The sequence below is a fragment of the Gallinula chloropus genome, assembly GCF_964237585.1.
Source record: "Gallinula chloropus genome assembly, chromosome: Z".
Taxonomy (NCBI): Eukaryota; Metazoa; Chordata; class Aves; order Gruiformes; family Rallidae; genus Gallinula; species Gallinula chloropus.
In genome coordinates, this window is record NC_140089.1 from 65,185,307 (window position 1) to 65,257,395 (window position 72,089).

Consider the following 72,089-nt stretch of genomic DNA (forward strand, 5'->3'; position numbering starts at 1 on the left):
TCATCAGTTCTAGAAGTTTTGTAGCAGGACAGACAGCACTCCTTCACTCACTTACTTTAGCAGCAAAGTGGAGTTGTATAAGAAGATAAACTTGGCAGGGTTAGCAACACAGGCCATGCTTGACTTCACATAGCTTGCCTTATGGTATTTTGTTTCCACTTTTCACTTCATTTTTTCCTTAAATTGCATTAGTCATGTCAGATTAAAAACCTTCTCCCTGAAAAGTGAATGCATAGCCACTGGCAAGCAATTAGCAAACACAAGAAAGACAAAGGCACCAGAATGGGAAAGAGGTGAGTTAGTCAGCATGTATGTAGGCCAGGAAAAGAATATGCTTTTGAAAGGATGCTATGATGGTTTATCAAACTTAAAATTTCTGTCCATTACCTGCTATTTTTTTTAAACTCTAATGAACCTCAGAATTTTTCTGGATGGGGAGAGGGAAGGGATAAATATTAGACCACATGAGTTCTATAGAAAAACCCTACAACCAAAAGCACAGATCGAAATACTAAACCTTGAAGTAAAGAAGGGAAGCAAGCAAAATGTATAGTAAACAAAACTACAGCTGGAAGCCCATCCCCTAAATCATATAGTCAGTCAAATTACCTATTTTTGCTGGGATAACAGAAACCTTTGAAAAATATTATAGTTCTGTGTGGGAAAAGAATTCAATTAGTATCATAACATGGTATGTACTGATCATTCATTAATGCATTAAGGTTCCAGCTACATTAATGCTAGGTTGTTTTCCGTTTGTATATCTGCCGAGGATCAGGGAAAGGTCCCTGTCGTTTGAACATCCCCTCTGGTAGGTTGGACATCTGACTTGACACGTCTGATAAAATTATTACTCAGTGATATTAGAGAGTGCCCACAAAGATACTTTGCTTCTGGTTTGCAATCTTTAGCAATGCATTTTACTGCAATACAGAATGTAGATCACAGCCACGATGGCTTTACATCCTCCCTGGCTGTAAAAAAATGTTAGAAAGACAGTCTAAAGGTTGTAGGTCTAAGAGATACCATTCTTCTTCAAAGTAAAATGAAATCATAGGTCACTAATAAAATCAATAGCCTTTCAAGATCAGCCTGTTTCATATCCTTTCTGTTTGCCAAACAGTACCTTCTTAGATTCACAAAGTAGAGGTAATCTCTGTTGCTAAAATTCATGCTTTGTCCAAAGAAGATGATTATCGTTTCACAGTAAGAAGGCAATTCAGATACTCATCTCTTTCATATCATCACTGGTAATATTGAAAATTAAGTCATGAGGTTGCCAGAAATACAAATATTTGTAATCTTCATTCTTTTAATGAACCTGAAAAACCAGGAGTTTCAACTGTCTGTGAAAATAGATTTACTCTGTATTACCTGTGCAAGAATTTTTATGTTCTGTGTCACTTGTTTATGATGCTGGAAACACAGGGCTTATTGCCTAGCTTTTGATGGAGAGCTGTATTAGTATTCTGTAATTCTGGACTCGCAGTTGGAAGTAGAAGAAAAAGGCTGGAGCTGTTACCATCTCTAGTCCTTTGTTGTTTTCAGCTTCAAGGAAAACAAATCCAGTGTCACTGTACACTGATGAAATAAGATTCACAGGCTAATAAATGCTTTTGTTCGCTATTGCAGTCAGCCACTGAGCACTCCTGTAGGACAGTGCAAATATAGGCTCAGTGTCATATTATTGGCTTTCAAGGCACGAGTATAGGATTCCTCATAGTGTTAAAGCCTTTCACAGTAAATGTCTACGCTATAAATTTTGATGTGCTTCCCAGCTGAATGGATGCTTTGAGTGGAGACAGACTGGCTGGAGCTAAAGTAGTTAGCTGTGATTTACCTCTTCTCTATTATTCAGTGCTATTGAGAATTTGGAGTAGTGATATCAAGGCATGTTGATTTGCTTTAGTTTATAGATTGAAATAAAATGAGTGCTATTTAACCTTGGTCAATACCATGCAACCTTATAATGATATTAGTGGGATGAAGTAATGTGTGGGTTTGTAAGATGGAGACAATGAAGCATGATGTTTGCAAATAAATCCATTGACAGATGAGTTCTCCCTATTAATCATTCAGTGTGTGCGCTTTTTGTGCAAATCCTTGAGGGGTTTCCAAAATTAGAGAAGTACTTCTGAGGAGTCAGTGTGTGTGCACCATTTCTTAAGCACCGTTTATATTTAGTCTGATTTGTAATGTTTGGTTTGCATATGTTGGCCATATTCATGCAGCGCATCTCAGCTGCTGCTTTTCCTAAAGCTAAAACAGTTCCTGCTCTCCAGCCTTCGGGTATTCCTCCTCACTTGAGTTTGTTAGCTGAGTTAGTTATTCCTGGGCCTCAAGTGGGTAGTTTAAATGAAGTGATCCATCTTCTAAATCCTGTTTTGACACTCTAGGGTCTCTCAGGTACATGGGTGCTTCTGATACTTCTTCTCAGATGAAATTGTAGATATTTTTGGGGTCGAGTAGTTTTCTCACTAGTTCTATCTAGCGTCCTAGCTAAGAAGCAAAGTGTGTTTTTTCTTTTCTTCTGGAATCAACCAGCAATATCAGGGTTACTTTCCAGATAATTATTAATGAAATTGATTAACAGTTTTCAAGTCATTAGTCCTGTCCAAAGCTACTCTGTTCTGCTACAAATCATAGGTGAATTTTAAGAGGCTATCAATACTGACAGTTAAAGAACTACTCAATAAAAAGGGCAAGTACTGGTGGGAAAAGAAGACAGACATGTAACTCTCCTGAGAAAGATCAGTGGTCCTAAAATTGAGTAAGTTCTTGCCAGCAGGATTTCGGGGATAATGTGTGTTAGCTCTGTGCAAGTCCGTAGGGGTCTTCTGAACGGGAATGCCTGTCAACTGTGGCAGCCATAAGTTATAGTCCTCCAAGCGCATACTCGGTCCTCTGCATATTTGTCATGCAGCCTGGTGGCCCAAGGTTAAGCCAGAATTAGGATATTTATATCCTGAATATTATTGTCACCAACCCACACCAGAGTTAGACACACTTACGCCGTATTTGGCCATTGCATTAGACACTGTGGACTCGAGGGAAATTTCCAAAAAGAAGAGGGGACGAGCTGAGTGGTATCAGTTATTACCATGAAGCAATGTGACAATTAAATGCTTCATGTGTATAATTCTGGTTAATCTCTATGTATGTAGAAATCTGACCAGCTCCCACAGAAGTATCTGTTGTTACTGTGCACGGTGCCATGCTGTTCTTCCTCAAGCAAAACTGCCAGTGGCTGTACACAGAATAGTGATCCCATGCTCTCAGGCCTTACTTTTTACTCTCTGCGCCCTAGAAATAAACTAATGTAAACAAGGTGAAGTATGGAATCCTTATGGCCTTTCATTAAAATAGAGGTCTATAAATGAATCTTAGCTTACCCTTTCTTGTCTCTGTCCATATTCTCAGGCCCACCCTTCCCGTAGACTGACAAAAATGCTTAGCATTTAACTGCAGAGCTATATCAGTCTCCAGCTGAATTTGAAATAGTAGCAACCCTCAAGCCTCCTGGTCTTCCAGAGACTATGAAAATCCAAAGAGTGTGTGCAACACAGACCCTGCAGACAGACTGTAGCCGCAGCCGGCGATTTGATCTGTCTCGTGTGTCCTGAAGGCTAACGTATTCAGATTCATAATTGGCCTTTTATTGCAAATGCAGGAGACAGATGTGAATAAGGAGAGGTCTGCTAACAACTGGAAGTTTACGGAGTAGAACCAGATATAGCCCATTGAGCTATCAAAAGATCATGGTTCCCATCCGTTAGTTATAATAGATGGGAATTCCCTTTTAGAAGACCAGTAGTGCAAGCTTTATGAGATTTACTCTGATTGGCTGGTTCTCTATTTGGGATGCTTTATGTAATGCTGAATAGAATATTCTAAGAAGCTACTTAAAAGAAAAAAAATACAACAACAACCCACAGGTATAATTGTGTCTTTTCTGTAAAAGATTCACACGTGAAAAGCCACACAGCCAGGTTGCAGTGTGCACCAACAGAGAGTGTTCGGAGAAGGTGAGGAGAAGAGAGAGTCCTCACAGATGCAGTTCCACAGATGTAAAACCAAGAGGTGTGCGCCTGACCACATCCTTTGAAGTGGTTTCTGAACCAAATCAGCTTGAAAGAGCCTGGAAACTGCTTTCATCATCTATCTTCTTGGTGCCCTTCCTTGATTAGTGTCAATGAGCCTGAGAGTGAGGGCTGAAAAAGGCTTGCCTGCACACCACTCCTTGTTCTGTCCCGCAGGCAGGATTCAGAGAAACACAGGCAGTGAATCTTCCTTATTTTTAAGTATTTTGCATGTGAGACTACTATTACCACCTGTGCAATTTGCTATATACAACGCATAAAATATATGTGTGGTTGTGTTGCAACTGACATAATTAATGTGTTGGCAAAGTGCCAGTACAGAGTGTAATTTGAATATCCTGGACTATTAGCGCTATGCAGTAGCTTGTCTCTGGGCAGACTAACCGTGCCGATATTTTTAAGTAGTTCCTGCTGCAATACTAAGTTTTAAATCTAAGATGGTCCTGTTTTACTCAGCAAGGTAGGTCTAGGTGAACGTAGTTCACTTAACATCTTCAGAATGAATGATAACTATTCAGGAAGGCAGTTCTCATTTCTTGGCGTGCCGCTGAATCACTTGGAATTACTGAACCATCTTGGAATTACCAAGTCATGCTGCTATAGAATTAAAAAACCCCTAAACTATGACTCCCTCTTTATGGCCGTATATTGATAAAGCATGCTCAGATACTTGCATGCATTTTGCATTTTATGGTATCACTGACTAATATAATACATTCTCTCCTTGGTCAGTTTTGTCTTTCAAGGGGTCTTATTCTAAAATCCCTTCATGATTGGACTGAGTAGTCATAGCTGGTTATAATCAGTCACTTATTATGGTTTCTCTACATTTACACTAGCGCTGCGGTTCAGTAGCTTTAGTAATAAAAACACGAATCTCACAGAAGTAGCTTGCTGGGCAATTCCCAGTTCCATTTGCCCAAATACCCATCCATTCAAACCAAAATTGATAGTAAAACTGGGTTTTTTTTTTAAAAAAAAACCTCCTGATTCATAAATTGGCCAAAACAGGCTCAGATGTCAAAGTTAAAGGAACGCGGGTTTTGGTTTAGAATTTTTTTCCATTTCAGAATTTTTGTCAAATTGCAATAAGAGGGAGGGGAGGAGGATGAAACTAAACAAAGCTGTCAAATGAGCAGATATAAATCAACATGAATTCAACTAAGCTAAGAAATAGGAGGAACTTCTCATCCAGCAAGGGTATAAACAATCTAAGGCTTCATACACCAAATTAATACATCAAATAGCTGCTTAAAATCAGTGGGCTAACATCACTTATGCTCTGTGCTGTGACAATCAGGAATAGCAAAAGTGCTTTCTGGTACCTTGCACCACCAAGAAGATTTTCTTGGAGATTCCCAGGATTTGTCCTGATGTGTGTCAGCCTCTTGGAAGCCTATCAACCGGCATTTGGGATCCATGTCCATGTAGTAAAAGTATGTTGAGATGCAAAGAGACCTGCAACTCAGGGGGAAACTAGCAGACTCATTGCCTTCCACAAATAACGCAAGGCATTCTTGAGAAACTGCTGTCTGGCTGTCCGGAAGCATATAAACTCCAGCGTTTTTCTTTTGTGTCCTTTCACTGCTGCTGTAACATACTGTTGATTAGCTTTTCTGTTATCAAGACTTATCTTTGGATTGTTTTGGACTACTCTCTTGAAGGATGTGCTTTCTAATCACCATTAATTCTTCTGTGTCCGTGATCTATTCTAATACTGAGTCATTTACTGATATGCACTATAACCATAGTGTTATCAAGAGAAAAATATCATATTATATCATACTGAGTCACTAAGTGCTTCGTTTTTAGTGGCCTTGCATTCCAGAACAATGCCAGTGGGCTACTTACTGGGTATATTTGTGTATATTTTTCTAATTCTGTCACCACGTTTCTGAGACAGTTCTTACTGCACTTTCAAAAATTTGCTCTAAATGACGAAAGTCCTGCAAACTGAACAAGATATTCTGAAGTCAATGATAATTACACACCACTTTTTACAAATTTCAGGCTCCAGGGTCTCTCTTAAGAAGCTAACAACTACATCAGAATCTCATCCTTCACTAAAAAACCCACCATACGCATATAAATAACACTCTTCAAACTCTCCTGTTGGGCAAAACACAAACCAGGAGCACTCCAGGTTCAAATATCTTTAGGTAAATAAACTGCCCCTGGCATGTATTTTTATTTAAAATCTCACTGTCGTTAAACCAGCATCTTCAACTTATTGTGACCTAGTTTTTTGGGGTTTTTTTTGATTTGTTTTTCTTTTTCCCCATTTTTGATCAGTTGGTGCTGGCAAGTACACAATGCTGTTCCATGGCAATAAACTCTAAAATGATTCCAAGTCTCTAGTTTTATCACTGAAAACATGTCATCTGATAGAAAGATTTAGATTCCCACGTACCTCGCACAAGCCTGTTTCTAGAACATTTTACCATTAAGCATTTTACTACTTAACAATCATTATGTTTCTTTTATATTTGATGGAGAAACAGAAGCTGACGAGTACAGATGAATTTTGGTAAGCAAATATATAGGGATACATATACCTGCAACAGAATGTATCAGAAATACGTAAAGTAAGAGCAGTTTTCATTTCCAAGACAAATGCAAAAAGTTTCAGTACACAAATTTCAATTTCTGTTTACAAAATACATATTTTTTCTGCAGTGTGCTTTTGTGCAGAATGTTAGCTACTGCCATGTTCCTTGGCATGGGATTTTTAGTTTAAAGTAACATTGTTTTACTATGGGCAATTCTGAAAACCAGACAAGTACTGCAGCCTTTCTAGTTTGGCAAAGCGACCTCTCAGTGCAATGGTATTAAAAATACAACCGTAGAGGTTCTCCTGTGATGTGGAAGAAGTAGTGCACCACATTTTCTCTGCATTACAGTTAAGAATTTTGCAAAACTTATACCCAAGGCAATTCTGTGCAGTTGGTAGCAAGTCTAATGTCAGTCATCAGAAAGAATAGGATAGGATGAAGGATCAGTGCTAAGGGTAAAAAATGCTTTTATGAATTTACTTTAAGGTTTTACATTTAGAGAACTAAACTTTAGGAGGCTCTTCTGAAATTCCTTAAATTCATTAGTAGTTCAAATTGGATGGTTTTTTCAGAACATCCCTGATATTTTTGGTGCTGACTCAGAGGCAAAAAGATCCAAGAGAATGATATGCAATTAGAAATACCAACAATGTGATATGAAATAGAATTTTTATTAGCACAACTGTGCAGTACTTTCTGTGTATGGCAAAGTCGTAGCACCTCATGCTGTCATGGACACCGCAATGAAACTACTCCACATTTTTAGGAGAAAAAGCATTTTTTTGCCCAATAGCAATTCTTTGTACTTAGATTATGAAGAATTTGACCCTGTAGTGACTCATAACAAAAGCCTCAGCTGGATGTGACTTCTGAGGAGTAAATCTTAGTATGAAGTTGAGCAAAGAACAGGTATAAGATGCCAATGCGATGCAGTCAGAAAGGCAAATATGATACTCATATGTATTGGGAGAAATACTTCCAGCAGAAATGGGGTACTGTTACAGTCAAAGTACCAATAATGCAATTAAATTCAAACTTGGGTGTCATATTTGAGAAAGATTAGTTCAGCCTATAAAGTGTGAGAAGAGTGGGGAGAGAAGATTAGAGAAGACCACAAGACAGTAGAGGAACTTAATTCACTTTACATCATAAAACACAAACTATGAAGGTACATAGTAGTTTTCTAAAGCAGGGAGGAAGAAGAGTTGCATATAACAGCAGAATACACTGGCAGAACCACAAGTATAGCCATGGCTCATAACTGTTAAATTAAAGAATCTTTTCAATCAGAACAGTGGAGCAAATTGCCTATGTAATCCATAAATTGGTCACCAGTACGGTACATGCGGTGATAGAAGTCTGGGTTTCAGCTCTTATGAGGTCAAATCCAACGTGTCCTATATGAAGACCAAACAGGGAGACAAGACCTGATTCAGAGTTGGTTTGCTTGGGGTTTTTTTCAGTGAAATCTGTTTCTTGTGGAAAAAACAATTTATAAAACAGCAAAAAAAAAAAAAAAAAATCCCATTATGGTTTGGAATTTCTTTTTACTCTGAAAATTTCAATTATTTTTATTCCTCCCTTCCCCCTTCCTCCCCACCCCCACACAAGATTTCATTCTTCACCCTGGTAGGGTTTAAACATTTTCTTTTGAGACAGGGATACCCTTTCCTTTGGGGGTTCATTAGCAGCCATACTTACACATCACCTGACTGCACTGATAGGTACTGATTCACATCTCTGCTCCATTTGCTCTGCGCAAGATCTTCATTCTGCTTCCCAGAAAGTAGAGCACTGCTTCCTGGGCTCTTTGCAAAAGCAAATACATATTTTCTGCTTCATTCTGACTCTAAGCCAAAATATGTTGAAGAGTCAGATGACATCAACATCTTTGTGCTACAGGCATTTGATCGGTGATGATAGGATTTTCAATACTCAACCTTCAGAAAATAATAAAAATCAACACAGTATCTGACAGAGCGAATAGGTTTAGAAATTTACCCAAGAAAAAGATTGAAAGAAAGGCAACATGGATACTTTTCTACTGTAAGGAAGACTGTCCCTCATTCAAGAAAGAGTAATACTGGACATGTTATCACTGAAAGCCATTTTTGGGAATGTAAAACGCGTGTTTTAGTTTAGGTGATCTAAGTAATTTTCTTTCCCAGCTTCAGTCGCCATTTTAATCCATTTTAATCTGAAAGACTAAAGAACTCTTCCAAGGATGATAAATGGGGTAGTGTATAGGATGGATCCAATCCAGACTTTAGAAGTGCTGGAGATGAGTGTAGTCCAAACACTGGCGCTGTCCTATAGCTGCTAACACTATAAGCCCTGGACTTCTACATTTTTGGCACAGAATCAGAGAGTCTAGGTCCTGAAATTCCTGGTCCTAAGGAAGCATTATGGCAAGGATGTCCAACTGCCCTGCACTGCCATTCCCTAGGCACAGTCTGGTGGTGGTTATGGTACCCCATCCTGTCAGCAGAATCCGAGGTCTTCAGAATCCAACTGGATGTGCTGAAAGGAGATTCTTTGAAAATCTGAATTATTTGAAAATCCTATGTATGAAATGTGTCCGTTCTGTATTTCTATAAAATGTCTTGGGTTGGGATCTTTCCTGACAGCAGTGTTAATTAAGATAGTTCTCCACCTGACTGGAGAATGGAAGGACATCAGGATGCCCTAGTGCAAAGCAATAACACATTACACACAGTGCATAACTCTATGGTTTTGTCCTTGCCCGGTTCCTCCGTGCTCTCCTGGAAGACTTGTTGTGTTGTGACCATCCAGATCTCAACTGCGTGGCAGCATTTCCTCTCCCTGAGTCCCAGGGAAGTGCTGCATGTGCAGCAGCAGGGCAGCCAGAGTGATGGTCAAAGAAGCAGCACAGCCCTAAGGCTTAGAACAATTTGGAAAATAATCATCCTTTCCGTAGCCAAAGTGACCAGAGGTGGCAAGTTGCAGACAAGTGGTCAGGAAGAAAATATTTGTAGAAATGTTTAAAAGCTTTTCTAACATTTTTCATGTCAACTTGTCAAATGAAGCTGCCAGTGAGAAGGGGGCTATTTCAACAAGTCTTTTAATTCAGAACCTATCCTGAATTTCCAAATGTATTGGAAGTTACTAACACCTTTCTCAAACATTTAAAACACACAAGTTTCAATCTACCCCTTAATTTTACATTTTCCCTTAAAACTTTTAGCTCACTTATAATAATAAATAATCACATTAGAAGGACCGCAATGAAGGTGGAAGATTTCTAACATGATTACATAAAATGACACAGTTCATCTGGTCCAAATTATTTTCTCCCAGCATATTCGTTTATGACATTTTCCTACCCTTCAATTCCTCTGACCATTTCAGCATGGGAAAAAAGTTGCAAAATCTCAAAAGCTCTTATGGAATGGGAGGATAATTTTCCATTTGTATTTGGAGAACAGATATAACATGAATAATATTTTCTCTTATTTTGCCTGTTCCTTAGTTTCCCTTCAGTTGCATGAACAGGATAAAGCTATTACAATATAAAGTGTGAGAGTTTACTGGCTCTCGGACAGAAGACATATATCTTCCTGCTGTATGGTGAGAATAACCTTCTGATGCCGTTTCTCGACTAAATACCTGTGATTACAGCACGTGAAGAACTCTAAAAGTAAAAAAAAAAGGAGTGAAGATCTGGGAACACGACTAAATATAATGCTCTGTTCAGTCCCAGAATGGCACATTTGAAATGGCATCTCACCGCATCACTCATGCTTTTTGTTATATCTGAGGACTCTTGGTTAACATAAATGGCTGTGCAGCTATTGAAACTGGTATTCATGAAACAAAAAATTAATTCACGATCTGAAAGAAGAGAAAGCTACTGCATTTTTCTCCTCTGACTAAACTGAAAGTTGTTGTTGTATTTACAATATGCAGTATTCTGGAGAGAGAAGGAGGTTTGTGTGGGACTGGCCTCCCAGAAAGATCAAGCAGCAATGGCAACAACAACTTTGTTGTTTAGTGGTTTTCAGAGGCACATTCAAAGCCCTTACAGTAAGAGTACATAAAAACCCTTTAAAGAAACACAGCCAAATATTACATTTAAAGCAGAAGTAAAAACATCGTTTAAAATAGACTAGGAAACACATTCCAAGAGACACCCTTCCAGGCTCTTGAATGATGCTAGAAAAGATCTCTGCAAGTTAGAGGTGAGAGTGGTCTTGACAGTAAAACAATCAAACATCACAAAAGTAGTTCTAAGAACCATTTTTAGAAATAATTTTTTCCAGTTTTGCATAACACTAAGAACTTCTGTACAGTGCTAGAGCACAGTATAGTTGCTAATTAAAGGTTCTTTCTAAATCTTGTAAGAATAGCCACATTGGCTGCATTTACAATGCTAAATAAACAGGGTCCCGGAAGCATGCAATGAGAGCTGGACTCCTGACTGATGAGGCAAATTGATTACTAACTCTCTCCTTTGCTCTACTTAGGCCACTCTGACTGCCCTTGCCCAAGGTGAAGTTTTTTTGGCTAACAATATAGGAGCAGGAGAATAAGAACATGCAAACCAATCAGAGACTGATACTTCTCTTCTTATGCCTAATACTTTGCAAGGATTTTTCTGAGGTAGAGATTGTTTACTTCTGTGTAATAGCTTCTAAGATGTGAATACGTGTCAATAGTTACAAGAAACTGAGCATGAACTTTGATTTGCCTAAATATGTGCAAATGATACTCCAGCCCTATTTCACACCCTTATTGTAATAATTTTTTTTAAAAAAAAGTTTTTAACTGCTTCTACAATGTTGAGCCTCAAGAGTTTGTTTTGAAGGTAACCTCCACTGCCATGAACACCACAGTTTTTTATTTTGTGGAACTAAAAGCTCTACTTCTCATGCAGTCACTTGACTCTTGCAACAAAGGCTTTAGGAAGCTAATTGAGCTATCATGAGACTTGGCCACAGTGAGAAGGCCACAGAGCATCTGACCATAGGACCAGGATTCAGAAGTTTCTTATTCAGCACTGTACATTTTCTGCTATTTTTTCAGCAAACATTCTCTAGGGTTTCAGGGGCTTTAAAAACAAAATAGTATCTTATAATCAACTGCCTTTGATAGTTTATGAAAAGTACTATAATCTCTAAAAACTGTCATTACTTTCTTCCATGAAATGCTAACACTGGCAAGAGCATTTAAAGCAAGTTGAAGCCTGTTTATCGTCTCTCTTGGAAATGCCTAAGTCAGGGCAATGTGGTAATCTATTCTGGAGAAATGCTGTTCTTAGAATTACACTTGGATGCAGATGAAGAAATTGAATTTATGAAAGCATTTTGTGTCAATGAGTTTAATCTTTGTCCAATCTAGCAATCTTAACAGGCAATGACAATCAAAATCAATACATTTTTTATATTTAAGGGCAACAAGAAAATATCAGTGCAATTCAGAAAAAACAACAAAAAAAATCACTCCTGTTTTGTTTTAGTTTGTCTGTCACAATCATTTGCCTGTTTCAGTCTGGGTAACACTTTGTCTCTTTGTCGCGCACCCAACCTGGATGGAGTATGTCTTTGTTTCCCTATCTAAGATTGAAAACACACACACGCTCTTAAATATTCTGTGTGTTATTATAACTCATACAGATGTTGTGGATGAATATTGAAATTACAGACTGTAACTCTACAACCTGTAAATATGCCAAAGGTGTAACTATATGACTGTGATGGTCCCTTCTGGTTTTAAAATTTCTGACAAAATGTGTATTACTAGCAGACTGTTCATTGATGCACTGGAAGTAGAAAGGTGAATTCTGCATATTTTTCCTAAGTGAGAAACAGCTAGCCTCAAAAGGTAAATTAAGTCACCATTAAACCAAGCTAAAGCCCCACAGAGTGGAGCATCCCCACAGACCAGGTGCTGATTACAAAATCAATTTGATGCTTCTTGGGAACGGTGTAAGAAATGGCTGAGGAGATTCCTTTAAACCACAAGAAAGGTTTTGTTTGCATTATTTTCCCTTGCTGGATCCAGGTTTAGACTGGTTCTCATTTTATCTGCACCCTGTTCCCCACCTTCACATGACTACACACAAAGCGGGGGCTTCAAAGCTGACAGCACTGGCCTAACTCTGTTCTCATTAAAAGCATTGGCAAAACTCCCAGTGGCTTCAACTGCAACAGGATTAGGCCAACTGTGAGTGCTTTGAAAAACTCACCCAAGGCAATAAATCTAGCATTAATTATCAGAAATGAAAGCAAATAAAGAAGGTATGAAGAGAGGGAAAAGGAGAATCTTCATTGAGTTACTCAAAGTCCTTTAACAGAAAAGCACCCGTCGTTATATGCTGCTGTGTAGGGTCTCTGTGGCTAGTACATGAGCATTCGCACTGGAGACTTACTTGGCTGCTTAAGCCTGTGCAGGATGGCCAAAGGAGTGAGGGGTCCTTCCCCTGATCACCCTGTGCAGAAACTGCAGGTAATCATGCTGTTTACATGGTCTGAAAGCGAGGAGAGTGCCAAACTGCCAGACCTGGCTCACTGGGCGGCAGAGCTGGGCTGGCTGGGGACAGCACAACTTCACCCTTTCCAATGGCAAAGCATTGCTGCTCTGGCCTACAGTTTCCTGAGGCACTTCGCTGTCATCTGTTGGACATGGCTGTGTACACTTGTTCTCAACTCACCTCACACATCATCTCCTTAACTGCTCTAATAAGTACCACGAGTGTCTGCAACAGACTGCTTCCGTTCTGCTGGTGCTTTCCTTGCACAGAGATAAATTACACGAACTTTGCCCATAGTGGGGAGCACACAGGAAACCATTCAGATGGCACCTCTCAGTTTCAGGTTATTTCTCTTTTGTGTATGACTTGGTATCCTCATTTTATCTCGTGCATACCACATGCATGGAATAGTGAAGCCAGAAGGTTACAATGTTTGGTTTTTTTGTTTGCTTTGGTGGTTGTTTTTATTTTTTTCGCTAGAGAATGTTGGCGAATGCTGGGATAAAATCTCCTGTGAAAATTTGCAAGTATCACTGACGACACTCAAAGATGCAAAAAGGCAGGTGTCCTTCAGGTGAAATATCCTGGTGTCAGAACTGTGCACTTCTTGTGGTACATGCCCCATCCCTGGGAGTGTTCAAGGCCAGGTTGGATGGGGCCTTAAGCCTATTGTTCTAGTGAGAGCTGTCCCCACCCATGGCAGGGGGGTTGGAACTTGATCTTTAAGGTCCCTTCCAACCCAAAGCATTTTATGATTCTATGATTCTATGAATGAAAGATGTCAGAGCGCAGACCTAGGAGTTCATTATCTGCTTTGCTGAAGATAGCATTGCTTCCCATGGGGTGGTAGCAATACACAGCTCTGAAGTACCTTTCTAGGTTTTGAAGCTACAGTTTCTGCAAAGTGGGATTCATGTTGCTTGTACATCTTGTCCCAGTCATTCTCATTAACTTTTTTTTTTTAATATGAAGAGGATTGGCAAGGTTTCATCTACCTTTGAGGAAAAGAATTAAATTGGGCTGTTAAGTTCTTGGCAGTTCCAGGCAGGTGTTGCCTTGACTTATGAGAATAAAAAACATTTTGTACCAGTAGCTTAAAAATGGGTCAAACAAAATTTGTGGGTAAACTTGATATCTTTATAACTCTGACAAAGACAGAGCCATTGCTGTAAATCTGGTATTTTTAAAACTGTAAATCTGATCTTTTTGAGAATAAGACAGCAAGGAATTATTTTTCAAGTATTTTCATCACTGATAATTCTTTGAAAGAGGATTCAATGAGCTCTGGGGAAGGCATAGCACTTAGTGTTGCTGGTTAATTGTATTTGTCTGTGTGTTACTTACCCACTATGGGAGAAAAACATTTACTATGCACTGAGAATGATTTTCTATAGCTTTCGTTACAAATGATTAAGTGATTATCCTGTGCTTGGCAAAAGACCAGTGTGTTTTGGGAACACGAACACATTTTTATCCAAAGTATTGTGTTACAGGCCATGGATGTTTGCAGTGCTTTGCTTTCTGTTGCGGTGGGAAAATAATTTGGGTTTGAACTCAGCAGGACTGGGGTTTTGTTACCATTTGCACTGACTAGCACAATCTCCATCTGAGTTTCTCTTTTCTGCCACCCTGGTATCTCAGGAGGCTTTACGATCTTCTCCAGCTATGTAAAGAGCAGCAGATTCAGGTCTGCTCTGTCATGAAGTGAGAAATGCTCAAAGCATTATTTCAATGCTTGTTCATGAAAAGGTAATTTTGAAAATTATCCAGAACCTTCAAAATTCCCGCAGATGCTCATGATTTCTCACCTTTCACAAGGCAACTTTCCTCTCACAAATGCTGACTTCATGGCTGGTGTAGAAAGGTGGTATTTCCCTCTTCACTGCCCATGAACTCCCTCTGCTGCCCTGGAAAACTGAAATGCTTTTACATAGGTCCATGGCACCCTGGTATCTTTGTACACGGGTTTATCCTGATTCTCAGAGGAGGAGAGTATGATTCAATGAAATGTACTCATGCTGAATAGATTGATATAGATGTAGTTTAAGAGACAATTAATGTAACATTAATATAAGAATTTTCATGGTTTTAAGAATAGATTAGTTTAAGAGAAAGCTGTAACTGTGTAAGCTGCTTGTGAAAGCAGCTGCAAAACTTAACCATAACAATGCACTAGTAAGTGTCTTGAACATAAAGAAGTAAGAATTTGTGTGTTTTTAGGAATAGATTAGTTTTGGATTTTAGCAGAATTTGGCTGTAATCACATAAGCTGTTTCATGAAAGCGGCTACAAAACATAACCACAACAGTGTAACAGCCTTCAAACTAGAGGAAGTAGAAGGTAGGGGAGTTATAAATATTGAGACTAGTGACCAATTAAGAGACAGAGTATATCTTGTTTTCAGAAAAAAACTAACTAGTTGGTGCAGGTGTTGGGAGCTGCATGGAGAGGAGACATGGCAAGTGTACGCGAAGAGCAAGGAGGAACACTGAGGGACCCCTGCGTGTCACTGACCATGCTCTATCTGTGGGGAATTAATATAAATGACTTCTTAGAAATAATTTGTATAATTCTGCCTTTTCCTAGAAATTATAATGAATATGTATAGTTAATCTGTATAAATATGAGACATTTGGCTTTAATGGGGGCACACATTCGGAGGAGCGATCCCCTGTGTGCCCAGCGCTGCAGTAAATGATACCTGCTTAATAGTCACCAAGGCTACTGAGTTTTGAATCTGGCTTTCTGGGGTATCAAGTGCTCGTATCTCCTGCTGCCATCTGACAGGAGAACAAGGATTTTATGTAATAGAGATGTTAGTACATATCTTGCCTCAGGCACCTAATTGTCCATGATTTTTAATTGAACTGATATTACCATGATAATCCCAACAAATTTAATTTGCAACTTCTTCCATTCACCCTTTATATCAAGAGGAGATGGGTTTGAAGGAGCAAAACAGAAGTGGAAGATTATGGCATCCCCTTTAAGACACTGTGGCCTTACATTGTAGATGGAAAGACAGATACTCCTTTTTTGGCCTCCTGTTAGCACAGTTTCATGACCATGATCTGTATCTTTGTACATTTGAATGCGAAAGCAAAACTACTGATGCATGGTAAGCACAAACAGAGCGTTTTGAAGAACAGTCACTTGAAAGCATACCACTCATTTATCTGCAAATCACCTAGAAGTTTGTCACTCACACAAAAATCAGAGCTGGTGTTTTTGCCAAAGAAATGCTGCTAACTAGACGTCTGTATCCAGAGCTGGGCAAATAATTGATTTGCGGGGGCTCACTGGCCACTCTGCAAGAATTCATTTTGCATTAACCTGGAGTGAAGTGCTCAGCCAAATAGAAAGTAAGACCAATAATAAATTTTGATCAAGGTTTTGGGAAGGGTTAACTGTTGTTCATTCCTTCATACAACTGAAGTTGATTTTGAAGTGCTTTGAACTAAAAAATCAAAATATCTCAAAACTAAAACGCTGACATTTTTTCCAGTTCTAAGACTTTTTATTTTTCCTTTAGCAGCCTAGAAAACAAAACAAAACAAAAGATGACATAATTGAAATCTGTTACTTGGGGAAATTGTTTTGGCTTTAAAAAAAGCATGGCATTGCTCTAGCTGTGTATCAGATGTCTCCTCTTGGTGCATCTCCACTTTTTTTAATATGCAGTGGGAACACACTGAAATACAAAACTTAGTGCAATTTCAGTAGAACTATGCAAAAGGGCAAGTTGGCACAGGAGACAAAAGGAACTATAATGCTCAGCTTTTAGTTAAAGCTATTAAGCCAGTGGATATTAATGTTCACATCAACCTTATTTAAACCATACAAGACTGCATAATTCCCCCCCACTTACCCCACTCCCTTATTCCCCCCTCCACCTCCCTCTTTCTTTTAGTACACCCTGGGATACTTCTGACACATCTGCTTCTCTGTATGCTCAAAAGTCAATTGTGGTCGGAGAGGGAAAAGATGAATGTCATTAGAACAGGAAATCACACATGATATAAAATAAACGCATTGTCATTTTTATATTTCATTTGCAACTCATGATTCATATTGGCGACTCATTAAAAAAATAAAATGTGACCTTATTCTCTGAATAAATTAGATGGCAGATTGGATCAAATACAGATTTAAGTATCCATAACGTTCAATGAAAACAACAAAAGCCACATAATCTTTCCAATTCTTAATGTGCACTTCAGATTTTACCTCTTTTTTTCAGTGGCCAAATTTGTCCAGATGAATACTCTTGAAAGTAGTGATTTTTGAAGATTCAGAGAGTAAATTTCAGATTAATCATAATGATAAGCTGCACTGAAAACATAGTGCATTGTTTATTGTTGCGTCACATTATTGTTATTATTATTATTCCATCAGTGAACACGATTTACGTTAAACTGAAGCAGCCTGAGGTTTTAACAGTGCCTGCATACAAAGCTACAAACGACAATATCTGTTGGCTAACGCAATGGCTAAGAAAACAGAGATGAATGATGACGAGAGAATGAATTTGAGGAAGTTCTATTTTGTTTGCTGTGGTGTCCTGGTCACTTTTATGGCAAGAGTGACAGACTAACTGGTAATTATATAAAGTGGTTCCATGCTTTGGAGGATCACTCGGGTTGGTGATAAGTTTTCCAGTACCTTCACTAGACTAGGCCTTAAGGTAGAAGCTGTAGCAGCTAGAAAATTTATGGGCGACCCTACTTTGCAATGGAGGTTCAAATCTAGCCTTTGTCATGCAAATGGCTTGTTACATGGACACATCAGAGCTGCTTTACTGCATTTCTGCTTTCTGTAGTCTTCAGAAAAAAATCAAAGCATTCCAAATGGTGGCATAAGATAGTCTCTCAAGCCTGATGCTGACAGTAGCCTGAAATAGCTGCAGTGCCCAGAACCTTGTTGAAAACCAACAGCACACTGTGCTGTTGAGCACAGAGGTGAGATCTGAGCAGTAGGACAAACAGCATGGGATCTAGTGTCTGTTGCAGCTGGGAGAGAGGAACAGTGAGTACCAGTAGAAAAGGCTGATGTGTCAGTACTTGGTTTCTTTCTTGATCTGGGAAAAATTCACTGGTCAGAAAGGTGAGTGGACGCTACTGTGACTTCCATAGGTTTGGCTTACCAAGATACTGCTGATCAGTTGTTGGGGTGTAGATGATAATTTCTTTGGGGGAAAAAAAAAGGAGATTCCCTTTCAGAGATTCAAGCAAAATGAAATGTTATTTTCTGCTCTTGCATTTGGATTGTGATAGAAAAAGGTATGAAAGTTTGGCAAAACCTGATATGCTCTGGGCTCATTCCTCTGCCATCTCCCATGAGATCTGAAGCTGACTTTTGATTCTCCAGACACTATAGAGTATGTCAATCCAGGAAAAACATATTTGAAAACTATACTACATTCCTTTTCCAGAACTGAACTTGGTTTTCTGCTGAAGTGGCTTGAAGTAGGCTCTTAGCCAGTGCATATCTCAGCCCTTGACTTCTGAGCGCGAAGCACGCAATCAGAAAACCCCGAGCTGAACTGTGATAACATTCCGTCCTGGGGCACTGGCAGATAAAAATGGTTGAGTCTGGTGTTTCCTGGCTTCATATGAACAGCAAGAAAAAAGCTGAAGTTTAGAAGTTTTGAGCTAAGGATGAAGTATGTAGGCTAAAGACCAATATGATGCTGAGAAGTAGACTCTTCTTTAATGATAACTTTAAAAAGCCTTGAACAATCCTGGCTTTCACTGCCATTATGGAGCAATCTCAGAAACATCCAGAAGAACAACGTGATCTCCATGTCTGTGTGTGTCCTGTACACTCTGGTATCTTGCAGGCAACAGGAACTTTGTGTAAGCCCCTAAAAAAGTAGTTGCAATGCACTACCTCACTAGGTGAGGTCTGGAATAAGCAGCACCGCATCCCTTTGAGAGCAGCCTATGCCCATACTTCAGACACTGATTTGTGTTGAATGCCTGGAGAGAGTATATGGGCTGCAGAATGTCCTAGAAATGCCCTTCACACAGTACTCTAGCCATATCCCTTTGAGCTTTCTTATATTTTTATGCACCTAGTTTGTATTTCCTAACTTCAAGCAAGTTTTGGGCCTGGAAAAAGCACAAAATCATTTTCTTCACAGTGAAAGGGAGTTCAGACATGTATGCTGCAATTTTAAAACAAAGTATTCATTTCATAAAGTGGTTGAGTGACTACCTGGCACGTATTTGAGCTCTGGCTGATAACTGTAGCATTTAGTTTTATGTTTTCCTGCTTCTAAGTCTGCACACTCTGATGAAGTCCTGACCACTTCATAAAAAGCAAAGGATGGAATTAATATTGCCAGTGGGAGGGTGTAAACCACAGCCATTTGAAAAAAAACTACATGTCTCTTTTTAGCTAAGCCTCCCACCGAGGGCTGATTGCTAGGGAAGAGAGAGGTGGGAATTAGCCACTTCTGTTACAAATGTCAAGGTTCTTGGAAGGTTCGAGTAACAAGAGGTGCTGCAAAGTATGGCAACCAAATCCCCACCTCCTGACACTAAGCTTGTCAATTCTGTGACATTCTTGGCCTCTTCTAACCCAGTGTCTGGGAATTTGAGACTTAATCTTTGGTCTACCACATGTTGGCGCAGAATATAGCTGCTGCAAAATGAGACCAACCTACAAATGGGGAAAAGATCTATTTTAAAATGAAAAATCCCAGCCCCCTCAGTCTTCCTAAGCACAGGCTTTTTTAGAACCAAATTTCAGTCTCATACTGGCCACTTAATACTGCCCGGGCTGTGTTTCTCACTCCAGACAGGCAGGAATGTTTTGCTGTTTGTCTTGACAGCCAGCATGCATGCCTTTGCTGGGAGCACCTACTAATACAACAGTATCCGCTTCGTATTCCTCACATCAGGAAAACTCTTATCTACATTCATTTAAATAGTAGATTGTATAGGAAATAACATATCATCATGGTAAATACCATTTCATCACAGTAGCCAAGACTTCCAAATTCTGTTGCTTAGTTTTGTGAGATCATAGTTCAGGGCCTGAGTAGGTGATGACCTCCCTTGTGTTCCCTATTGACTTCCCGTTTGGTCTGCACTGCTGAGAGCTTAGACAGGGTGGAGATCCTGAGTGGTGGCATGTCCTTCATTCACAGTCTGTGAATGGTGGGACTGTGATCAGGGCAATACTGCTGCTGTCCCCTAAGGTTCCTTAGCTTTTGGGAGCCTGTAGTGCTCTGGAGAAGTTGCCAGCCTCTTCTCAGTACTGCGGCTGTAAGGCATGAGGAGGTGGCTGTTCCAGCATAACAGTAGCATTCCATTCCATAATACCTGACACATTTGCAGTGTTGCTGGGTAACGGTTTCAGATGTTATATCTTTTTTATTATTAATGAAGTATATCATACTCTCAGCACAAGATATCTTCCTGGAGGTTTTAGTGTAACTCTTTGAGGTAAAGCCCAGGAGCATGCCTTTTCCAGCTTGCTCAGAAATAAAGCTCATAGCCTCTAATATCAAAACGCAGGCTGTTCTCTTGAAGGTTGAGATACTGACAAAGAAATGTGAAGCAACCAGGGTTCACCTCAGGCCTGCTCTTCAAGCTCTGCCTGCCCCTGACGGCTCTGCTCTAAGACGGCTCTGTCTAGAACATCTCCTTCAATAGCTGACCCCCTGGGACTCCCTTGCCCTTTCCAGATTGTCCTACCCACCTCACTGAGGGCGGAAAACAGGGTGTAATGAATCTGTCCAGGGATAGATGTCTGTGACTTTACTCTTGCTTTTCTCACAGTCTTGAAGAGTTCTTATTTACCCAACAGATCTTTGCTTCCCTTTCCCAAATTGTCCCTCTTCCTTTCTTGTAAAGAGCGGCACCTACATAGAGGTAGAGACCACAACAAGTGTAGATAGAGGACAAATATTGGCACTCTAGTGTGTAAGGTACTTGTGCTCAAAAAACAAGTTTCCATCTTTGCAAAATGCATCACCAGCATGCAGGATTTCACTCTCATGCATACTGTGGGGGACAAGGGCTCGGCTTGTTGCCCCTCATCTGGCAGAGTGCTCTTGGAGTGGCTGGGACTGCTCTCCACCAGAATGACCTAATTCTGTATATATCCATATTGATCTGATCTGCGTCATCATCAGTTCAGCATTCATTAATGCAATTGGGTGCAGAAAGCTTTCAGGGGAAATAGATGAAGAAAAAGAACAATATATGCTTTCCTCTTAGAGTGGGAGTGGAATTAGATTATTTTCGTGCACTTCAGTTGAAACCTACTCAGTGACATTTTACAAAGGCTGCATGCAAAGGCCCGGCCTCCCTCCCTCCCTCCCTCGGCTGCCACAGCCGCACAAGGCCGTTGTGATAGGGGCACAGTGTGGGGGGTGCCTCCCCCGTGCTTCGGGCTGCCAGCATACAGATTCTGCTGTGGGCAGACAGCAAAAACCTCCCTGTTGTGGATCAGGTTTGCATTCAAATTTGGCAAGACTGTTGGGGCCACAGCTTCTCCCAGTGGGGATACAGGTCAGTGTGGAGGCAGAGTTCTTCCCCTGATTACACCCCTGTAACTGCAGTGGACCCGTTCCCAGTTGTTATCTGTGCAAATGAAAGAGAGCACAAATGATGAATTAATCGCTCTGTGTATGGTCCACAGAGCAGGAGCAACCTTTTTGACTCTTGAGAGGCTGTATTTGCTTACCTTCTGCTTCATGAGGAAACAACTTGTCCTTTCCTGTTACGTTTCTGATTAGAGTCAGAACTGCTGCATTTGTTCACTTTAGAGGAGGTATGTGGGTGCAGAGCAGTTCTGATGAACATGAATAGTTAATGAGATTGCTTTGTGTTAGAGGCACCAAGAGCTGTACACTTCCAACTGGTACGGACACTGCACACTTCTTAGTCGAAGGCAGACCACATAAGGAATGCATGATAGGGTGATGTGAAAGCTCTATGGGTCTTTAGCTGAGAACGTACACTGTATGTAACAAATTATATCACTCTGCATTTTTAAAACTGGTAGGAGATAGCACAAAGAAACATGGTCTGAGACTCAGTGCAGAGCTTTCCTGGATGCTTACCTTGCTTGATCTTTATTCAAACTCCCTGTTATACCTCCAGACGGGCACTGTCTGGCCACTGCCACATCCATCACATGACAGCTGAAATATAGCAGCAGGATATGTAAAGAGTAGACAATACACTGAAATTAGGGAGGTGCAAACTACTTACAAATATTTGGTTTGGCCACAATACAGCAGTTATTTTCTTGTGTGGTATTAATATCCGTATAGAGACAGCCTTGGTTTTATTACCTTGCTTCTGAGTGCAAGAGGACAGTGTAACAAAGGTGAGGCAGGACTGTAGCTTACATAAAGGACACTCTTCGTAAAACAAAACCTGAGAAAAACCTGAGGGGAACTGTTACACAGTTCCAACACACAATCAGTGCTGTGCACAGCCATACTCAAAGCGTAGTAAAAATTATACAGATTTTTGAGTGCCCTGTCATAGCTGCCATTTGGTGGATGTATGAGAACAGCAAGCTCTCTGATGCATATTCCTGTCCCTCTCTTGGGTATCTGCCTTGCATGGTTAGTTATTCCAGCTTGCAGTTGCCGTGAGGGATACCTGACCCCTCAGTCACACTGATTCCCTCCCTAAGTGGGCATACTATTATTAACAGAAAAAAAACTGTTCCAGGACAGAAGGAAGGAAGGAAAGTTGTATCACGCTGACTTTTAGGAAATGGAGGAGAACAATTGCATAGCCCTGTCTTATGTGTTTCTGTATTAATATACTGTGATAGTCTTGAATACTTTATGCAATTTAGAAATGTTCTGAGACAAATTCTTTTGCTGAAGCTTCTATTTTTGGCATTGAGGCTGTTCAGTTTACTGAACAATGGGGAAAATGTGTGGTGGGGGGTAGAGAGGAAAGTACTTCGTAGGTGCTGTGATCAATTTACCAATGCAGCTGACATGAATGTGTCCTAAGTCCCACTTGATCTTCTTAAGACAATGTAATCCTTAATTATCTATTTTGACACCTAATGAGCACACACACATGTGTGCACTCCCAAGGCATGTATCTGTCTTGCCTTTCTAATCCCTTTATCCAGGCTGTGCCTCTGCTAACTCCGCTGCTGTGAATGACTCACAGATGTAGTGTCTCTCTGTGCTGCTGTATCTCTGCCATGTAATCATAATAATTACTCTCCATTGCGAGGAAGGTCTGGAAACAGTAAAATCTTCCACCTGTTGACATACAGTGAAGTCTGTGCATGTTTTTAATACAGGGTATAGTTTGTCAGGCTGGTGTTGAATTTAAGAGGCTGTTGCAGACTTTTAATGATATTGATGTTCTTGCTGTGAAGAGGCAACTAAGCACTGCTCTATTTGACACAGCATGGAGCTGGCATTAGGGTGGCAGGAAGGACAGATGGTACTTACTCATGAGCAATCAGGCAAGATTTTTCCTTGAAGAGAAAGAGAAACAATCCTTTCCTTAATGCCTGATGTTGCCAGGCTGTTCTACCTGAACAGCAGAGGGGTTGTAGTCTGGCCAAGTGTCCTGCAGCAGCACACTGAGTGAGCAGTCCCTGCATCTCCTCAAGCACAGAAGCAGATTCAGAGATTTATCCTTCTTAGATTACTTGTTCTGTGAGAGTTGAATTTAATAAAAATTAAAATCAGTATAAAAACTAGGGAATTAACCATCTTTTGGGGTTTTTTAAAAACACTTTTTATTAAATGTCTTAGCTCAGGAAGTTAAGACGTGATGATTGTAACTAAAATCTCTGCATCATTCATGTCTAGGTGGCTGACAATATCACCACCTAATTTGCTACATTCCCACTGAACTGAATACTAGGATGAATTTAGTAATGCTGACATTGGTGGAGTACAGGGTAACTTTCAGCACCTAGCAGAACCTGGGATAATTCAGAGGGATAACTAACCTTTTATGCAAGACAGCATAGCTCTTAAATAACTATGTGATGAACCGTTTCTCTGGCTCCACTGGGAACAAGATGAGCAAACCTTGGTAAGAGCAGTAGACATCCTGTTTATGTCTCCAGTAGAATCACACAGAATCACAAAAGGTTAGGGGTTAGAAGGGACCTTGAAAGACCATCTAGTCCAGACCTCCCACCAGAGCAGGATCACTGAGACTAAATCACACCAGAATGCATACAGGCAAGTTTTGAGTGTCTCCAGAGAAGGAGACTCCACAACCTCTCTGGGCAGTCTGTCCCAGTGCTCTGCCACCCTCACAGTGAAAACGTTCTTCCTTATGTTTACATGGAACCTCCTGTGCTCCAGCTTGCATCCATTGCCCCTTGTCCTGTTATTGACCATCACTGAGAAGAGCTTGTCTTTGTCCTCCTGACACTCCCCCTTTACATATTTATAGACATTAATAAGGTCACCCTTCAGTCTCCTCCAAGCTAAAGACCCAGCTCCTTCAGCCTCTCCTCATAAGGAAGATGTTCCACTCCCTTTATCAAGCCCTCCATTTCAAGACCAGAAGGTGGCAGTTCAAAGCTCATGAATTTGGGTTAGTGCTCAACACAAATCTAACTTTGAGTCCATCAGAGTGAGCATAACTTTTGTCACCCGGCAGGAACAGCATTAAGACAAAGCGTGGTGTCACTGAGGGAGTGCTAATGGCCTCCTGGGGACAGGCTTGAGACAGTGGTGGCTGCTACAGCACATTGACAGTCTCATGGAATGTGCTGTCATTTGTGATGATGTGCCTGACATAGGTGTAGCCTCCTAAATGCAGGAGGCACACCCATCTTCACTAAAATGTCCACTCTTAGGAGTTACTCCCAGAGATGTTTGGGGTGTGTGGACCCATTGCAATGGAAGCTGTGTGAGCGGTTCCACAAGCAGTCCTGGAAATGGGTGTGTTTTCTGTTCTTGGTCTAACATGCAGCCCTTTCTTGGCAGTTACTGTGTTTGATCTTAGTTTGAAAATTTCTGCACTGTGTTCTAACACACAATGTAGACAGGCCCCTGGACATCAGAGTCGCCCCTGACCAAGATATGGATGAAAATAGTGGCACTTCCACAATGCTGCTGTGTTTGCAGATAACTCAGTGTGGAGCCTCTCTTTGGTTTGAGCACTGAAATGTTCCTACTCTGCTACTGGGAAGTTACCGTGGACCCTCTGGAAGTCTTGGTTTGCAGTTTGATGAATGCTGAAATCAGGCACTTCTCTGGGTGTTACAGTAAAGTCACATCTTTTCAGAACTTTTATGAGGAGAGATTATAAAGATCCTAGTATGAGTAGGTGATGATATTCCCTATCAAGTTTATTCACCTCATTAATTAAGCACAGCTTGGATGCAACCTGGGTTTCTAACTCATCAGCCATGCATGGCTTTGATGCTGCTCTGACACTCACCCTTTCCAATTGCTGCGGATTTCCGGGAGCCAAGGGCTAGGAGAGAGACCACCCTGATGGACAACTGCAAGTTCCTGGGTGCTGTCTAGACGGCAGATGGGGTCTATGCAAATCACACAGAGACTCAAGCTAAGATGCGGTGGCTAACAGCTAAGAGGCGGAAAGCAGGAGGGGTGACACCGTCTTCATACACCACCCAGCCTCTACAGCTGATCTTGTGAGTGGGCCAAATGCATTTTGGGACAAAGGTGGTCAGGTTAATTCACACCACTCCCCTGTTGTGGGTAAGGTCACCCTTTGACTTTGGACTGAAGCGGGAGAGAAGTGCTCACGCTAAACTGCTTCAGCTGAGCGGTGGTAGCCAGCAGCTGGGAGCTTGAGCAACATCCCCCATCCAGCCAGTTCTGGAAGAGCCGCAAGGGTCTGCCCAAGGGCAAGTCACTTCTGCAGGGCAGATCTCAGTAGTTACAGCTGCACAGGAGTGGCCGATCTGGGATGTACTTCAGAGTTATGCCGTGGACATAAGGGCTATTTTACCATAGTTTTTAGAGATCCAGAAATAATTGCATAAGGTAATAAAATGCAGGGTTAAATTATAGCAAAATACTGACAGCAAGCTTTGCTGCACCAAGCGATAGGTTCCCTAAACCTGCAGTAAAAGCCTTTATTCTGCTGACATTTACTTCTGGTTATTTTTAGGATTCACAGGGTGTTCTGAACTGGACAAGACAACAGTAGGTGTGAAAGAGATTCATTTGCAGGAAGAGGGGCTATATGACCTTTAGTTATTAGTAATCACAGAGACACAAAAGCTTTCTAGATGTCTCTTGAGATAAAAATACATGATGCATATCCTGTAAACCTACATGCTTTGAATGGCCATTGAAGGGAATAACAAGCTAGTTATGAACTGCAGGGAAAAAAAAGACAGACAAAGTGGAGGTTATAAAATAAGAATATGGTAAAACCATGGCAATAGCCTCTTTCTGTTATGATGAAACATACACTTTAAGATACAATGGGTTTGTTTTATTATGGAACCAAGTAAATGAGTCTTAAGAGTCAGGTAAACAATAAGTGGCTGCATAGAAATAAAACAGGTCTGGAAGAGGAGCTTAAATTAGGAGAGTAGAAGGCATGGCATGGCCTGGCATGCCAAATCAGGAGGGGCATTCCAAGCATAAGGCTCAGAGAAGGCTTCCATTTCTAGACTCTGTGGTACTGTTAGACCTATCTCAGTGGTGATGACCCTTATTTCCCATTCAGATGTCTAATCCTTTTTTGAAGCTTACAAAGACAGCCTCAGAAGCAATCCCATGGCAAAGATTTCTTCCCACTAGCTATACCCTCTGAGAAGAGTTGTTAAGCTGGGATGGTTTTCAGTAGCATTAAAATAGGAAGCAGAGTGTACCATTTTTGCACAGCAAAAATATATACGATTTTTGTATGGCATGTTTGCTTTTGAGAGTTTTTTTGGATACATTTCAAGGAGAATGTAAATTGCAAGAGTGTTTTCATCATTCAGAGCCATGTGCTGCTTGGGGTTCTGATGGTCAGGTTTTGAGGCGTTACTAGCCCTATCCACGGAAGTGTTTTACCCCATGTGTTGTGCATTGTGTTGCTACAGTTCAGGAAGGTGCTGCTGCTGGGCACTGGGAGGATGAAAGCATGAGGGCTTTTGTCTGAGGAAATGTTAAGGGTCAAGATGTGAAGGCAGGGACAGGGCTGGCTATCGATGGTAGTGAGCTGAGAGTTATGAAACAAAAAGATCCATGTGTCTGAGGAGCTGCTCCTTGTTACTGTCATTTGTTGCTGTCCCGTGGCTCAAATAAGCTTTTTGCCATCACCAAGATGAGGAGGAGAGCTTAAGAGAATGTGCAGGGCAACAGATCCCAGCCCAGCCCAGACACAACCATCCTGTCCATGCAACTGCAGCTGCGATGCTGAGGGCCTGGTGCAGCACTGCTGTGTCTCTGGATAACCCCTTCACCGATCCCAAGTTTGTTGAATAGGACTGTGTTCAGTGAGAGCATGGCACTGCAGAATTACAGCTCGACTCAGATTTATGTCTAAACCACATTACACCATTATGGCAGTGCCAGCAGGTCAATCAACTGGGTATAAATGGGAGTCAGCATCTGAGGCAGCTCTAAAAGAACAAGGAAAGCTCTGGCAGCTGAGCACCGAGTATTTGGGCTGCAGTATTTTCTTTTATTTATTTTCATTGGCACATTGTGTAATTTATATGGCAGCTTGAGTGTTTGTGGTGCTTTGTAACAGATAAAACATTCTACTAACCATGAAGGGAAATAGGACGTGAAGAGACAGAGAACTGTGCAGGTGGAGAGGATGCTTCAAACTTATAGAAAAGAAGAAAAAAAAAGAAAGCCACTGAAGAAATTAAAGAAGGTATTCAGTGGCGTGGGAAATAGAAAGGCAGCAACACTGGGACGGGCTTACAGAGAGAGGTGCAAGAGGGGAAGGACTTTAAACAAAGAAGTATTATCTTGGTGGCAGACATTGAAAAAGAGAGGGAAATTCAGGGTAGCAAATAATTTGGGAGGCAATTGGCAGCAGTGGTTGCCAACACTAAGGAGAAGCTGTCAGTGTTGGGCAAGTATGTGCTGCTTAAGTCTGGTTCAAACCCACCAGTGCCACAGGAAATAATTTTCTGGACATAAATATGGTCCATGCTGCGGATCTGGTAGAGCCTGGACACTCTTGAAGAAGCAGGTTGGCCAGAGGATCACAGGATGCAGGGGTCTGTGTCTGCTCAGGCAGAGTGAACAAAAGGAAAGACTGTCATTCTACAACTCGACAAAACAAAAAAGGGATGGAGAATATGTGAGAATAAAAGCCCAGAAAGAAGATTATTTTTTAAATTATTATTTTCTCACCAATAACTAGCATTCTCTCATGTGCCTGAAACAAAAATTCATACTGTAGAAAGTCTGCAAAGTCCAAACTGTCCTGATGTGCTAACCCTGTGCTGCAATGAGGAACAATGTAGAAAGCAGACTTTTCTAAGGAAAGTGAAGGCTGCAAGCGAGTATTATGTATATGGCCTCATTGGTGTGGAGCCAAAGTCCTGGTGTCATCCAGTTTAGTGGGAGTGGGCACCACTGAGACATAATAATTTAGGATTTCCTTGTCTTGAATGCATTTGTATAACTTTTGGTAGCTGGTGTCCAGCCAGTATGGTAAGAAAGGATACTCCTATGAACATTTACAATGGAAAATTATGATGGCTAATTGTAGTGTGATGTTTACACAACTCTCTACAGATCAGTTTTGGTTTTGTATTAATTCACTGCTTAATATAATTTGAAGTTCACATGGCATAGAGTGCTGTTTATTTGGAACAAAATTTGGATTTTTGTTGTATGCCTCATCCTCTCAGATCCATTCTGAGCGGGTTGCCATTGTTCCTTGTTTAGTTTTAAGGGAAATAAGTCTGGTTTTGATCAGCTTTCTCCCTGTTCTGCTGGGGATTTCTGATTGACAGCTACATTCTTTTTTCTGATGAGTATGAATGAAAGATCATCTTAATGCATTAAAGTTAGATACAGATTGAGGATAGCTCCACCCACGTTCAAAACACAGAGATGTTCAATCAACTCTTTTTCAACAGGATTGAAAATACTCTGCTTCTATCAGGGTGACTCAGTTCACTTTTTCAAAAGAGACTGAAGAGGCTCAAAGCATTTTATTTAACATCGCTTACTTTGCTGAGACTTTGCTGATCAAAATTAATTATTTCTGGCTTGTACATCTAGGTTAACTTCACATTTTCTCAGCTTTAAATCCCCCTTGAAGAAACCACACTGAATCAATTCGAAGTAGGTAAGATATGCACATGGGCTATTCATGTATCAAAATGTGTTCTTTCCAAGCGATGGCCATTTGCTTATCAGGGGAAAATCATAACTGCTTGTCACCTGAATGTAGCAAAGAAAATGTGTTCAGCTTAACAAGGAACAGAAAGTATGTGTTTGTGATCTGTTTCATTCTTTTAAAATCTGTTTGATTAGATCTTCTTTTAATTCTAACAAACCAAACAAAACAAGACTGAACGTTTCCTGAAGCAAGCCATACTCATATCTGCTCTCAGCTTTGCTCTCCTATGGCATGTTGACGCTGGAGGCTTGGGAATTGTTCGTACATTTTGGTAATTTTTTTTTTTCTGTACGAGAGGCAATATTACTCTATATGTATTTTTGAAGTTGTAAAACATGGAATATTCATAAACCACTTCCCTGCATTCATCATCATGCTAGTTGAATATTCAAAGATGCAAAATTATAACAATTGCCAAATAAGGACCAGTTAACTTCATTCCACTCTGCATCTCTTACCTCTTCTGATGGGTGAGATAATTAATTCATTAACTCTCAAAGGGTGAAGGTTATAGTATACTTAGACTCATGGCCTGCATGATGGAATATGCAACTTGATCTCTGTTGTAAAGTGCATAAGGCAAGTCAAACTTACACCGTCTGAGAGATGTTAAGGTTGAAATCCATGGCTAAGAGAAAATGATGGAGGGCAACATTGATCACTGCTGACTTGCTCCTTGAATGTCTCCAAAGGTTCTAAATCACAGCATGTCTTCTGGGTCCTCCCCGCCCCACTTAACATTTATGTGACAGACGGTACTGCATCAAATTTACAGCGTGCTGTCACAGCTTTTTCCTTCGGTGTAGGATGGGATGAGGTTTAAGGAAAAAGCAAAGAGAAACTCATACTGTCTCAGCTGTATGCTAAAGAGTTGTAAGTTTATGTCTTTAATGTTAACAGTAACTTTGGTTAATGCCATGAACATAGCTTCCTGTGTCATCTCAAATGGTTATACCTGAGAGGTAGGGGCACTGCCCCTTCACCTTCTCTTCGCGTTTTCTCTACTGTGCCTGCCCTTCTACATCTTACCTCAGTGTCGTGGTTTAGTAGCCCTGGCCAGCAACTGAGCCCCATGCAGCTGCTCGCTCACTTTCTCCTGATGGGATAGGGAAAAGGTCAGAAAAGTGAAAGTGAGAGAACTCATGGGTTGAGATAAAAGCAGTTTAATAGGACACACATAAAATGAATAATATATCCACAAAACACAGTTTCTCTCCACTCAAAGCCAATACTGCACAAGACTCCCAGCTGCCACACCATTTAACCAGGGTTAAATATACACAATCCTAATATTATGTCTGTTCTTAAGTCTGAATATATTTAAGCTTTCATGTAGGTTGGCATAATTTCACACTTAATTTTAATTGCACATTTTTAGAGGAGAAAAAACTACAATTTAATTACACATCACATTTAAGAATAAAATATTTTTTCCTCAAAAAGAAGTCATCCACTTTCACTGCCTTAACACTCGTTCAAAACACATGGTTCTTATGCTACTTTAAACTACAGGTGAAAAAATACAGGAAAGGCCCATTACTGCCTGCACACTAGTGCTATCAGATATGGGAATGTGTTGATAGTTAACTTTTAAGAAAGCGAATTGTTCCAGTAACAGTCAATTTTGGTGTGCAGGTGGTAAATAACAAATTGGTTTTGTTTCATTCCAGTGGATGATCACTGTGCTTCTTGTCAAATTTCACATCGTCACATTATGCCCCTTGGAGACTGCTTCCCAGCCCTCACTGCTTAATTCAGGGCAGCACCTGCTTTCTCTCTGACATTCTCAGTGAACAGAAAACCATGTGCTGTGGGCATCCTCTTTCCAGTCATCCTGGAAGTACCTCTCACACTGGGGAAAAATGTTACACCCTCTGCACTTGCTGAACACCAAAGCCCCCAAAGCACTGCCGCAGACTCCTTGAATCCCGTGAGATGGAGGAAGGTTGTAACTGTTCACAGGACTTGCTGGCCAGGTGTAGTTGCCATTTCAAGGAGATTTGCACTAACTTAAGTACCATTCCAAGGCTTTTGCTGTGATCTTTTAGTGCACGTATTGGATTTACGTGCTGGAGACAGGCTTGAGCATCATTTACAAAATGTCAGGGTTTTCTTTCTTTTAACAACCAAACTGTCATCAGTCCTTTAACAATTGTCTCTTTTAATCCAAAACTTTTCATTTTAGAGCTACATATTTCATAGGCTCCTTTTGCACATTATCTGGAACTCATGGCTCTTTTTCTACTACCCTCAGCAATAGCATCTTCCAGTTTCATCCTACCATCCTGGAAGAATTTCACATTATTACAACATTAGAATTTGAAGAGGCAGTTATGCTTGGTTTTTATGTGCTTTCCATCATCACATCATCATCATCATAAACAGAAGCAAACGAGCTGTTGGATGTGTGCTGAGGGCAAATATGTTCTTTCGATGGAGTTTTATTTTGCTGAAGCATACTGCAGCATTGGCCACTTTAATTTCTGCAGGGTGATGAATCTGATATACTCGAGCAAACACCCTTGTCCTTGGGCCAGGCATCTCTTGTCATTGTCTGAAGACTTGGGTATGTTTTGAGGATTTCTGCACTCCCTCTCTGTGTATTTCTGAGGAAGAAAACCACAGCCACAACAAAAAACTGAACAAAAAATAAGAACCAGTGGATCCAAGAGAAACTAACCACTTCATCCTGTGCACTGAAACCTGAGGGGATGGAGTGTGCTAGGATGACCCAAAGTGTCTTCTTCACCTTGAAGAGCAGAGACATGTGCCCAGGGCAGTCCCTTACCTATGCAGTGTACACAGAGAATTTCTTCAAACGCTTGTCTTTCATGTGCCCATCAGGGGCTGCATCTCACCCCATCACCTTAATGTGTCTCTCTCCTGGTCACCTTCCCAGTAATTTGAAGAATGGTTTGGTTAGGTGGCAGAGGGGCTGTAAGTGCATTTCTAGTTGTGAGCTTTGTGGTCCCCCTTTGCATGAGAGAGTAGTTGTGTTGTTTAGCTTTGAGAGTGTGAAAAGCCATGTGAACACAAGTTTTGTGTTTCGTTCTGAAAGTAGTTAGTTCCACATTGTCTGTCTTGCAAAAGCCAGTGCCGTATGATGCAACGACTGCCACAGCTCTGCCCCAGAATGTCCCCCACCCTGGCACATGGGTGAGCTCCTGAGCTTCCATGACTCATGGTTCTTCACCAGTGCCTGAAAACCCTTCAGTACTGTGTCAGTCTATGGGTTACAAAAATAGGTGGACTACTGAAACAAGCAGCAGACAGTTGACGTAAACATAAAAGACAAGGCAGCTTGGCCCACGGAGGAGCAGAGTGGAAAGGAACTACAGAGAAGTCTCTTTCTTTGTTCATATTATCTAGAATTTGTACCACCAGCCTTCCTTCACACTGAATACTTTCTTTGCTGGTTCATATGTAATTCTATTTCTGTTCTCTTTTCACATCAGCTGCCAAAATCTCCACTCATGTAGCAACCTTAAAATGCACATTTCCCATTTAAACATTGCTTGTGATTTTTGAGTGGTCCCTTGTGGTGCATGCTCACTGGTCTCTATGGAACAAAAGTTCCTTGCAAGTTAGCAACAAAGCTCAAGAAAAGGATGCATAAAACTAAGTGGAAATCTAATATTCATAAGAGGATGCTCTCCTGCTGGGAGATGGGGAGATGTAGCCAGTGACACGCTCAGGTACCAATTCAGATTTAGATTGATTGGACAGTGTGGGTGTCTTCTGCGTTCAGAGAGCTAGTCCTAGGTAGGAGGTATAGATGAAAGACCTAGCAGGAACTGGAGTCAGAAAGATATTCCTAGCATTGGGGCTGCTCTTTCTTTACCTCCACCAAGTGTGAAGCTAAGACCAATAGGAATCTTAATGTTTGCTGCTTCCCTGTTACTGTCCTCCTTTTATTTGACCCGTATTTAGATTTTAATTTTGCTCCTGGTGTTTCTGACCTGAAGAGAAGGTTTTGGGCCTTGCAAGCTTGGTCTGCTTTTTTCAGCTGTACTGGTTGGTCTGTTAAAAGAAATTCTCTCCTCTCCCACAGACTTCTCACTCCCTTCATCTGCTCCCTCAGACCATCGCAGCGACTGCAACACTGTAATTACAACTGCAACAGGTACGTGAAAATGCGTTCAACAATGACAGACAAGGCAGGTTTTTACAAGGTGACTGTCACCTTTTTAATAACTTAGAAAATCACACAGTAGATAAGAAATTACGACTCTGAGATGTCCGGAGCAAACCTTATTCTATTGCACTGTTCAAATGGTAGTGGAAAAAGATTTATGGTAAGTTACATGGTAAATGAACAGGAGAACACACATGAAAACTGTGTCACAATATTGACCAAAATTATCTTTTATGCCTGTTACACCAGACTTAGTATAAAAAGTGGCTCACAAGTTGTACAGAGAACTGTTTCAGTGACCTGTAAACTGTCCTCTGGATTCTTCGGTTTTTTGTTTCCTTGTGAAAAACATGTTTAAATTTCTCCTTGTTCGACATTAATCTTGGGCTGTGTTTTGTTCTGATCTTCCAGTTCATGTACGTGAAGAGACGTGAAATGCCTGTGTTTCCATGATATGAAGAGGTTTTGCACTTTTTTAAAGAATTGATGTAAACAGCCTCCGTGGTGCTGTACATTTTTTGTTCCCATCAAAGCTTGTCCTTTAACTGACCTTTGAGAATTCTCCCACAGATTGGTTACAGGCCTAATTAACGTTTCTAAAAATCTGGGCAAAATGTGCAAAGAGCAGTGAGTGTTTCTGATGTTGGATTAGGAAATGCCACATCCAAGAAATCTGAAAAGGTGTTAGCTGTCTTTCTGTTACAGTTGTACTCCTACTAGCATCATTCATGAGCTCAACACTTTCTATATGTGTGCTGGAATAGCACAAACCCCCAGAATATGAGGGAGAGTTGCCTAGTTACTTGTTATTTTAGCCCTATTTCAGCTGAAATATACCCAGATGCAAACTGTGGCATGCAGTGACATTTGCAAAGCTCTCTTGACTACGGAGTCTGGAAAAGCAGACAGTTTGCCATTGTCTGTGGTCAGTTACATCTTAGGGCAGAAGAGACACAAGGGCTATTCTTGCTTCATGCACCTCAAGGCAGACGGTGGGTGCAGGAAGCTACAGATGTTCTTCTCTCCATCGGATTCTTCAGTTTCCTAGGAAGAACTGTATGATGGAAGTTACTTCTGTAAGAGCGGAGAGGAGCCTGCCTTTTATTATGACGTGCTGTATTTCTCAGTAAGGGGGAAAGTATTTCACGCTTTGTTGTTTTGACCAAGGCATGACAGCTAATCTGTGGTATGTAGCAGTCAGACAACCAGCTTGTTATATGCCTATCACTTCACTGTGGAGCATGCCGGGCAACAAAGATACCCTGACTGAAAAATATTACAAGGACTACTTCTCAGCAATGCAATACTTCTGGTCCATCTTTAACTTAAGACTGCAACAGCTGAAAGTAGCATGTAAGACATGCAAATACGCATCATAAATACCCTGGTAAAGTAACAAAGCCTATAAAGGAAAGTCTATTATTAACAACAAATTATTAGACTACTGTAGCTGTTAGAGGTATGGAAATAACCCTGCTTCCTTTCTCACTGACCTCAAAAGCTGCATTTACATTCAAGGTTCTTGAATGATCCTATATGCCACCTCCCAGTTTACCAGGCAGCAGATTGGGGAAAGGAAAACAAGAGGGGTCAGCATGCAGGGAGTGATGAAATAATGGACCAAGCAGCAATGCTAATGTTACTCTCTGTGAAGTTCAAGAACACCTCTCTTACCTCAGGGAGAGCTCCACCATGTCAACTTAAAAATAACTTACCTTTTGCTTAGTTTCAGCCAGTCTCTCTAACATTTCCTGGACATGTCCTGGACATTTCCACTCTCATTGACCATATGCCTGCCTATTTTTTCTGGCATTTCTCCCTCTCTCCATCCCAATGACTGTTCACAGATTTCAAGCAACAGCAGTACAGAAGGAGACATTTGGAAAGTCTGCACAGGCCATCCTACAGGATTTCCAGAACTCACTGCCTGTGTGGAAGAAAGAGAATCAGAGGAATACTCCATGGTGGACAGAACTTTGCTGTTATACATTGCTTTTGGCAATGTCTGTCTGGGTTACAACACCTGCTGCCCTTCATGGCATGGAGGACAAGGTGGAAGAGGAGAAGTGGTTTGTAGGGACCTGTGTTTATTTCAAGGAAGCTTCCTGAGGGAAGGGTTATGGGACAACACATAAAAATCCTTAGAAGACGAAGCTTGCTTAGTTCTAGTTTTCATATCGCAGTTCTTTTCATTTCCTCAAGTCATTTTAGATGATGTATATACTTTCTTCTTTAATCTTGCTCCTATTTTCTCAGCTTGTGTTCAGGGAGCCTTTTGAATCTGCTTTGAATGTAAGTTTGATTACATCAAAAGTAAGTTCTTACAAGTAAAACTTGCATTATGCAGGAACATATTTGTAAAAAAATGCATTTACATTGCAGGAGAGTGAAATACAGCTGCAGTCAGATAGGGTTGCTCCTTGTTCCAGCTGTAATTTCCAGGATTTCACCGGCAGTTACATGCCTAGCTAACTAATGGCAGTGTTCTTTCATCATGGCTAAAGGGAAGTTTGACTCAAAGCTTATTAATTAGGATGACTCTTTATTTTAATTACAGGGAAAATAGCATAAGGAACTGAGAAAGATCGCTGTGTCTCCTCTCCATCAGGCTGCAAGCTCTCTTGCAGCTATGGCTTCAAATGAATGCTTTAGTCTCTTAAAGGGCTTGTTACTCACAGACTGATCATCACCATAACAGGGAGCCTAAGACTTTCATTGAAAAATCACCCATAAAAGGCGATACTGATAGGAAATGGAACATTTCATGAGCTTTCCCTCCAAATCAATGACAAATTCATTCTTGGCTTCTTTCAGACATCATACAAACCACTTACGTGGCATGCTAAACTTCTGTCCACATTACCGGCAGGATTTGGTTTGGAGATACACTGCATCAGCCCAACAGTTTCACAATGTAGTGGCTGAAGTTGGCATTCTTAGCTCACTGGAGATCTGATTCTCTCTAGAGGTTCTTGGAAGATCAAGTATGGTTACTGTATGCACTCAAACTGCAAATAAATGGCAAGCATGTTGGACATGTGTTCTGACTGACTCTCAAGCAGTAGCAGAATATCCCTGTCTGCTTCCTGGTGCTTTGTCACATATATGAACCAGTTCCCGGGGATGAGCAAACATCCTTGTCACTAGCAATTTACCTAGCTCAGCAGATTTTCCTTGACTGTAACTGAAAGGGATCAGCAGAGATTCTGCCTGGCCTTTCAGAAGGTTTATCCCACTTTGCCATCTGACCTTGTCAGGTACACGTCCCCTCCTCCTTACCGGTGTGCCACATAAGTGCTGCTGATTGAAGGTTGTACGAGGCACAGCTACACCAATGGGTTTCAAAGCTGGAGCTAGGTTTTGAATCACCACTCATCACACAAGCAGATGCTTTTCTGTCCCTCTCAGTGTGTAATATCATCGTGCTTTTTCTTATTCAGGTGGCGTGCAAAAGTCCAGAACGGTGTCAAGGTACAATCATGCTGGGAGCAGTTAAATCACAGGCTTAGACACAGTCTGTGCTGCTATCTAGGTGAGAAAGAAATGGTGAGTCTGAGTTGTTGCTACCATCTGTGTTTTGTAAAGCATGATACAAGGAACAGAAGGGTCAAAATGCCAGTCCAAGAAAACACATAGTGCCTCGCACTTTTGTGCCACACTGTATTCCTGGAGCAGGACTCCAGTCCCAGCACTGGGCACCTAGCTGAGGAAAACTCTTTTCTCCCAGCCATGGCACACACACTGGTTCCCTTTGTGGTGATCAAGGGTGACCAGGTCTCGCCCTGATACGAGAAAGGGATGTGGCTGAGTCATCCATTGGCATCTCAGAATTAGGAATTTTTCCTAGATCAGATGTAGCTGTTGATATTGAGGTCAGTTGGATGGAGAAGTGTCCTGCAGATAGACCTGCTGAGGTCCATGTAAATGGCAGCTCAGCTGAGGGGATCCTGTCAAGTCTAAATTGACCAGTCAAGCTTTGGATTGCAGTGTTGGAGAAACGTCCTCCCACATTATTTTTAATAATGCAAGATGTTTTTCAGACCCAGTCCTGCACCCAAGACACAGATGTGGTTTCCAGCATCCTGCTTTACTGCATGAACCAAAGATCATCTGCCTTCCTTTCCTCATACATATTCCAGCTGTCCCTGGAGGATGCAACTGCTGGGATGTCAGACCCACTTGGTGAGGGGCACTAAAAAGTGCCCCTTGGTGAAGATCGGCAGCACAGCCTTCTGCCTGAGCAAGGCCTTGTGGGTCTTGTTAATTCCCCCTCTGTATAGGATCCTGCTCTTAAGCCAGTTAGGCAGTTACAGACGTATATAGAAGACAAGTAGAAGCCTTAAAGATAAATAAATAATTTTAATTTTTATGAAAGTGAGTAGCCAGATAAAAGAGAGAGCAAAATTAGTGATCTCAGAGTTAAAATAGAACAAGTCCCCTTAAGCACTTGGACCTAACCAGTTTGTGGACCAGTGAGCCTTCAGCACCACTCCAACTGGTGTGCATTCACATGTGGCCAGGGCCGGCTTGGACCAAGCTCTGAGCTTGCTCTTTGTCATTAAGCCTGGGAGGAACTGGTTTGCTTTGGTAGTAGATGAAGATTTAGGGTACAAAAGCCAGAGAGAGACCTGCAGGATGACAGACTGAAGTAGCTGCACTGAGCAGTGCACCTTAAATATGAAGAACTAAGGGCATCATGACAAGCTGAAGTCTTATTTTTTTGCTGGCACCTCCTGTGGTCACCTGTGTACAGTAAGCACCATGGTAAGTCCGACTCTCAACAAAATCTACCCAAATTTCAGAAGCTGTTCTTTATTATTTCCTCTTTGCAAAGCTGGAGTTGCTAAAAGAAGGAAATAATAAAAGAATGAAATAATTATGTCTTACACAGTGCTCGCAAATACCAACTTTTCAGGTGACTTCTATGTGGTGTGTGTATTTATAACATCTTCCCTTCCATCAGCTGTTGCCATGGTACACAATGTAGTACCTGCCTGCCAAACACACTTCTTAAGACAATAAAATACAACATGATCTCATCTCAATCCATAGAGCACCCGATTCAGCTTGCTTTTTAAAATGCTTTGCAGAACGCAATAGTAATCCTTGATTTACAGCCTGAAAAACAGTGGAGTGAGGAAAGCAATTCATTGTCGAGGAAAGGGCATGCAGATAACCTCCTAGAGCTGAGCGCTGCGGGACTTGGCGGAGTGGAGGGTGATGGGTCCAGATGGCTCAGGCGAGCGAGCTGGCGGTGGCTGGCTCAACAAGGGGAGATTGTGCTTCAGCACAGAGAGGAGGCTGGTACTGCACGAGCAGGAGGAGTGGGGCAAGGGCAAGCATAACGGAGCCCAGTGTGTAATGAAAGCAAGTCCTCAAAGGGTTTAAAAGCGTGGACGGATGGGGATTTTGATACCGGTCTGGAAATGAAAGAGGGAGGCTAGTGGACTAGCCAGAGGGATAGATGTAAGTGGTGCAGGGGAGAAGGGGGAGGAGGAAGGCTGGAAATGACTTTTACAAAATTAGAAAATACAGCCAAGCCTGCCAAGTATCCAAACTAAGCAGCCAGACAACTTGCAGAGAGACATTAGCTTCCACGAATGACAGATAGCTGCGGCAGGAAATAAAGACAATGTGAACTGGAAGTTGTTTTTCTAACTTGCAGCAGAAATGACTGTCAAATTATATATAGCATAGGCTAAATGTGCCTTAGGGCAACAAGGAAGTATTTTCTTGCTCACACAAGGAACAGTCTCAGTGTGAGTCGGGTGTTGCCATCAGCTGAGCAGGGGAAGAAGGGGGTTATGATGCAGAACTTGCAGACTTTCTTATGAGCCTGACACCTGCTTCCTTGACCAGCTGCCTGGAAAAACACATTTCAGTGTGTTTTTTTTTTCTCAGATGAGGAAGGAAGTCTATACTGCTTCACTTTCCCAGGGGAAATCGCTACTGGCAGAGTATCTGTCAACAGCATACTTTAGCAATGTATTAAACTCGAAAATGTCCTTCTGGATTAAAAGGGGAGTTCTAACCATACGTCTTTCTTTAATAACAGTAAGGATTTTTTTTCTCTCTCATAAAACACACTGGCAGTAGGGATTTTGGAAGAGAAAAAATATTTTTAAAGAACCTCCTTAGGCACTTACTTAACATCAGGTCATGTTTCTCCTTGAACAAATGCCAGCAGATTATTCTGAAATATACTTTATCAGCTACAGACTTCTGTCAATTAGTAGCTGTCTTTTCAAAAGTGGAAATCTTTGGAGGAGCATTTGGAACTTTGAGACACTGAAGGAAAAAGAAAAACTAAGTTAGGACAAATCAGTTGCTCTTTAGTGATGGAGCTGTGGCTGCACAGGGGCTGCAGGATTTGCCCCCCATCACCCCCCGCCTCTGTTTGCGGAGTCCACAGCAGCAGCAGCTGCTGGTGCCGCTCACTTGAGAGGTGCTCTGTGCCAGGGTTCCCGCTATCAATGCCTGGCTTCAGAAACGAACCGTGAAAAACCAGTCTGGTGTGAAGGCAAGAAGCCTTTGTTTAAGCATTATTGTCTTCTTCTAAAGCTGACTTCCTCTGACTGCAGTAAATAGCTCTGCAATATTCATATGAACAGGAATTAGCAGACTGCCATCATAGGCATAGGAGAGCTGCGCCTCCCTCCTCTCGCTCACTTCTCTTTCCGTCAGCTGTTGTGCCACTGGACTTGTGAGAATGCAGGGGCACGCAGAAAGCTGTCAGGCTGTGGGTGTCGGGTTCAGGAGAAGGGCTCTGCCATCGCTTCGCGCTGGCAGGCACCACTTTCGAAGTTTACCTGTTGGTCTTACCTGCACCAATACAGCCTCCCTGGGTTGGTTTGAAGGCTTGGAGTAAGAGCAGACAGAGCTCGCCTTTGCCTGTGCTACCCCGCGTAAGCACACAGTCTTGCAAAAAGGCTTATTTCCGTGCAGTGTGGGCCGAGCTCATGCGGGACACACTTGCTTAGGTTGCAGCACTGGATGCCTTGCTTTGTGAAGAAACAAAGATATTTACAGTTTCTACTGACAACTATATAATATTTTTCTCTGCTTAAGCACAGCAGAATTTCTTACCCGCTTATATAGACTCCATTACCATAATAACTGTATGTGTTAGAGTAATTAACAGGCTTAACTTAAGAGCACCCTTGAGACATAAGGCCTATTTATTTTTCTTTTATAGCTGAGAAACTGAGGTGGAGGGATCGAAGTGGCTTAAGGTCACTAAAGAGGCAGCAAGGTCCTGAACACTTTACTACAGCTTCATGACTTCACCTGGAAGTTCTACGAGGTCTTGTCTTGGTTCCCACTCTGGACATCAGAGAAACATGCAAATGCAATTCTGTGCAGAAACCTCCAAGCTTGTGGAGTCCCCCTGAGCGTCACACCTGCCCACTCTCAGGCAGCCACATCAGGCCACAGGTTCAGAACTAGGGACTTCTGTCCCAACCACTTTGTCACTACACAGCTAGTGTTTAATCTCTTTTTTTTTTCCCCCTTCTAGAGAAAGTGGGGGATGTATCCCTTTTTCTCAGTCAGCTGGCTTCAGAGGACACGGGGGTTCATGAGTGTCCTTCCCAGCTTTCCCTGGATCATCTCTGGTCTCCCATCACCTTGGTTGCACTGTGGTCCAGAAGCCCCAGGGATTGGAACACTAGGCAGGTGATGGCAGCAGCTGCAGGAAGATAGGACAGCCACAGGGAACTTAGAGTGCCTGTATGGGTTTTTTCCCCCATAAATTTCCCTCTAGCAACTACACTGCCTTTTTCTTTCTAGGTCACATTCCTGGATCTCCCAGGCCAAGAACTGTCATTTTGATCTGGAGCCTGATCTGAAGGAACACAATGACACACGGCTTTCTGAGGGGTTTGTGTTTCCTTGGGCAAAACACAGCTAGTTCCAACACACATTCATTTGGAGGCATTCAGAGCCAGGTAAGCAGCTTTTTAAACACTGCTTCTCTTCTGTTGCCATCTCCATCCCAGGCACTTGGACCTGGCTTCCCATTAGCTGCCAGCTCCAGACCATGCAGGTGTGGGGGGTTTGAGGCAAGACCTTGCCTGCCTGGGAGCATAGGGGTTGCAGAGGGGCTGCGGCACCTCTTCTCTGCCAAGAGAGCAAGGAATTTTTTGCATCCTGTTGGGGACAAAGTGTGCTTTACCTGACAATGAACAACTTTCTTCCTAACTCAGCATCCAGGCAGGCACCTTCTGTCTAAACTTAGCCTTCTGCACATACATATGCACTCGTGCACATAGGCATGCATGCACACGTATCCTCGGGACTGGGTACTAGCCTATCAGACCTCTGTGGGATGCCAGGTATGGGCACAAACAGGTACTGCTGCTGCCTGAAAGGGGCCATGGGAATGACATCTTGGAGAACTGGTGTCTGTCTTGCATTCCCTCTCCTTCTCTTTATACCCACCCCCTTCTTCTTTCTTCTCTTTTTTCCTTTCTTCTTTTTCCTTTTTTTTTTTTTTTAATTTTTATTTCATTCTTTTCCTTCCCCCCCCCCCCCCTTTTTTTTTCTATCAGAAACAAACCACAGCACCTTGTGGGACAGAAGTGGGAAAGCTGCTTACAGTACAGACTCTCAGATGCTGCAGATGCGCCTTAAGGGCCTGCAGGAGGGAGGAAGGAAGAGCATTACAGCCCCAGGGTGGACCTGCAGAGCAAGCCCAAAAAAGCAGTGCAGATGGGACCAGCAGGTATACAGCAGTCTGTCTGCTTTATGCCTTCCTATGCTTTCTTATTTTGCCCAAAACTAGTGTATTAGCGTGGTTTGTGTCTGCAGGTGATGGATGACTGATGTTTTATTAAAAGGTGGGGTGAACGAGCTGTATTGGTTGTCCTGGCTTTGAAGGAATCTAAGCTTGAATTTTGGCCTGGATGGCAGTCTGGTGAGCCTGTAAAGACCTTTCTTAGTCTACTCGGAAACATTCTCTGGCACAGAAAATTTAAGCCAGCTGGAGAAACATATTTCAGACAGGAATCCGTACTGGCCATGGAAGATGCAGTTTAGCCTAGAGGCTCAATTCACAGAAGGCTTAATTTAACTCTGGGGGCTTTTATGTTAGTTGTGTGCCATTTTATTAAGAAGTTGCTGTAGGAATGCTTATGGATTGTTTCAGTTTCTATGGGGTGTTACTACCAGAAAAAAAAAAGTAATATTCATAATACATCTTCTCTTCCCTGCTCTTGCTCCTCTGATACTGGAACCAGCACTCCTGTTTCAGTACAGAAAACTGATGTGTGACAGCTTGCCTCGCCATGATTGCTCAGGCCAAGTAAGTGACAACATCTATCCAGATTCCTCTACTTGGTTCTTTGCTGACTCTGACTACATTTGGAAGTAGAGCTCAGTTTCCACATTTTCTATAATAATTGCGTATTAAGAATCTCTCCTTTGAGAGATTCTCCTCTGAGTTTTCTGCAGCTTCTTTTCACCTTTTTGTGAGTTTCTGTATGATCCTAACCATGCACCCTACATAATGACCTAAGCTGCCCTTGTTCCCTAAAATGAGGATGCGCTCATGCCTCCTGGCAATCTTAGAAAACCCTGTTATCTTCCAAATAGTGTGTGTCAAGTAAAGGTCAGAAGAAATCTGGGAAGGAGGGAAAACCACTGAAAACCAAGCTAGTTGATGTGAGGAACAAATTGCATTTTTACTTCATTCCCTTGCTTCCCTTCCCCCACCCCCTATGATTTTTTCCTTTCTTTTTCCAGCCAGTTTTATTTTTCTAAATAATGTTGCTGAGCACATGCCTCCACCCATCAAGCAGCTTCATGCTGTTCTTCCACACATGTGCTCACATGCATTGTTTCATTCATCCCTGTCAGGATCCCGATGTCTACAGGTCTAAAAATCTGCTTTTCCGCTTCTACTGATCATCTAGCCTTTCTGCTTACTATTGGGCAATGGTATGTTGAGAAACCAAGGTAATTACTTACCTTCCTAAACTTCTTTCTTACTTTGTACCTAAGAACTACCAAATGCCAGAGGGAACATCTGTCACTCCATTAGAAATGGTGGGATAATAAGAGCCAAAATCACAGATCTAATTTTGCATATATATAATAAAAGAAAGCCAGATGTGGCAAAAGCAGATCAGCAAGGAAATCAGACTGGCCTTATGGCCTGTCTTCCTTTTGGGAAGTCACATGCTGTCAGAACATACAATACCTTATTCCCTTTAGTGTATGTTCTGCACTGGTGTTTTCCCTAAGAGAAAGAATGGAGGAGATTTATGCCATACAGAACTTTTGCCAGCAAATAATTAACTGACATACATTACATATAGTTGTACAATAGGACATGTAATTGAGACTCCAGACACAGCACGTAGGTAAAACTAGAATTGGATTGTGGGAATAAAGCTAAGTCCAGCCTCTGTTAATAAACATGTAGAGGCTGAGGACATCTTACCCAGGGATAATTAAGAGAACTGTGAACAGAACTGCATTGAGAAATCAGATGTGCATACAGAGACATAGGAAGATTACTTGTTTAAAACCATAGTTATAAAATAATATATTGAGATAATTAAAAAATAAGTTAACTGGAAATGTGAAAAAAATAATCACAGATGCAGATACTAATTCTGCAGGTAGTATGGTAGATCTAGAGGTAGACATGAAATTAAGCAAATGTTGCTGCCTAAAAATTAGCTGTCATAGTACTGAATACCCAGTGTTGTCTTGTAAACTGGGGGTGGGAAATGATAATTTTTACAGATCTCTGCCATACAGGATAAAATTTAATTTAATCAAAATAAATTTTTAAAAGTCCTATTGAATATGAAGGGGATGAGATTTTACCCTTATCTGCTTTTGGACAGAAAGGAAAAATAAAATAATTTTGGATCTTAGATGTGATTTAAGAGGGAAGATTAAATATATGCAATTATTTTAGAGATAACAAAAAGGAATGCTACTTACATTCAAAAGCTGTAAAGCTCAAGTTTGAATCAAATGATAATCGTCACATGAAATAGCAAGGTGAATGAAATTAAGGGTGTAAGTGTTTTGAGTATCAGTAAAATCTTTGTACCTGAGCAGTGCCATGTGGTAAGCTCATTTTTAGGATCTGCTGTGGGATGCAGCCTGGCGTGCCAGCTGTGCTGAGGAGTGATGCTGTGGGAAGGATGATGTGCCGCAGGGTAGCTGAGGGTGCAAAGGGCTCTCCAGTTCATCTGGTTCAGCCCCTTGGTTCAAGGAGGTCTTATTTCAAAGCCAGATCACTTTGCTCAGGAATTTGTTCAATCACATCTTGACACTCTCCAAGGATGGATATTGCACTGCGTTTCTGGGCAACCTATCCTGGTCTTAAACCACGCACATAGGAAGATATTTTTTCCCTTATATCCAACTGAAATTTCCCTTGCTGCATCATGCGACTGCTGCCTCTTTTCCCTCTGCTGTGTGATTGATCTAATACAACTCTTTTGTCTCTTAACTTTCACAAGATCCACTTTCTAAGATTCCTGTGACCTCTGACAGAAAGGAAATTTTCTGTGTAGGATACTAGAAGCTTCACACAGATGTAACAGTGGAATATAATTTGCTAGAAAGCTGTATGCCAAGGAAGGGGAGCAGCTGAAAGCTGTATGATCATGAGATGCTTCCTTCCAGTTCTCAAAATATGCTCAGAGCGTGTCCTTGTTAGGGACATAGTTTTGCAGGTCACAAGTAGAAGCTCTTAAAAAAAAAATCACAGGAAGAATACTTCACAGCTCTGAAAGAGGCACCAGGGAGCTTGTGGGAATTACCACAGCCACGTGAGTTCCTGTTCCTTGTGCTTGCACCAGTGAAATATGATCGTGGCACTGCAAGCCAGGTAAGGAGCATCGGCAGCGTGGGCTTGCAGAGCCATACAAGCAGAGTGGTTAAACTGCCTGGGCAGCTGGGGTTGTGAAAGACTGAGGTTGTGGATATTTTCATTATTTAATGATCAAATACCCAGCATCTTTAGAAGTTTAGTTGAGACAACCTCAGGTTGTGCGTGCTGGTATGCTGCCTGTGGTATTTTTTCCCCTTGCTGTTGTCTCTCCTGGGGATCCTTTTGGCTGGAACTATGCTTTTTTGTGTGCAAGGGAGGTCTGTTTTTAGAATACACAATTCCTCTCCTCTTCTAAGTGCCATCCCACAAGTGGCAGCTCTGTAGGAGGGAAGCAGAAGTATCACACTAAGTTTCTATGAGACAGTTCTATGAATGTCCTGAGACCTTTGCCTACTGCAATGTTGCTGCAGGTTTAGTTACTTAATGAAGAGACAGACTGGTTGAAACTTTTTTATTCTGGTACCCTGACCTGAACAAGCAGATTTTTGCCATAAAGCTTGTGAGCTTTGTCAAGGCCTGAATTCATTGTTTCAGACTGTCGTTACATAGGCTGTGCCATGCACATTTTTTGAAGCACCTGAAAGTTAAATCCTCCTCTGAGATACAAGTCCATAAGATTTCCACTGCTTTCCACTAAGAATAAAAACACAAAATTGGATATCTTTATGACCTTCTTACTCTACTCTGAAAGACATAGACAATATTTTTGCAAAAGGTATTGCAAGACATGAAACTGGAAATTTTGAGTGTCGCCTTCTGTGTCTATAGTCAAAAGTGAAAACAGTTTGACAGGCAGACATGACTAATTTCTCTATTGCTTCTATTTGTCCGTTTCAGCATTCACATTAGGAATCTGTTATCTGAAACTTCAGTTTACACTATATTTCTGCATGACAAAAAAATTAAAAACTGTAATGGAACTTTTGTAACTGCAAGATATTAATCAGTTAGGTAGAATTTATTTTAAAAGGTTTTTTCCATGTGGATTCATGAAACTAATGGTTGTTAGCAAAGACAAACTGCTATGTGGTTGTAAAAACAGAACACTATTATTTTTGTAGGTGTAGTGCAAAGCACAAGGTCACTTCGGCAGCTCTCATAGTTTCATTTTAGTTTAAAAATATATAAAACTCTCTTGAAATACAGACAACTTAAAATTGTGAAGTTTCAGAACATGAAAACTATTCATAACTTATTGCTGGGCATAACTTACTGCTCTTTAGATGTCAGTGGAATGGAAACATTTTTCTTCTGTCTTAACTTGCTGCTGTTTACTTAGCAAAACATGTTGCTGCTAAAACTTTTCCATCACATACACGTGCATGGATGGAACAGGATTCCAGGGTCTTAAGGAAGAACTTTCAAATCAAATCCCATCTTTGCTTTGCCCTGTTCTTTGCATTGGAATTTCTGTGCAGCATTGAGTGGTAACAGCTTTCCAGGTTTACAGAGGAGTGTTTCCTTTTGATTTTCATTGAGGCATAGATGAGGCTTAGCTGTCTCTCTTCTTGGTTTCAAAAGAGTGCCAGAACGGTATGCCAGGCAGGAAAAAAGTCAGCTTTTGGCAGATACTAGCTAAACCTCCATAAGCCATCGATCATACCACACTGTTGGCATTGTGTGTGTTGTGCTGCCTACACCTCTCTAATTAGGAAATAAAGTCTGATAACTATTTCAGAGATCATTGCTGTATCACCAAAAAAGAGTCTGATTGTGGAGCTAGAATGAAAGCCAATAATAGCTTTAGGAAAAACAGGGCAGCAATCTCTGGAGAAGGATACCTGAGGGAGAGCCAGGAGAAAGGAGTCATGGCCTGCGAGGAACGGACGGCCTCTGTGAACAAGACTGATTGGTTGCAGCAATGCTGTGCTGTTTGTGGGGGCAGGAGGTCTGATTTTGTGCTGTAACTCTGGGATTCTATTTAACTCCGTGTTAGCTGTTTTAAGATAGGCAGAAATCTATTGCTTTGGATGATCCTTCTTCAGTGGTGTTTCCAACCCCTCCCCATTCTGTCATTCCGTTGGTGAATAAACAAAGCACCCTGTTTTCATCACAGCTGTAAGAAACAAGTGCAAACTCTACACCCTAGCAAGCTGTGGAAATCACTTAGCTGCCTGGCATGTGCTTCATGCACTATGGTGCTCCAAGGAACTAGAGCATTCATGCGTTCCCCCAGTGAAGAAGTGATACTAAAATGACCGCTTCTTGTTTTCCTTTAAGCCAGATAATGGGACTGATAGCAAGTGGGTCAGAGTCTACAGTGTGCTGTTACTTGATGTCTGTTGAGTTGAGCAGTCTTAGTCAATCTCGACAGTTTTAAATTATCTCCAAAGACAACACATGACCTAGGTCTTTGGAACAGACTGTTTTTGAGTTTTGTCTAGGATAAAGCGTTAGGCAAATGATTACTCACATTTTAGACAAAATTCTTCTTAACAACAAAGGTAGCCTGAACTTTAAATTACAAATCAGTTAGTGAGGGGTAGAAGTCCATTCTGCCATCCTGAACTGAGTAAGTCAGAGGGCAAAAGGATATATGCAGCAGAATAATCCTTTGGTCTTAGCTTTTCCATACAGTCCCATCATCAGCAAACAAAATGGATCTCTGCATCATCTCCAGGCTGCAACCTCTTCCATCTCCAATCCCTCCCCTTGTCTCCCCCAGCCTCACTGCTTCCCCCACTCCTTCTCACCAGGTCCAAGGACCAGAAAATTAAAAAAAAAAGAAAGCCTAAACTTTCATCTTAAAAGCTAAGAAACTGAACAACAAGGACAGAGGAAGTGTTTCTTGCCTTCCTTGGGAAGAACATGGTGTTGAGTCTGTGAGCCACAGCAAATCAGTGTAAACTGTTGGAGGAATTAAAAGTTCGTTGCTGATTATTCCTAAAGATCAAAGTTTATTCATGTGTCGTCCATCCCCATCCCCCCCTCAGATGGATTTTGCAGTCTGGCTAAATATAAAAATAAATAAACAAACTGTGCATCCTTGATCTTGGGAGAGAGCCCAGATTAAGTGAATGGCGCAGTGACATCCAGTGTGCTCTGTCATGACAGGAGCTCTTCCTGAGGAGATTGCACGTAATGAAATTGCATGAAATGATGAAGCGATGGAGGATTAAGAGGTAATCCCAGATTAAAACCTGAGTGCAAGTTGAATCCATTTAAATCCAGTCAAGTTGCAAAAGCAGCTGCCCAAGGTTAGCTGTCTGACATGTAGCTTTTAATGTAATTAAAATTATCACTGTACTTGCTGTCCCTTTAAAATGGATAAAAGGGTCATTCCCAATTGTATTGTGCTCTTCCGGCTTGCAGGCAAAATGACCAGAGTGCAGTCCTCAAAAGGCTCAGCAGCTGTTTCGGCCTCTTTTGGTCTTGCTGGTCACAGAACATCCCACCTCAAATTTCACAGCTCCTAGTGCCACAAGTGGGGAAAGACTGCCTTGAGTACCCCATTGCTGGGAGGTGCCATGAGGCTGGCAATGGCTTAGCTAGCACTAGTGTGCAAGCTGGCCTCCTGGTCACTGTATCACCAGCTCAGCTAGGTCCATGAAGAGACTGTCTTCAGGCAGCTACTGAGGCAGGAAGAGTCAAATCCCCATCTTTTTTACATCTGATAAGGAGCCCTGAAGATGTAGGCAGTGTTCAAGGCCTGTGATCCATCGCCTTTGTCTGCAGAGCAGCAGCCCCATAGTCAGGCAGAGAGTTACTCCTGGGCTGGGATCACAATGTGAAATGCAGGAACAGAAGCTGTGGAGGTCATACAGGGTTTATTTTGACACAGGTTCATAAATAGCTCAAATGGCAAAAGAGAAGAAAAAAGCGCTTAGCAAAAATGTCTGAAGGAGGCAGGAAGACTGGGGTAAAGTAGTTCTTGCTACCCTTCCAGTGATGTCCTTCTCCATTCTCTGCTTTACAGATTCAACAATGGAGCTGTGCATGGTGGTCCCAAAAACCATGTCCTGAAAGATTCTATCTCTGCAGCAAGTGTGTAAAACCCATTAACATCCCCATGTTTTGACCACATACAAAAGCTTCCTTGCCTCTCAGTGTCAGCAGTGGGGCTGAGGTACTCTGCTTTGGGCAGATTTCATTCAGACTGGTATGATTAAAAGGCATTTTGCCACCAGCGGTCTTCCTGGATCAATGGGGTGTTGGTGGAATTTTTTATTCCCTCAATGAACTCACTTGTTCTCTTTTCTGGTGTCCTTGAAAGCCCCTGAAGAGAAGGCAGGATGTACTGGCAATGCTTTTCTCTTTGTCTGTGCTTGCCATGGGTTCTTTGCTTGATCTATTCATCTCTGCATGTTTTAACACCCTATTTTACCCTTGCTTTTGGAAAGCTATCAGGAGTTTCTTGTGCCATCTTGAGTTCTCTTTTTAGCCAGGCAGCATGTGTAGTCTTGACTTTGCTTTCTTCCAAAGCTTTTCTGCTTTTTTCTTGTTGGGGTTTTCTTTCTCTTTTTTCCTTATTTGCCCTTGTTTTTTTGGGAGGGAACAGGTTTGGATTTTTGTTTCTTTTGTGCCTTCATTTTCAAATGTTGTACAGAGGGCAAGCTGATAGTATTGGGAAAATGCAAGCAAAGCCTTTACATCTAGTTGTATTTCCTGGAACAGTGCTCAGATGCTATCACTTTTTTTGGAGACGGTGCCTGGCTGGGCTATGTCTATAATGTTGGGTTGGTTTATACCCTGTTTTGCTTCTCAGTCCTAATCTTCACACTTCTCTCAGAATGCATGCTTTTTTGCCTTGACCACCCCCAAACACAAATTCTCCTTTGTAAAGGCAAAGTTCTGTCATGCACAAGTTGATTGTAAAGTATGGTCGGCTTGTATGATGATACACCATCTGTGTGCTTGCTGTTACTATCTTTGTGTCTTCTGTACTTTGTGGACCATTTTTCAGCAAAAGTTGCTGGCTCACAAGGACATGCTCTCCAGCACTTCTTCAATAAACCTCTTTGAATTATTCACAGTCAAATAACTGCAGAGTAACTAGCCAGTATCTATCACCTCTAATGTTTACTGTACCTGCCCAAGCTCTGATGCTCTACCTGTTGCCTTCTGGCTTTGGAACAATGCAATTCCCTCAATGCTATCTCTATGTCAGTTTTGATTTACTGTTAAGTGGATCTGCTTTTACCTCTCACCTGAGAGTAGCATGACTGCACTGCTTCTTTCAACTGCCTGTTTCAAAGGGAAACACTTTCGTAAATAACCCCCTGGATTTCTGATGAGTTTCTGACCTCAGTACTCAGCCTGTTTATTTTTTTTTTAATGTGCTGAGAAGCCACATCTCCCAAAGAAAATCACGTGACCTTGAAGATGCACAACTTAAAAAAAAATCAGGAAAATTGTCTTTCAGCAGGATTTTCAACTTGCACTCAAGCATGTAGTTTCACCAAAAGCTGAAGTCTAATTTTAGTCAAAAATGTTGGCATATATGTAGATCCAACAGATTTCTGAAACTGGTTATGTATATTTTTATAGTAGATTGTCTGCTTAATCCTGAAGAATATCAAAAGCTGGAGATGCAAGCTGTTACATAGTTGTTTCCTCTTTCTGCAGCTCTACTCTTTCTTCCCCTTTTTACATAAGGTTTTTTTCCAATTTTTTTCTTCTTACTCATAACTCAGTATAGGCTCTTACTATGGATGAGATGAGATCATAGAGTCATAGACTATCTCATGTTGGAAGGAACCCATAAGAATAACCAACTCCAACTCCCTGCTCCTCATAGGACTAGCTACATCGAAATCATATAAGACCTCCATCCAGACACTCCTTAAACTCTCACAGGCTTGGTAGCATGACATGACCAACCACCCTCTCAGTGAAGAACCTTTTCCTAATGCCCAGTCTGAACTTCCCCTGATGCAGCTTCATTCTATCTCCTCATGTCCTGTCGTTGCTGGTTACCAGAGAGAGGAAATCAGCACCTGCCCTTCCCCTGCCCCCTGTATCACAGTTGTAGACTGTGATATAGTCACCCCTCAGCCATCTCTTCTCTGAAATGAAAAAAACAAGTGACCTCAGCCAATCCTCATAAATCTTGCCCTCAAAACCTTTCCCATCTTGGTCTTCCTCTTTTAGACACACTCTGAGTTGACTGTCCTTCTTATATTGAGGTGCCCAATACGCCACATTGTACTCAAGGTGGAGCTACACCAGTGTAGTGTAGATCGTGACAATCTCCACCCTTGACCAGCTGGCTATGCTGGTCTTCAATCAGCCCAGGACACAGTTGGTCCTTTTAGCTGCCAAGGCACACTGTTGACTTGCCCCTGCCCCCAATCTCTTCCTGTGGGTCTGTTCCCCAGCCTCTCATCCCCCAGTTTGTACATATGAGCAGGATGACCCCATCCCAGGTGGACAATCCGACACCTGCTCTTGTTAAAGTTTGCAGAATCACAGCATGTTACATGTTAGAAGGGACCTTGAAAAGATCATCTTGAAAGATCATCTAGTCCAACCTGCCTTCCAGAGTAGGATCACCTAGAGCAGGTCACACAGGAACATGTCCGGGTGGGTTTTGAATATCTCTGGAATTCATACAGTTCATGATTGCCAAGTTGTGGCCTATCCAGATGTCTCCATCTTCATGAAGTCTGCAGCTCCCTCTGGTCTACTATCACTGACAAACTAAATGTACATTCAATTCCTGTGTTCAGATCATTTCTAAAAACATTTTTGAACACTGGACCGAAAAATGGTCCATGGGGAACCCCACTGGTGACTGGCCACTATCATGATGTAACTCCATTTACTATATACCTCTTTGAGCCCAATCCATCAGATAATTCCTCAAATAATGCATTATGGACCTGCCTAGTGGTGCGCTTTTTTCTAGGATACTATGAGAGACAGTATCCAAAGCTTTGCTAAAGTCCAAAACCACATGGTCTGTCTTCCTTTGGTCAACTAGATGGGGAACCTTGTCATAAATTAGACACCTGCTTATCAATGGGGCCAGATGGGATCCACCCAAGGGTACTGAAAGAGCTGGCAGATGTGTTTGCCAAATCCCTTTCCATCATCTCTCAGCAATCCTGGCAGACTGGGGAAGTTCCACTCAACTGGAGACTGGCAGATGTTACACCCATATACAAGAAGGGTCGGAAGGAAGATCCGGGGAACTACAGGCCTGTCAGTCTGACCTCAGTCCCGGGGAAGATCATGGAGAGGGTCATCTTGGGTGCTATCATGCAGCACATACATGATGGCCAGGGGCTCAGGCCTAGTCAGCATGGGTTTACAAAAGGTAGATCCTGTCAAAGTAACCTGATCACCTTCTATCAAAAGGTGACCTGCTTAATGGACGAGGGGAAGGCTATGGATGTGGTCTACCTGGACTTCAGTAAAGCCTTTGACATGGTTTCTCACTGCATTATGATTGAGAAACTGGCTGCCACTGGCCTGGACAGGTGGACCCTTGGCTGGATGGCCGGGCCCAAAGGGTGGTAGTTAATGGAGCCAAATCCAGCTGGCTGAGGGAGCTGGGGATGTTTAAGCTGGAGAAGAGGAGGCTGAGGGGAAACCTTATGACTGCCTACAACTAACTGGAGGGACGTTGTAGAGGGGTGGGCGATGGTCTCTTCAGCCAGGTGACAGGTGATAGGACAAGGGGAAATGGCATGAAACTGCACTAGGGCAGGTTCAGATTAGATGTTAGGAAAACATTTTTCACTGAAATTGCTGTCAGGGCCTGGAACAGGCTGCCCAGGGATGTGGTTGAGTCACCATCCTTGGATGTGTTCAAAAAAAGGGTAGATGAGGTACTTAGGGATATGGTTTAGCATAGGACAGGAACAGTTGGACTTCATAATATTAAAAGGCTTTTCCAACCTTGTGATTCTGTGAAAAGGAAATTAAGTTGGTTATGCAGGACTTTCACCTCATGAACCCATGCTGGCCATGACCAATGTCTGTGTTTTCTCTCAAGTGTTCTGCAGCAACTCCCAGAATAACCTTCTCCGTAATTTTGCCAGGCACTGAAGTGAGACTGACAGGCCTGTAATCACGAGAGATGATCTGTGGTAGCCCTGGCAATCTGGCCCTGCCTTACCTACTTCACAACCCAGTGTTTTTGCTCACAGAAAAACTATCCCTGTGGGATAGAAAAGTGCTGTTGTCCCCAGTAAATGAGGAACTGAAGCACAGATAGCAGAGTGATAATGGGAACTGAATGCTGGAATTTCTACGCATGAAACCCCCCCAAGTTTCCAAGAAAATTTATTTTCAAAAGAAATCCAGATTATTTTTTTTCTGAAGAGATATTTCAAAATTAGTGATTTTTAAATGGATTTTTTTTTTTTTTTTTACAATTTCTAGCTGATTTTTTGCCAGGAATTGAAAGTTCCTGACAGGAACCCAGACAAGTTGCTGAGGACCCCAGGCTTCTTGTTATGCTGGCAGAAATAGTTTCATGAGCTTCTGAGTCTCATGCTTTTGACTTGGAGCTGAACCCCTGGACATCCCACAGTAAGATGTTGCTTTTTTTTCCCCAGATGTGCATTATTCTCACAGGTCAATGCAAAACTGAAATAATCAGGAGTCCAATGTGGATTTCCAAATTATATGCAAAGATTAAACTGTCTGCTACAAAATTAAAGGTGTTCATAGGCCAGATTAAATATCTGGAAAAATAATTTTCAAAAGTATTACTAGAACTAAAAGAATTTTAATGATTATAACGCAGCATAGAATATTTTTTTCTATATTCAACATCACAATTCTGTTATCAATAGAAACTTCATTATGTTGTTATTCTCTCTTCCTGAAAAGAGAAAATGCTTCGAAATATTTTTCTTTTTTAACTGTAAAAATAGTCTAAACAATCAGTGAGACAAACTATTGAAAAAGTTCGCAGTAAGGAGTATGGTTAATGCAGCATCATGTATCGTATTGCACAATGCAAGTGCGATATACAAGCCCACCTTGCCTCTTTTCCTTAAACAAATTATGTAAATATTGTAGAAAGTACAGTACATCTTTAAGAGTTTTCTCCATTATACCTTCATTATCTGTGTAAATATGACAGTCTGTCTTCAGGTTTTCTGACGAAGATAATCACTTGCAAGGCTGGGAAGTTCTTTCTCCCCAGTTCCTCAAGTGAATGATATTTTCAGGGGAATGCACAGGACTAAATTTTCTCTGCCTCATCATAAACTTATCAAAAATTGGAGATAGGTTAAAAAAAAATAAACAAAAAACCCTGACAAACAAAACAGTATTCAAGCCATGTGAATAACTGATTTTACGGTTTGTGGCTGTACTTCGAACAGCTGGGGAAAAAATCAGCCTAAGTCAACAACAAATATTTTTTTCAACCCCTTCAACAAGCTGAAACATTGCAGAAAATGTTTTTGTTGTAGTTTGAACTCACAAGAGCTAATGTGTTGCTAATATTTCACACAATATTGCATTCCAGTTGTTTTTAAAAATGTTTTTCAGAATTAAACAAAACATTGGATGGAATTTCCTGGGAAAATACCAGTGAACAGAAAATCAAATCCCTTCTACAAGCAAAAATGAATACAACCACCATTTTTAAATTTCTCTTTCCGTGCTCAACTCCTTCTTCCTGGATTGTGATATAAACAAGTTACCTTCTTTGAAATCCATTTTAAATGTTGAAAATATCGTGCATTTTCTACCAGAAAGGGTTTGGCACACTATCTTGCCTGGTTCTCCTCAGGCTATGGATGGAATATGATTGGCAAGTGCTTTTAAGAATCTGTCCAGACATGTCAGACTGGAAGCTGTTATGGGCAGAGCAAACCTGAATAGGCGCTTAACTCATGTGCCTGGTCGGAAGCAGAGGTTTGAAAATTTGGCCACAGAGATACTCATTACTTGGAAACCAGGACACAACCGTTGAGTACATGAAACTATTGCTATAAGCTGTCATGCCATTCGAGCCAGATGGCCTATGAAGATTTATAGTTTTTCACACATCTCCAATGTTCTTAGCGCTGTATAATAAACAGAAAAAGAAGACATGGTCCTGCCCCTGTTTTTCCTGGAAGTCTGTATTTGAAATGGCGTGTCATATTCAGAGATGTCCACCTGATCACACTGCCTGTCACCTGAGAATGCTAGTAGATTTTTTTATTCTGCTCTTGTTTCTAAATTTATTACAGGAACATAACTTCCAAGGGTACACTTTATTTTTGAACCGAACTTCTATTTAAAGCCCTTCTTTTCTAAATTTGATCTTCCCTGCATCCTGGTTGAGAGTGCGGTGTACTCAAAAATGCTGTAGCACGGTAGCTTTATGTTGTGAACTTCAGGCTAATGGATGCTGCTGTCACAATGCTATTTTTGAGTGTGAAATTTCTCCTGCAGCTTATCTTTTTACTGAGCCATCTGGCAGATTTAGGATGCTAACCAACGGAGCTGTACTTTTCCGTGTATTAATATGTATCTCATGAATCACTCAACAGGTCAGATTTAGAAAAACAAGACTTTTGCAGCAGACTTCACTAAAAATGCAATGTCTGGCTAATTAACAGATCCCCTCCCTGCCAAAATGTGCAAAAGGAGTACAGGGGTAATGCCTCATTAGAATAAAATAGAGAGATGGGAATAATAAGGGCGTGTGGCTATTTAAGGGAGGTGGTGTTGCAATACAACTGTCAAGAGTGTTGCTGCCTTTCACTTCAAAGGTCCTCAGTGCAAAATCACTCATGATGAAATGCGCTGTGCGAGGAGTTAAAGATGCCAAAGGGCAACTGGAGTTCCTAGCTGGTAAAGATACCATGTACAAGCAAACACTCCCTTTGCACTGTCTGCCCTATCTAGTCTTTCTTCGATTCCTCTGGTCCAGGACAGCTATGGAAAGAGGAGCTGAGCCTCTGTTTAACTGCTGGGCCAGGAGCAGGCAGCAGCCTCAGAGTCTGGGAAAGGGAAGGGAAATGTACTGCAAGTAGCTGCTCTAGACATGGCTGAGCGGAGCTGCTCCTTCATGAGAGGCACAATGAAACCATGGCTGGGTTTTTTCTGGTCAGTGAAACTACCTCTGTGCTCTTTCACAGAACTAAGACCACTGTAAATACCCAAGTAACTACAGGGAAATACTTTGAGATGTCAGTCATGATTGCCTGTTCCTGTTGAGAAACTGGCCCAAAATCCCCTGTGTTTACTGATGGGAGGCAAAAAAAAAAGAGAAAACAAATCTTGGATCCTGCCCACCCCTCCCCTCCTCTTGCTCTGGAAAACATCAAACACTCCAAAAGCCTCCAAATTTAGGAAGAGAAGGACTCAAGTTAAGATTGTGGTCAACATCTTTTCCATCCCTTCTTCCAACAAAACAGGATGGCTTATAATGCTGATGCTTTTTTGCAGCTCTAGGGTTTTGCAATGGGGCCAGCATTTCTCCCTCCCTGGTACAGGCAGGGTGGTGAAGCAATGGCATCGCCACCACCCCGTCCTCTCTGCTCGGTGACAGAAGAAAATCCCTTTCCAACTCCCATACATGATGAGCTGAGGAATGACTGCTCCTGTGTCACCCTAAGGAGTATGGGTCATGAAACTGTCCCAACAAAACTTGTATTATCAGCTGCCTCAGCATACTTCGGTAGTTAACCATAAGAACGGGAATAACTCATTCTTTTAATCCATTTCACATTTAGAACTGTTATCAATTGAATAATATAATGCTCACTTTTTTATCCTCCTCCATCCAGGAAAGTGGCAAAACAAGATGTTTTTATAGTGTTGAAATACCTTAAATGAGGCCTTTTTGCCCCTTTTCAAAGTTTTCATTTCTCTCTTGTCCCTCCTTATAGTTTGTTCCTCTGCTTTTGAGTGGGTTTTTTGTATAGACTATTTTGTAGCATGTCTATACATAATCATATCCATAGTCATCTGCATGTCCATATGGATTTAGACAGTTTTATGTATTTTACGGATAGCCAGAGTAGCTGTTGGACCATGGCCCTTCCTCCCAGGAGAACAGCAATGCCCCATTGAGTTCATAAGTGGCTCAAACACCACAGTATCTTTTTGTCCACTTCTTCCTTTTTAGTGGGCAATGACAGTGAGCATGAGCTCTTCCTTGGCTCTCACACAGCCTCTAGGAAACCATCCAAGATACTTGGTAGGAGTATGGAAATTAATATGAATGTTGACATACCAAGAAACTCCATACTAAAGAGAACTGGTGGGATTTTTTTTCCCCTCCAAAACCATGTGAGGGCTCAGGATGATTCTCCCTCTCCTATGTGAAAACCTCTCTTTGCCTGTGTAGGTGCATGAGTTAGAGCCTTTCCGGAGGTACTCCGAATGCAAGTTGTATTTCCAGAAACCTGAGAAAATGGTAACACCCTTGGAGGATGAAGAAGCCATTCAGAAGTTGCATTTCCCAGGAGGGAGTACATACTCTGTAAAATCTTTCAGTATAATAAAACCAGGTAATGGAAATGCCACATTGGGCTGTCTCTTTTTGATGTTAAGCAATTGCCTAATGAATGGTGTCATAAACTAGCTTTTTAACTTGGGGTTTTATGCCTTCTGCATGACTTCTTATTAATTATCAACCTAAGCTCTTCAGTTGCAGCAAAGTCTCTCTCATATGAGAGAGGCTCAACAGCCATCCAGAAGGTTGTATTTGATGGTCCTGAGGCTCCCATTGCTGTCACTCCCCGTACCTGGGCAGGCAGTGTGGGCAGAGGCTGTTTCTGCCTCTTTGCAAAGGGACTGCATGGGCTGTCTGTTGTGCTTGCATCTCTCCCACCTGCTCTGGTCTGAGTGTCCTCTTGGACTTACCCAATCCCTTCTCCAACAAACCTGACCATTTCTGCTGCTCGAGGGTACATAAGTCACCTTCCATGTTACCCTGAGGGCCCATTCTTCCCTGCACAGTGGATTTAACTCTCTTTTTCCCTGGATATTTGTAGTCAATGAAGGTTGTTAGCATCTCTGCAAGATCAGTAGCTTCCAAAAAGTTACAAATGGTGGTTCCTTCCCTACAGACCAATGTGCTGGTAGCTATTAAAACAAGGAAGGTAAGAACAGAAATGAGGTGAGAGCAAAGAGAAAGAGATAACATATGAACCAAGGACAGCGTAGTTGCCTTTGGGTGGCTGAGCACACAACTCAACATATGCCTTTTTTGCCCACATCTGTGGGCAATGGAAGAAATAAACCGTACTATTAACTCCTAATCCTGCTCTTTCATTAAACGCCACATGATTTGGTTTTGCAATGTGCAAACAAGACTGAATCAAAAGGAAATAACTTTGCAGTGGCTGGCTTGCTTATCAGAAATTGGCTTGTGCTGCCTTTAAACAAGCTTGTGATTTATTGTGTTTATCTAGCAGATAGTAAGTTGAAGCAACTTAAAGCAGTTAGCCAAGAAAATCCCCAGCATATTGTACTTCCCTGTGAGTGGAGAAGACATGTGCAAACATGAATGAACATCACTTACGGCCTTCTTACTGATCTTGTGCATTCCTGCAGAGTCGCTCTGCTTAACATGTAGTTGAGCTGAATAAATGGCCTGTCTTGGATTACGTTTTGGGAAAGCTGGGTGTGTAATGTATCCAGCCAGCTTTGGTGTTCATGACTGTCACTTGTATAACTGAGCAGCATGTTTCTTAGGCATTGCCAGGTTCAGAGACATCTCACCAGGATTATCTGTTCTCACAAACAAATAAGAAATGTGATGGAGGAAGATGACCAGGAGGAGTGAAATCAGTGCTGGATAGACATATTGTCTGCATTATATAAGCATTTCTGTTCTGAGGGTAAAATAAGGGAAATCCGTTCAGGTTCTGATTGTCTTCTTTGTCTCTTCAAAACATTCTGTGATGGTAACGAAGGGCAGAAATCATTGTACTATTCTGTCATCCTTGGATTACTTCCTGTTCTAAGACTCAAGAGAATGGAGTAGCTTACCATCTCTACCACTCCTTCCCCCAAAATGTTTCTGTTTCATAGTGGCAATGAGTAATATCCTCATTCTTTGCATGAACTAGACCAGAGTGTCCTTCTCCCACCTTTGCAATAACACTGTCTGGCACCAGGAGTGCTGGCAGCTGCTCTTCAAGCATTAGAAGCCACAGCCCAAGCACATCAAAATATCGGAGTATGGTGACTGTAGGTTGTCATGGTTTGCAGTGATTTCCCCCATTCAAGCCAAGACCAACAGACCAATAGGTCTAGCAGGAGAATACAGAAAGGCTGTACCTAAAGCAAGTTACAGACCTATGAGTGCACCCACAGCAAGTTTGCTGATGACACCAAGCCGGGTGGTGAGGTTATTGTGCCAGAGGGATGGGATGCCATCCAGTGGGACTCGGGCAGGCTGGAGAAGTGGGTCCAGGTAAACCGTATGAGCTTCAAGAAAGCCAAGTGCAGGGTCCTGCACCTGGGTCAGGACAATCTTTGTTATCAATACAGTTTAGGAGTTAATGTACTGGAAAACACCTTTAAGGGAAAGGACTTGGGGGTGCTCATGGATGAAAAGCTGGACACAAGCCACCAATGTGCATCTGCAGCCCAGAAGGCCAACTACATCCTGGGCTGCTTCAAAAAAAGAGGTGATTCTGCCCCCTACTCTGCTCTGGTGAGATCTCACCTGGAATACTGCATCCAGCATTGGAGCACTCAACCAAAGAAGGATTTGGACCTGTTGGAGTGCATCCAGAGAAGGCTCACAAAAATGATCAAAGGACTGGAGCACCTCTCCTAAGAAGATAGGCCAAGAGGCTTGGGGTTGTTCAGCTTGGAGAAGAGGAGGCTCCAGAGAGACCTTATAGAGGCCTTCCAATACCTGAAAGATGCTGATAAGAAAGCTGGGGGAGAGCTGTTCACACGGGCATGTGCAGTAGGATGAGGGGTGATGGTTTTAAACTAGAAAAGGGGAGATTTAGGTTGGGTATTAGGAAAAAGTTCTTCACTATGAGAGTGGTAGATCACTGGAACAGATTTCCCAGAGAGCCAGTGGAGGCCCCATCCTTGGAGATATTCAAGGTCAGGCTTGATGGGGCTCTGAGTGACCTGGTCTAGTGAAGATGTCCCTGCTTAGTGCAGGGAGTTTGGACTAGATGACCTCTAAAGGTGCCTTCCAACTCAAGACATTCTATGATTCTATGATTCTACAGCATCAAAACTTGTTCCACACAGCAAGTGTCTCCCAATTCCCTCTCCAGTCCTGTCCTCTTTGCTCAGGTCTCACAACTGTGCATCTGGTTTGGCAAGATTTCTCCTTTTGCTGTTCCCAAACCACTCCAGATCTTCTCTGCCTTATCTCACCACTCAGAAGGGTATTACTGGAGGTTGCAGCTATTATCTTCAGGGGTTTTTATCATATTAAACCACCTCTCTTCGTCCTGGTGCATTGGAAAGGGCAAAAGCAGTGGTCTGTCTTCTCCCAGCAAAAGGCCAAGAGCACAGAGTTGAGTCCTTCATAAGGGCGAGCAAGTCTTTCCATGCACTGTGATTTCTTTAAAAAAGGCTGTGGTGTCAGAGTCAGGGCTGGCATACTAAAGAATCTTTTGCCTTACATGAAATCAAGCTTATTTCTGTCAGTGCTTAAGTCTCAGCAAGGTTTAGTTTCCATGGAAAGTGTGAGTTAAAAAAGGAGATGGATAGACAAGAATAGAGAGAATGAAAATGTCCCCTGCTTTAGGTCTAAGATCTGTACTTCACGTAAAAACTAACCTTTCACTGCTCCTTGTTCTTTAATGCATTTCAAGGTACATCTGCTCATGTCCGTAGGCAGTGTTCCAATACCCAAACACAGACCAGATGCACTTACATATACTGAGATGAAAAGCCTTAAGACAAAGCTGGTGATTCTGTTTTGGCTGTTTTGACCTCCTCTGTGGTGTCTGCCTGTCACTTTGTTCCCTAATGTGATGCTTTTGGGAGACCTTTGACCTAACCTGCAGATGACTTTGTACTTTATTGCACAACAGTATTTTCAGCTATGTAGCTGGTTCTTAAAAATGAGATGAATGCAAGTGCAGAATCCATGAAAGAACCACAGGAAATTTGTACCACATTTTCTTGGAACATTTGCAAAACCACCATGAAGAAGGCCAAAACCAATCACTTTTAAGTCTCACTGTGTGCCACAGCAATCAGTAGAACCCACACTGCGTATTCAGTCCTTTCCTTCATACCACAGAGGGTCTGGGACTCTGATTTCACAGGTAATAACCATAAAGTATCTTCTTCACTGAAGAACTCATTAGAAAGAGTGATGGGCATGCAGGCAGTTTGGCATGGCAAGGAATGATAAGGTTTATTCTCTGTGTGACAGGAGTGAGAGTGAGGACATTCCTGAACTGGTCTCTTTTTGGTGAGTGATCTGACTGATTTCATAGGAAAATGAACGTACTGCCAAGCAAAGTTGCTTTAGCACAAAAGCTTACTGCAGCACATAGGCCTCAGAAGCTACAGTGCAGTTCCCAACACTTCCTAACACTACAAAAATGGAAAATTAGAAGTTGGAAATTTGAAATGGCATAAATGCACTGGAATAAAGCGGTAGCATTGTTTAGCTTATTACTCACTCCTGGCATTGTGCTTTTGCTAAACAATAGTGCAATTGCTTTTTTAAAGGCCTGTGCAAATTGCTTGTACAGTTGAGGATTAGGGGATGGAAAGCATTAAGGAAGAAGCCCAGGGAGGAACTCTGAGGTGTTACTCCCAACTTCTCTGACCTGTTCTGTGTAATACATCGCAAAGCCCTGCTACAAAACATGATGAGCCTTCAAACTGCACTGAGAAAAGAGCTAAAGTAAATGAACACAATGAAAAATTTATATTTGAAACAACCAAATTTACCCTGCCTCTCTCACATGTGACTGTCTAAATGGAGGATCAAAGTCCTTTGATTCACATCTTACCAGCTAGTGGCTTGCAGCCCTTACACACCAACTCAATTTAGCTGTGCATTAGGCTTTTTCATAATGCTCCAGCTGCCTGCATTAACGTGTCACACATTATTCTTTGAACAGGAGACACTAGCCACAGATAACTTTATTTCTCTTTTCTTTGTCTTTTATTTTTTCTTTCTTTTGGCCAGGGCATCTCAAAACTAACATCAGCAGGTGAAAACAATCCTCCCTGTATTTGTGCTTGTAGGAACATACTTCAACTTTTACCGAGAGTGAGGCAAACCTACTTTGCTGGCACAGTATTTTTCCTCCTAGCATGATGAGAAAAAGCCAATGCTATCAGCATGTTGAGGTACACTCAGATAAGGCACAGAAATGCTTACATGTTGCTTTGCTGTTGTATGTGCATTACTGCTTGGCCAGCGATGCTACAAACAACAAGGTATTTGTAGCAGTTCCAGTTTCCTCTGTTTTCAGGGTAAATCTTGACATTCCTGGAAGACAGTCTGTTTCATTAGGTGGATCTGTCCCACTCTTGAGAAATGTGGGGAGAGTGTGGGGGTGGAGATTTTTTTTGTTTCCCTGCGAGGAGCAGATCTCGGCAGTCACTGGTACATGAGGCTGCTTGGCACAGCTGCCATGCTCAGCTCTGCCCCAAGCCATGCCTGCACTTGGGCCATGCTGACAGTACATATTGTTCTCATTTAGATATCCACTGATTCTGCAGGCAGAGAACAAAATGGAAAGAAGGGTTTTTTTGCTTTGATTCCAGGTTTCTCTCCTTGTGGCCCAAAGCAGAAGTGTTTTCATTAGTTTTTCAGTAGCCTTCTGACTGGTTTTTCCCTGCAAGGGTTGAAAGGGCTAGACAAGCCTGGCTTTCACTGATGTTTAACTGCTTGTGGCTGCCGTGCAGAGATGCTGTTTCATATGGATAGAGAAAGCAGTGTGAGGGTGACTGCACCTTCAATGGAGATAAGTGAGCACATCTACTATTCCTACATGGCCCTTGCCAACACTGGCCCATTCCATAATGTCTTGTCATTCCAGGAGTCCCTGAGAGGCCATGAAGACAATGAGGGGACTAGAATGTCTCTCCTATGAAGAGATTCTGTGGTACTTGGGACTTTTTAGCCTGGAGAAGACTGACGGGGGAACTTATAAGTGCTTTTAAATACTTGAGGGGTGGGTGTCAGGGAGATGGGGTCAGTCTTTTTTCAGTGGTGCCCAGTGACAGGATAAGAGGCAATGGGTATAAACCTGAATATAGGAAGTTCCACCTAAGCATGAGGAGGAACTTCTTTACTTTGAGGGTGGCTGGCACAGCCTGCCCAAAGAGCTTGTGGAGTCTCATCTCTGGAGATACTCAAAACCCTCCTGGACTCTGTCCTGTGCAGCCTGCTCAAGGTGATCTTGCTCTGTCAGGGGCGGTCAGAGTAGATGTTCTCCAGAGGCCCCTAGCAATCCTTGCCATCCTGTGGTTCTGTGAGGGCGAATATTCCCACTGGTGCAACCCTGCCACTGAGGGTGCCTTCTCAACAAGTCCAGTATTTTCTCCAGGTTGGGGTACTGACCTAAGTATTTCGTGGGTATCAGTATCAGGTTCCTTTCATTGAAGTGTATCAGAAGAAGGCATAGGAAATATTGAAGCAGGAAAGCAGATGGAGACACGCAGAGACACAGATTACAGCAGATTCACAATAGGTGTGTGTAACAATAGGTGCAGAGCCTAATGGACAAAGCTATAGCTAGGACAAAAATAAAGAATAAAGCCAGCAACAGAAAAATCTAAAAATACCTGGAAAGGGAGGATTGTGACCAACTGTATTTTTGGAGAAGCTTCTCATTTCTCTACCCTTAAACCTTTTGATAACTGCTACCTGTAAGTAGTTCTGCGTAAGTGATGAACGGTAATGTATTTTTACGTACTCAAAGCCCATAGTGAACAATCACACAAACAATAATCAGATAATCAGTCTGCATAGCAGGCCTCCAAGTCAGGAAAACTTAGGCTGCAAGAACCACTACCAAATGCACATTCTGTCATTCAGAGCTCTCCTTGTCACGGGCCAAGACCGCACTGCCAACTGTCCTCAAGGCTCATCATGTCCGTATCTTACCCACTGGTTAGAGGACAATGGCAGCCTTTCCCTGAGGAAGGTACCTTGCTGGTCCCAGCACTGCCTGCCTGAAACCATGGCTACAAGATCTTTGCCATACTCTGCAGGGTTGAATCTAGGAGCACAAGGCAAGAACACCATGGAGATGTCATGACAAGATGCAGGGAAAGGTGTGGGGGGTCTTAGCTAAATCTCAGGCCATGCTGAACTTCCAATAGAGCTAACAACCCAGGCAGAACTGGAAAGTAATGCAGAGATTTGAACAAACATGGAGTCAATGATGTTAACTACATGGAATATGCTGCTAATTGGAGATAAGACCTAATAAATGAATGAGCAAATGTATTTGAAGAAGCGGGGGGAAGGTTAAAGCCACAGTGATAGGGAAGTCATTTGTGCAAAAGTTAGCACATGGGCACCCAGACATTTGGCAATGATTTGCGGCATAAGTGTATTCAAACTTGTCAAAAAAGTCAATTTGAAAAAGTTTTGGTAGCTCATATCTTCTAGTTAGACATTTGCAGTCAGAGCTGGCTTTAAGGAAAGGTCTGAAATCGCACAGAAGAGCAGCCTTAAATGACACCTCTGGAAAGCTGTATATTCAAAAAGGACAGAGTGAAGAAAATGTGAAGGTACCTTTTTTGCAACAGGTCAGATGGACATGGGAGACTGATGTCACTGCAGGGGTGGGGTAATATGATAACAGAAGAACAGGATGACTTCTTGTAGTATAAGTGGTATTAAAGGTAAAGTCTGAAAATTTGAACCTGAGAAGCTAGAAGAGGGTTACAAAGAGAAGGTTTATTTTCTCAGAAAGACAAGGCTGGAAGATGATCTCAGAAACTTCTTTATATGTCTGATGTGTTTTTTAGATCCCCAGCAGAATGCTGTAGTGGGCATGTGTGAAGATGAAGATCTGAAGTTTTAGGAATATGAGCAGAAAAAGAGAGCTGAATGCTGATGATGGTATGTAGGAGTGAGCGTCAGCACTTTCACACTGTTTAGATGTTAAAGTGATTGGAAGGAACATTGTGAATCTATCAAGAGGTAAAGAGTAGGAACAGATAAAAAATTAGTAGGGAAGTGAAAGGACTGAGTTTTGACAGTACTAGGTCATATCTTCAAAGAGTGTTTAATGGTGAAACTTCACTGATGTCAGCAGAGCTCATCATTTCCCACAAGCTGGGGATCTTAGACTGGCTAAAAGATGTGTTGGTTAGAATGTGGAGACTGCAAGGACAGGCAAAAACTGGAGTAGCTTGCCAAGGCGAGCTGTGGCCTCTCCAATGTCAGAGGACTTAGAGAACAGGTTAGGCAAACCAGTGCCAGGATTGATAGATGTAGGTGTGGCTCAGCCTGCCATGGGACAAGAGTGCGGACAGAAGTTCCCACTCATGTGACTTGAAGAAATAGGATACAAGTGGGGATGAGGACATAGTGTCTCAGTTTAGCACTAGATGACTTAGAGTCCTGCTCTTTCTGAGCACAGTGTGGATACTTCATGGCAAAGTAATCACTAGGCTGAAGACTATAACCTGAACAAAAAGTTCTCCTATGGACCCTGACCTGTGGGCATCATCTCTCTTGCCTGCATTTTGCTCTGCAGTGACTAAGAGCTGGTAATAAATTCCTGTCTTCTCATTGGACACTAAAATCTTCCTGCAAACAAAGAAAATCTACATGAATTAGACTGCTAACGACTCAAAACAATTTCTTGTGGTTGTGAAGTTACATCTGAGACTGACTGGAAAAGCGAATGTGACAGAGACTAGAACAATAGCGACATTCAGGTGGAAGTCCACCAGTTGCATCCCTTCAACCTAACAGATTTTGTGAAGGGGTCCTTTCAAAGGCAGTCCACATGCACACGAATCATTTGGAGGTATCATTTACAGTCATGTGGAATGGATTTTTTTTTTTTTTAATGCAGGAGTTTGTATTGCTTCAGAGAAATCCATTTCCTTTTATAAAGCAGGAGAAATCAAGCTGCTTTTTTTCCTGAAGTCTATTCTGCCTGCATGATACCACTGGTTCCAAGTGAATTGTAAGGACTAGAGGGGGAACAGAAAAGCTTAATCTTTTTCATAGACGTGCACAAGTTCAGACACATGGAGTTCAGAATAGGTAGCAGGATTTCAAGCGTAACTGTGTCCCAATTCTGACAATAAAATATTTGTACGAAGTTGTCAAAGTATAAAATACACACCCTGTGGAAAAATTCTGTTACCAAGGACAGCTAAGGCAGATGTTGAGGAAGTAACTTGGAGCAAAAAGGAAAACAGCCAGTTTTCTGAATTGATTTATTCTGTTTTAATACATTTACTTCCAGGGATCCTGACCATACAGGCCTGGCTTTACTATGTAATTTTTTTCATCATAAAAAAGCATACAGTGAGCCACAAAGACTTGAGCCACACAAGTTGGATCAGGATCAAACGTTCCACAAAACTCCAGGAGTTTTCTGATCCAAGGCTTTTCTTTGTCCTGTTTAATACAGAACAGCTAGATTTGGGTTCCAGGTCTGACTTTCATCTACAGGGAAATCTGTGGCTGAATGGTTTTCCTAGTGTCTTCTCCCAAGATATCACCAAAAGAAATTTATGACATGTTATCAGAGATAAAACAAAACCATAGGAAATATTTGGATATTTAGTTGAGACTGAACTTTATGAGTGCATATAATTCAAACCCTCATTATTGATACTGGTTTTGTCTAAGATATTTTGCTGCTTTATTCTGCCAAGTCCTAATCTGGGAGTAAGAGGAGAGGACACCCACATGTACGAGTGGAGAGGACTCCAACAGTTCGGCTAAATGCAGTCTGCTGAGTGAACAGTCAAGCTCTGGAAAAGTATGGGGATTACTTAGCAGGCCAGGAGTGTTTTGGAGAGAAACAGGGTAACCCTGGACCTTCCCAGAGAGTTTGGTAGTTCAGAGACCTTTCCTTTGGGCAGTTAGTTCAAGAGCTGGACCACAGATACCAGTGCATGCTACCCCTCTTCTCTGTCTTTACCCAGGCTTAGGTGGTGTGTGCTGTGGGCCCTGGTTCTACTGCCTGTGGTCATGTTGCCATCCCATTCCTCTGCCCAACTTTTGGAGTGAAGATCTGCTGGCAAGATCAGCGCCAATGTGCCAACACAGGTGGAGAATAGGTCTTGCATTTGCTGCTTGGAGAGCTGCTCCTTGCTCACCAATACCAGCAAAGAGAACCCATAGTTCCTCCATTCACATCCTGAGCTGCCACAGGGCATGCTTCTGTAAGGCTTTGAAACTCCAAGAGAAACTCCAAGACCTACATGGTTTTAAATTGAGGAAAGACAAAAAAGCCTTCAAAAAGTTTGGGTAATGTAGAAAAGAGGAGCATTTCTGTTGGTTGGGAGCCCTGATCTCTCCAATCAGCACTGGAAAGAGAGAGCAGCACAACATAACCTGCAAAGGTGGGATCTAGGGGTCTCCTTCACCTCAGACACATTTCCACATCTCTGCAGCACTACACTGCAGTGGGTTTAGGTGGGCAGCAAGGGAAAAGCTTTGCGTTGATTCTTTTGTTCCCTTCTCTTGGGCTGTGCAATATGACAGTGATATTTCCCTTCCCTGCTTGTGATAAAGAGCACATCTCTACCAATGCTAGCCCAAATCCCCACCACGTGCTTCTTGCAACCAGTACTAATTAACCAGTGTGGAAGGAATGCTAAATATCAGGAGGGCTCCTAGGCTAACAACACATGCACAGAGTAAGAAAAACCATGAAGAACTGAAAAAAGAGATTCCCTGCCTTCAATAGAGCATTACTCAGTCACAAGCTATGTACTTCTGAGCATCTTCTGCTCCTCTGCCAAGACCCAGAGAGGGAAAATCAGGACAGATATGTAAAAAGAAAAGATTAATATATTAAAAAAAATAAAGACCCACCACATCTTATATCAAACTTATTTTCCCCCCGCTGCTGTTTACATGTCTGACATTTTGTAGTGAAGGCAATAGGAACTATATGCTTAAATTGTATTTCAAAAAATTGACAGCTTCGGAGCATCTCCGTTTTCTCCCCTTGCCTTGTCCTGTTGTGTAACTGCATATCAGGCCAGCAGCCAGAGCTGACATCACATTGTGGAGGACTGCCCTGGGTCTTGCATAACCTTAATAGGACAGCCACTTGGAAAGTGTTTATGTGCCTTTAGAGTGGTTGCTCTTCTAGCCACTCTACTGCATTAGAGGAGCAGAGTCATTATAGACCAGGCAGAGTATTAATTGCATTTGCATCACTGATGCCCATGATGAGGTATTTCAGTGGGGCCCAGTACTTCAGGTCCTGTTCTCTTCCCCCCGGGAGCAAAGCTCTAGCAGTGCTAAGTGGTTGCAACTGACTGCACCACTGTTGCATTTTTGTCCCAAGAGGGTTTGTTACCTCAGAATGGTTTACAATTACTCCACGGGCATATCACCAGAAGACACTGGGCAGGCTGCAGGCAGGTTCAGGGTCCGTGCCCAACATCGTATGGTTTAGGTCTCTGAATAGCAGCATCCCTGTTTGCCAGTGATATGCTTACTGGGTCCAAAACTTCTAAGATGCTTGTTCTGGCTGGCTGTTACCTGTGTTGCAATAGGTGGTAGCAGCCTGCAGAAATGCGAGTGTGAGGGAACTAGAGAGGGAGTCGAATTCATGCAGTTCTGCTTTAAAAATATGTCCTTTTCCTCCTGCTTCCCACTGTAACACTGAGATCCAAGTTCCAGCCATGTAATAGACAAGTCCAGGTGGACAATGGCTATAGCACATGTTGCTTTCTTTACCTCACTGCTGGGATGAGTCCTGAAGCGTGTTGAGGTTATTAAATCCTGATGTAAATTAACGGTCACCAGCCTATATCTGTCCTTAGTACTGCCTTTCCCCATGAAGGGAAGGGCTCAGGGTGGCTGTGCTACTTCCTCTGAAGGCGACATGCAGCTTCCCCTGGCTCTGCTGTCACTAGCTCTTACCATCCCTGCCTGTACATGTTTCACGGTGATGGGACACACGCACCTTCTCATGTGTCTTTGGAAGATAAGATGCTATTCAGTGGGAGAGGGAGGAAGAAAGAAAGGGGGAAAAGGTAACAGAGAATCCACCAACAACTGAGATGAAGTTCAAGCCTCTACATCCTGCACTGCAGTTTAATCTCCCTGTACAGGTACAGATGAACTCACTCTAAATAGTATCAAGAGAAAACTAAATGCCTGTTTTTCTTCCAAGTGTTGCATTATGTCCCTTCTTATTTAGCAGGGTGATGAAGTTATTTTTAGGGTATTAAACAAGATGTAACACTTCTCTGTCTCATTCTCCTCCTGTATTGTATCTAAACAATTTTAAAGATGACAGCTACCAACATTCATTAAGTGAAGATTTGTTTTGGTAAATTTGTTCCTGACATAATTATGCTGACAAGCCCTCAAAAGAAAGATCTCTTCGAAAACTTTGAGTGAGATGCTTTGATTGTACTTTTAGGCTGAGTGAGAGGAATTCTGCTTTACTGCAGAAGCCTTTAATATCCTGCAGGCTGTTGCCATTCTGCTTCCATATGGTCCCAGCAATTCTCACTTTCTTAGCAGAGCAAGTTGGGGCAAAGAAAAATATTGGGCAACGTATTCTCCAGCATTTCCCCACATTTTCTCTTTTTTGGCCACAACATTTCTTATTTGGCAGGAGCAATCAGAATGCTTTTAAAATGGATGAATTACCACACCACAAGAAATCAGTTCACAGCAGAACAGTTTACCTCATGGATCCCGATGATTTTATAACCATCTGGGTCACTATAAAAGGTCATACTACCAAAAAAGCCAAACAAGCCCACAATAGTTTTGGCGTAAAGAGCTCTACCTTTAGCGGGTTACCCACAATGGTGTACAGGATTTACAAGGGCATTAAGTATCTAAACAAAGTACTCCAGGCTCAGTAATTTTCAAATAACAGCTGACTTCAATTTTTTATTTGGCATTCATACACACATCCTATTGCAAGCTTGATTCATTTCTTTTTGCACTGGAAAAAATGTTAAAGCTGGAATGGGAAGTCAAGAATGTGGGAATTCATACATTGCGTGCATATGTGGTTTAGTGGTGTGTGCCATTTGTACACATCACTTACTGGGGAAGTTAAATCACTTTTGGATACAAATTTCAGCAACTGCTTCCAAAACTCCATCGAATTCAAAACTTTGAAGTTACATTCTCCACAACCTGTTATTGAAATATTTCTTGCCAGCACAAAGCAAGCACCATTTTCTGAAGCACAGATTTTTCTTTTGCTCCGCAGGCTGCAAAGTGATACTCTTTACTTGCACTTACAGCCTGGCTCCTCCAAACTGGAACTGACTGTCTTCTCTCTGTCAGGAACACAGCGGCTCTTGTGTACTGAAGGTTTTTGTTCTTCTTTTTTTTTTTTAACTTCTCAGACTTCCTTCATCATCACTGATGAAAATGAATGCAGTGCTCTTCCATGTGCAAACAGGACTTCATTCATCTATGCAGTTATTAAGGAAGCTTCGGAGTTGTGGACATGCACACAAGGCTCTGATGGTCTCAGCAAACTACTGTTCCTTTGTGGTGGGTGCCTAATGCAGTAGTGACACAGAATTTACATGACAAAGGAATTAAAAAGTATCTTTAGTGCTGGCTTCCAGATGACTGAAGAGCAGGTTTCAATAAAAGGAGTCATGACTCACGCACCAGTTTGCAAAACTGACTCGCTGTCACCAGGAGGAATAGCTTTCTGGTTGCTCCTTTTGGGCTGTTCCCTAAACTGGGGGACAGAATGGCCACCATAGGATCTGGTGGTCTTTGCATTGAGAAGCTGTAGCTCACCAGTGTTTCAGATGTGGGTCCACTACAGTTGTCCTGGCCACTGGTGGTACCTCATCCTGCTGGGCTTAGCAGCCCCCATACCATATGCACTAACAACTTTCGGCAGGGTCAGTGCAGCCTTGTGGTGGTGGGGCCAGCCAGGTTCCTGTGCTGGTGTGAGTTTGGAGGGTGCTTGGCACCCCAGAGCAGACTTCTCTGAGCTCACTGAGCTTCTTGGCCTCCTCAGCACACAAAAAGTGCTTCTCCAGAGAGGTTGCTCACACCAGCAGCTCAGTTAGTGAAGATTAATTTAAAAGCTTATCTCCTTTCCCCATGTTGGTGCCACTCCGGCGGTGTCCATCCTCCCTTGCCCCATGCCTCCACAGCTCTTGCCAAACATTCAGGCTTTTAGTGCATTTCCCCTCTTTCCCATTATCAAAAAATCCAGCTGATGCAAAGAGTGCCTCTCTAGGGGAACTCATCTTTGCTCGGCAATCATTGTCGCTGTAACCTTCCCAATGGAGTTTAATTATGTGCTTGCGATTAAGCAATTATGCATTATCAGGAACAGAGTAAATCAAGCCTTTTATCTCCACTAACAGGATATTTCCTGTGAGCATTCCTGCCAAAAGAACCTAGGGGAAAGATGGGATGGTTTTGCATGTTATGTAAGCATGTTTATTTCAGGAGCTCACAGCCCTGGATGCAGCCACCTCTGCTCCAGCTCCAGCGCAGTCTCCTGACTCCCACCCTGCAGGGCCAGAGGACCAGACCCACACAGTAGCGAGCGGTTGGGTGACTCTGAACAGCAGCAGCTTCTACGGCACGTGGCCGAGCCCTGCTCAGCAGCAAGAAAATAAGTTTCAGAGATGCA